General features: G+C 47.8%; 4 protein-coding genes across 7 annotated transcripts; 1 reads left to right on the forward strand and 3 right to left on the reverse strand.

Annotated features, from left to right (window-relative positions):
• Positions 1-27,854: 27,854 nt before the first annotated feature.
• Positions 27,855-38,285, reverse strand: B4GALT7 (beta-1,4-galactosyltransferase 7). The gene is made up of 6 exons (XM_046001011.1): positions 38,154-38,285; positions 34,461-34,823; positions 31,485-31,710; positions 30,311-30,394; positions 29,952-30,056; positions 27,855-29,549 (listed from the first exon to the last, which is right to left on the reverse strand). The coding sequence occupies exons 1-6, from the start codon at positions 38,201-38,203 to the stop codon at positions 29,394-29,396; spliced, it is 984 nt and encodes a 327-aa protein (XP_045856967.1). The 5' UTR covers positions 38,204-38,285; the 3' UTR covers positions 27,855-29,393.
• Positions 38,286-41,196: 2,911 nt separating this feature from the next.
• Positions 41,197-44,851, reverse strand: TMED9 (transmembrane p24 trafficking protein 9). Its single transcript, XM_046001038.1, has 5 exons — positions 44,632-44,851; positions 44,362-44,462; positions 43,479-43,604; positions 43,018-43,164; positions 41,197-42,069 (listed from the first exon to the last, which is right to left on the reverse strand). Exons 1-5 carry the CDS (start codon positions 44,813-44,815, stop codon positions 41,920-41,922), a joined length of 708 nt encoding a protein of 235 aa, XP_045856994.1. The 5' UTR covers positions 44,816-44,851; the 3' UTR covers positions 41,197-41,919.
• A 6,711-nt stretch (positions 44,852-51,562) lies between these two features.
• Positions 51,563-57,038, forward strand: LOC123939115 (transmembrane emp24 domain-containing protein 9-like). Of its 2 annotated transcripts, XM_046001030.1 has the most exons (6): positions 51,563-52,968; positions 53,344-53,444; positions 53,756-53,881; positions 54,453-54,599; positions 54,725-54,870; positions 56,940-57,038. In XM_046001030.1, the coding sequence occupies exons 1-6, from the start codon at positions 52,815-52,817 to the stop codon at positions 57,022-57,024; spliced, it is 759 nt and encodes a 252-aa protein (XP_045856986.1). In that variant the 5' UTR covers positions 51,563-52,814; the 3' UTR covers positions 57,025-57,038. The 2 variants fall into 2 exon arrangements, with proteins under 2 accessions (XP_045856986.1, XP_045856987.1); XM_046001031.1 differs by lacking the exon at positions 56,940-57,038 and having other exon boundaries at positions 51,568-52,968; positions 54,725-56,929.
• Positions 52,975-58,233, reverse strand: LOC123939116. 3 transcript variants are annotated; one of them, XM_046001033.1, is made up of 3 exons: positions 57,575-58,233; positions 57,356-57,456; positions 52,975-53,196 (listed from the first exon to the last, which is right to left on the reverse strand). In XM_046001033.1, exons 1-3 carry the CDS (start codon positions 58,038-58,040, stop codon positions 53,140-53,142), a joined length of 624 nt encoding a protein of 207 aa, XP_045856989.1. In that variant the 5' UTR covers positions 58,041-58,233; the 3' UTR covers positions 52,975-53,139. The 3 variants fall into 3 exon arrangements, with proteins under 3 accessions (XP_045856989.1, XP_045856990.1, XP_045856988.1); XM_046001034.1 differs by lacking the exon at positions 52,975-53,196 and adding an exon at positions 57,137-57,259; XM_046001032.1 differs by lacking the exon at positions 52,975-53,196 and having other exon boundaries at positions 57,239-57,456; positions 57,575-58,230.
• Between the last annotated feature and the right edge of the window lie 8,984 nt (positions 58,234-67,217).

Raw genomic sequence — 67,217 nt, forward strand, 5'->3', positions numbered from 1 at the left:
AATCCACATATGCCTGAGCCTATTTCTATGGTCTATGGACCCTTCTCTTGGTCTGTTAGCCACGTGCCAGTACCACAGTGCGGATATTGTCTCTCTGTCCAGGAGGGAAAGTCCTCCTACTTCATTGTTTTCTTGGAGTCCTGTATAGTCTTGACCTTCTGCATTTCCATGTAAACCTTAGGAGGAGCTTGATAATTTCCACACACAAAAAAAATCTGTATTTTTTTTTTCTGTTTTATTCTGTATTGAAATCTATAGGTCATTTTGGGGAGAAGTGCTAGGCTATTTTCTGTAATGCAACAATAGTAGTTTAGCCATTATTGAACTTGACAGAAATGGGATCGTAGAGTATGTAGTATTTGTGTCTGGCTTCTTTTGCTTAAATAATGTGTATTTTTAAAATGATGTTGTTGTTTTTAAAGTAATCTCTATATGCAACAAGGGGCTCAAGCTGACGACCCCCTAGATCAAGGGTTGAACAGTCCACCGACTTAAGCCAGCCAGGTGCCTCTAAATGTTTCTGAAATGCTTCCATGCTGTTGCATGTATAAGTAAGTACTTTTTATTGCTGAATAGTATTCCATGGTATGAATATCCCACAATTTGTCTATTTTCCCACTGGTGGACATTTGCTTTGTTTTCAGCTTGGGGCAATTATGAGTAAAGTTCTTATGAATATTCTTGAACTAGTATATTTTGGGGGCATGTTTTCATTTCTTCTGGGTAAATATGTAGGGGCGGCGTTACTGGGTTATCGGGTCAGTGTATGTTTAATTTCGTAAGAATATGCCAAATTCTTTTCCAAAGTGATTGTATCATTTTACACTCATCAGCAATGCATGAGAGTTCCAATCATGCCCCATCGCTGACAATTTTTGGTACAGTCTTTGTAATAAGAGCCATTTCTGTGAGTGTGAAGTGGTATTTCATTATAATTTTACAGATTTTTATTTATTTATTTGACAGACAGAGATCACAAGTAGGCAGAGAGGCAGGCAGAGAGAGAGGGGAGGCAAGCTCCTTGCTGAGCAAAGAGCCCGATGCGGGGCTCAATCCCAGGACCCTGAAACTGTGACCTGAGCCAAAGACAGAGGCTTAACCCACTGAGTCATCCAGGCACCCCTTCATTATAACTTTAATGTGCACTTTTCTGATGACCAATGATATTGAGTAAATTTTCAGTGCTTATTGCCCTATAGATCAAATTGGGAGAATTAACATCCTAATAATATATTAATCTCTAATCCATGAGCATGGTATATCTCTCCATTTACTTAGGTATTTAAATCCTCTGAGAATATGCTTTGTAGTTGCAAGTATGAAAAAGTCTTGCAAATATTTTGCAAATTCATTTTTAAGTATTTTATGTCTTTTAAGTATTTTAAGTACTTTTATGTTTTAAATATTTTATGTTTTTCATGCTATTATAAAATGTATTTCTAGCTTTGTTGGTGATATATGGAAATAATTAAATTTGAGAATTGGCCTTTCACCTGTGATTTGCTAAATTCATTTATTAATCCAAGTGGGTTTTATTTTTTCTTAGTATGTTTCTTAGGATTTTCTATGTATATAATCATGGCATTTGTGAATAAAGACCACTTTACTTCCTCTTGTCTTTCCCTTTTTTTTTTTTTAAAGTAAGCTCTACACGCTACGTGGTGCTTAAACTCAGGACCCTGAGATCAAGAGTGGTGTGTTCCATCGACTCAGCCAGCCAAGCGCCCCTACTTCCTTGTTTTTGATCTTCATGCTTTCTGTTTATTTTTCCTGACATACTGCTCTTGCTGGCATCTCCAGGGCACTACTGAATAGTAATGGTGAGAGGAGAGATCCTTACCTTCTTCCTCATTTTGGAGGAAAGTCATTCACTATTTCACCACTGATTATGATGTTAAGTTGAAATTTTTTGTAGATGACTTTTATCAGATGGAAGAAACTCCCTTCAACTCAATTCAGCAAAGTACTTTTTTTTTTTTAAAGATTTTATTTATTTATTTGACAGAGAGAGATCACAAGTAGGCAGAAAGGCAGGCAGAGAGAGAGAGAGGGAAGCAAGCTCCCTGCTGAGCAGAAAGCCCGACGTGGGACTCGATCCCAGGACCCTGAGATCATGACCTGAGCCGAAGGCAGCGGCTTAACCCACTGAGCCACCCAGGCGCCCCCAGCAAAGTACTTTTTTAAAAAATCATTAATGGGTTTTGAATTTTTTCAGAGGCTTTTTCAACATCTAATGAGCTAACCTTGTGCCTTTTCTCTTTTGTTCGGTTAATGTGGTTGTTGGTTGATATTTCTAATGTTAAAGCAACCTTGTATTTCCGGGATAGCCTGCCTTAGATATATATCATCCTTTTTGTATACCACTGGATTTGATTTGCTCGTATGTTGTTGGGAAATTTTGCATCTCTGTTCATGGGAACTTACTGGTCTGTAACACTGGTGTCCAATAGAACTTCCAGTGATGATGCAGTGTTCTGTATCTTGTGTGGTCCGATGTGGCAGCCAATAGGCACATGTGGCCACGGAGCCCTTGAAATGTGGCTACTGTGACTAAAGAACTGAATTTTCCATTTCACTTAATTATAGTTTCCATAGCCACATGTGGCCAGTGGCTGCTGTGTTGGACAGTACAAGCCTGTAATTTAGAAACTTGTAATCTTCTTGTCTTTTTAAATATTTGCACATTCTGTTATCTTATTTTGATTTTCCTATTCAAGGACCGTCCTTACATGCATCTTTCTGTCTATTCTCTATAGCTATAATTTTCTCTCTAGTCCTTTTAATACCCTTTTAAAAAAAAAAAAGATTTATTTATTTATTTGACAGAGAGAGAGATAGCAAGAGAGGAACACAAGCAGGGGGAGTGGGAGAGGGAGAAGCAGGCTTCCCACAGAGCAGGGAGCCCAATGCGGGGCTCCATCCCAGGACTCTGGGATCATGAACTGAGCTGAAGGCAGACGCCTAATGACTGAGCCACCCAAACGCCCCTTAATACCCTTTTTAAAAAAAGATTTTATTTATTTATATATTTGACACAGAGAGAGAGAGATCACAAGTAGGCAGAGAGGCAGGCAGAGAGAGAGAGAGGAGGAAGCAGGCTCCCCGCTGAGCAGAGCCCAATGTGGGGCTCGATCCCAGGACCCTGAGACCATGACCTGAGCCGAAGGTAGAGGCTTAACCCACTGAGCCACCCAGCTGCTTCAAAACTTTTTTTTTTTTTTGTTAAGGATTTTATTTTTAAGTAATCTTTACACCCAGTGTGGGGCTCAAACTCACAACCTCAAGATCAAGAGTTTCATGCTCTACCGACTGAGCCAGCCAGGTGCCCCTCTGTTAATACCGTTAGTTCAGCTTTATCCTGATTGCTTTCTCCATGTGTGTCTTCTGTTAGGGTATTTTAGGGTCATTATCTGCTTCTGAGTCTTTGAATTTCGGTATCATTGCAGTGATGAATTTATTTTATTTTTTTCCGCTTCTTTCCCGAGCTCTGACAGACTCTGTTTTGTCTCATCCTGTTTGCTCACAATTCCTGCCCCAACCTGCTGTTATTTCTTCCTTGTTCTTATGCTTCATAGAGGCTGTGCTTTATTTTTAATTTGAGAGTAAGATGTTTGACATAAAGTTTTATCTATTCTGTCAAACCTTGTGACAAACATATGCAACTAGCAAAAGAGACCCCCAAATTTGATGTATATGTGAACAACAGGGCAACAAGGAGAAATGAAAATTAACTGATGATAGTTAGAAACTTAAATCCTTAGCTTTCAAGAACAGATACAGCCATCAGACAGAAGAGCAACAAGGACGTAGAGGACTCAACACTATAAGCCAGCAGACCTTTAACAAACATCTCTAAAATAATATTCCAACCAACAATAGCAGGATACACATCCTTTTTTTTTTTTTTTTACTCTTTTTTAAAAAGATTTTATTTGTCAGTGAGAGAGAGAGAGAGAGCATAAGCAGGGGAAGTGGCAGGCAGAGCAGACAGAGGGAGAAGCAAGCTCCCTGCTGAGCTAGGAGCCCAATATGAGACTCGATCCCAGGACCCTGGGATCATGACCTCATTTGAAGGAAAACACCTACCGACTGAGCCACCCAGGTGTCCCCAGAATACACATTCTTTTCAAGCACACATAATACATCCCCCAGCAGAGATCATATGCTATGCCACAAGAAAAGCTTCAGTAAATTTCAAAGGATCGAAATCATACAAAGTCTGCCCTAGGCCCACAGTGGAAGTTAGATTTCAGTAATAGAAGAACATTAGGAGGGGCACCTGGGTGGCTCAGTGGGTTGAGCCTCTGCCTTCAGCTCGGGTCATGATCCCAGGTTCCTGGGATTGAGCCCCACATCAGGCTCTCTGCTCAGTGGGGAGCCTGCTTCCTCCTCTCTCTCTGCCTGCCTCTCTGCCTAGTTGTGATTTCTCTCTGTCAAATAAATAAAATATTAAAAAAAAGAAAAAAGAAGAAGAACATTAGGAAATTCACAAATACAGGGCAATTAATTATCACACTCCTAAACAGTTAATGGGTCAAAGAAGAAATCACAAAGGAAACTAGAAAACACTCTGAGATGAATAAAATAGAAAATATAACATATTGAAATGCATGGGATGCAGCTGAAACAGTGCTTGGAGGAAAATTTGTAGCTGTATGTTTTGTATTCTTTTGTGAGATGGGCAGTCAGGTAAGACCACAAGAGGAGACATAGGAGAGGCTCTGGAATAAACAGTGTTTTATAGTCATAGGCCCTGGAGACAGGAGGCAGGGCATGACGTGCAGGGCCACAGGGGAAGGAAACCACTGTGGTCGGGAGGCAGAAGACAGGAGTGAGGGGAAAGCATTAGGCTAGAGCATCTATTGGGATTTCCATAGGAAAGTCAAGGCATATATGCCACGACAAAGAGGAATATATCCCAGGAATGCAAGTTTGGCTTAATATCTGAAAATCAGTTAATGTACTACACCATATTTATAGAACGAAGGAAGAACCACATGATCGTCTTGATGGAGCAAAAATATTTGTCAAAACCCAACACCCTTTCATGATAAGACATTCAAAAAAATAGGTAGAGGATGAGACTTCCTCAGTCTGAGAAAGGATATCAGCAAGGAAGCCCCAGTTAACTTAATGGTGAAAGGCTAAAAGCTTTCCCTTAAAATCAGGAACAGTACAAAGGTGTCTGCTCTTGGCACTTCTGTTCAACATTGCACTGGACATTCGAGCATGGCAATAGGGCAAGGGGAAAAAAACCATCTGTATTAGATAGAAAAAGCAAATCCATCTCTATTTGTGGAAGACATGATCTTATATATTTAAAAATCCTATGAAATCCACTAGAATACCATTAAAACTAATAAACCTGTGCATCAAGATTAGAGGAGACAAGACCAAAATAGAAAAATCAGTTGTATTACTACACACTAGCAATGAACAGTCCAAAAATGAAATTAAGAAAACAATTCTGTTTACAATGGCACAAAAGTAATAATATCTTAGGAATAAACTTAACGAAAGAAATGTAAGACTTGGAATACTGAAAACTACAAAACATTATTGAAATAAAGAAGCTCTGAACAAATGGAAAGACCTTCTATGTTCATGGATCATTAAAATTCATTAAAATTGTTATGATGGCGATACTTCTCACGTTGACTTACAGACTCAATGCAGTCCCTGTCAAAAATCCCATGTAGCCTTCTTGCAGGAATTGACAAGCTGATCCTGGTGCTCGTTAGGAAATTCTAGGAACCCAGAATGGCCAAAACATCTTGCAAAAGAAGATGGGAGGACCCATACTTCCTGATTTCAAAAGTTAATACAAAAATGCAATTAGCAAGACAACCTGGGGGCACCTGGTTGGCTCAGTCAGTAGAGCATATGACTCTTAATCTCGGGGTTTTGAGTTTGAGCTCCATTTTGGGTGTAAGAGATTACTTTAAAAATTGTAAAAATCTAAGAAGAAAAAAAGGCAATGTGGGACTCATGTAAAGTTAGGCATCTATATCGATGAAATAAAGAGTCTACAGATTAACTCATACATGTGTAGTCAGTTGACTTTTGACAAGGTGCTACAACAGATGTGCTAAGGCTACGGAAGAGTTGTTCGGGCAAATGTGGAAAGAACAGTCTCTTCCGCAAATGGTGCTGGGACAGCTGGATATCCACTTGTAAAAGAATGAGGGTCGGACCCCAACCTCACTCCATACACACAAATCAAGAGCTAAAACTGTAAAAGACTTAGAAAAAAAACAAAAGGCAGCTTCTTGTCAGGCAAAGGTTTTTGTGACATGACACCAAAAGCACACAACAAAGTAAAAAAAAAATAGAGAAATTGGATTTCATTAATTTTGTGAAAATGACAACTTGGTGCATCAAAGGACAAGATCAAGAAAGCAAAAGAACAACAAAATACCAGCACTCTTAGAATCATCTTTTATACATGTGCATACATTTATGACGATGTGATTTGAAAAAAGTGAAAAGACCACCCACAGAAAATATTCATAAATCTTATATCTGGTAAGAGTCTAGTATACAACACAGATAAAGAACTTAGAACTCAACAGTAAAAAAGTAAAAAACCCAACTTATTTATCTTTTAAGTAGGCTCTCTGCCCAGCGTGGGGCTTGAACTCACCACCCCGAGATCGAGAGTTGTGTCCTCTACCAACTGAGCCAGTCAGATGCTATACCTAATTTAAATAGATAAGTATCCCAATTTAAAAGTGAACAAAAGATCTGAGTAGGTATTTCTCCAAGGAAGTTACGCATCCTGGCAATAAACTCATGAAAATATGTTCAGCATCATTAGTCATTAGGGAACGACAAATTAAAACCATGGTGAGATACCACTTTATACCTGTTAGGATGGCTATAATCAAAAAGGCAGATAAGATGCGAAGAAATTGGAGTCCGTGTGCACTGACAATAAAAATCTTCAATGGTGCAGCTGCCTTGGAAAACAGTTCGGCAGTTCCTCCAAAAGTGAAACACAGAGTTGCCATTTGGTCCAGCAGTCCCACTCCAAGAAAACCGAACACAGATGTCTCACACACATGTGCACACATGTTTCATGGCAGCACTATTTACAAGAGCTTTGTGAACTCCTGTGTCCATGAGTGGATGAATGGGTAAACCAAATGTGGTATGTCCATACAAGAGAATATTGTTCAGGCATAGAAAGGAAGGAAGTTTAAAAAAGAAAAAAAAGAAAGGAAGGAAGGAAGGAAGGAAGGAAGTACTGACAGGTTACAACATGGATGAACCTTTAAGACATTACACCAAATGGAAGATGCCAGTCACAGAAAAGACATGTATGATTCCATGTATATAAAATATTCAGAATAGATAAATCTAGAGGGACAGAAAATAGATTATCGGTTGCTGAGGACTGAGGAGGGCAGTGGTAGGAAAATGGGGGGAGTGATATCTAATAGATATGGAGTTTATTTGGGGGATCAGGAAGATGTCCTAAAATTGGATTTTGTAGTGGTTGCACAGTCCTGTAAAAATGTTGAAAATCACGGAATAGTATACCTTAGCTGGGTGAATTAAAGCTGTTAAACGTTTGCACAAATCGTCTAGAGATGTTAAAATGCAGGTGTGATTTCGGAAATCTGTGGCAAGGAGAGAGTTTTGAATAGCAAGGGGATTACACACAGTTCTTTCCTCCAGAAGCTTACATGCCTAGTAGGCATATGAGACATAAACACAATATGGTCAGTAGAAAAGGAGGTAAAAGAAGTTACCCTCCAAACTTGAGAAACGATCTCCAAGGTTAGACTGAATCTTATTTATTTATTTATTTGGCAGAGATCACAAGCAGGCAGAGAGGCAGGCAGAGAGAGAGGGAAGCAGGCTCCCCGCTGAGCAGAGAGCCTGATGGGGGGCTCGATCCCAGGACCCTGAGATCATGACCTGAGCCGAAGGCAGAGGCTTTAACCCCCTGAGCCACCCAGGCACCCCTAGAGACGGAATCTTAAAAGAACCAGTACACGAGGATGAAGATAGTTACTGAAGACATTTCGGGAGGCATCTGTCTGAGGAAATTTGCAGACATCCAACCAAACAAGCCAGGTATGTTCTTAGGACCTGTGTGTTTAACCAGTATTGAAATCCAGTCCATTCTACTGAGCCTTATCTAAAGAGAAGCGGTGTTTAAAGAACAAGGCTTATATCTGGGAAAAGCAGACCTTGAGGATCAGACCATCTTAGGGTCCCAGGCACGTCTGTCCCTGCAGTGAGATTTGAGAGGGAGAGAGAGCATGAGCTGGAGGGAGGGACAGAGGGAGAGCGCGAGAAGCAGACTCCCCTCAGAGCAGGAAACTGGATGCAGGGCTCTAGCCCAGGGCCCTGAGATCATGATCTGAGCCAAAGGCAGACACTTAACCAACCGAACCACTCAGGTGTCCCGCATCCCAACTTTAAATTATCCTAATTGTTCTATCTCCCTTAACTTTGTTTCTTAAGCAACTTCTTTCTTTCTTTTTATTTTTAAAGACAGATTTATTTATTTATTTATTTATTTATTTATTTATTTGATAGAGAGAGAGATCACAAGTAGGCAGAGAGACAGGCGGAGAGAGAGGGGGAAGCAGGCTCCCTGCTGAGCATAGAGCCCGATGCGGGGCTTGATCCCAGGACCCTGAGATCATGACCTGAGCCGAAGGCAGAGGCTTAACCTACTGAGCCACCCAGGTGCCCCTAAGCAACTTCTTTCATGGTAAAATACATGTAACATAAAATTTGCCATTTTACAATGTACAATTCAGTGGCATTGGTTACATGTGTAAGCATCATCACTGTCTGATTCCAGAACTTTCTCCTCACCCCACTAGAGCAGTAATTCTTCATGTCCTTCGGCCCCATGCCCCAGCCTCTGGTGACCTCGGATATACTGTCTCCATGAATTTGCGTCTTCTAGATATTTCATACAAGTGGAATCATACAACATGTGTCCTTTTATGCCTGGCTTCTTTTCACTTAGCGTAACATTTCTAAGGTACGTCTGTGTCATGTCGTAGCGCCAGTCAGAACGTCATTCCTTCTTAGGGCTGACCGATGTCCCAGTGCATGGAGAGGCTGCATTTTGTTTATCCACTCAGCTTTGATAGACACTGGGTTGTTTCCACCTTTCGGTTGTTATGAATAGCGCTGTTTACAACATTGACAAGCAAGCATCTGTTTGAATCGCTGTCTTTGATTTGGGGGGACATATATTTAGGCATGGAATTGCTGGATCATATGATAATTTTATGCTTACCCCCCCTTTTTTTGGCTTTTATTTAAATTCCAGTCAGTTGGGCACCTGGGTGGCTCAGTCAGTTGGGCATCTGCCTTTGGCTTCGTCACTCTCCCAGTGGGGAGCCTGCTTCTCCCTCTCCCTTTGCCTCTCCCCCTGCTTGTGCTTGCTCGCTCTCTCTCTCAAATAAATAAAATCCTTTTAAAAATATTTTATTTATTTATTTGACAGAGATTAGGCAGAGAGGCAGGCAGAGAGCGAGGAGGAAGCAGGCTCCCCGCTGAGCTGAGAACCTCATGTGGGGCTCGATCCCCAGACCCTGGGACATGACCGGAGCTGAAAGCAGAGGCTGTAACCTACTGAACCACCCAGGCGCCCCTCAAATAAATAAAATCTTTTTTAAAAACTCCAGTTAGTTAGCATATGGTATAATACTGGTTTCAGGTGTACATTTCAGTCATTCAACACTTACATAGAAAACAAATGTCCTCCTTAGTCCCCATCGCCTGCTTCCCCCATCCTCCCTACACCTCCCCTCTGCTGACCACTGGTGTGTTCTGTATAGTTAAGAGTCTGCTTCTTGGTTTGTCTCTCCCCCTCTCATTTTTTTCCCTTTGCTAGTTTTTTGTTGTTGTTGGTTGTTTGTTTCTTAAATTCCACATGTAAGTGAAATCACGTGGTATTTGTCTTCCTCCGACTGATTTTTTTTTTTTTTTTTTTGCTTAGCCTCCAGCTTCACCCATGTTGTTGCAAATGTCTGTGTTTAGCTTTTTGGGGAATCTTTTCCTTCCTCATTTGAAGTCCCTGGGAAAACTCTCTAATGCCCTTTTCCCTTAGGTTTGTATATAGAGCAAAGTTATGCTCAGTCCTTTTTTGTGGAACAGAATGTGAACTCTGGGTTTGTTGGCATGAAGAGTTAATAGACTTTTCTAATCCTCAAGACTCCGAGAGGTACTTTTACCTCTCATTTAGAAAGGCTCAGAGGCTGAATAATTTTGTTGGATAAAGATCTAAACCGCCGAATCTTAAAGGTCCACCCTCTTTACCAGAATGGTATTTAACCAAAAGGAGCCTGAGACCAAGAGAGGAATGGAATAGAATTAAAACGCAAGGTTCTAGGGGCACCTGGGTGGCTCAGTGGGTCACAGCCTCTGCCTTCAGTTCAGGTCGTGATCCCAGGGTCCTGGGATCGAGCCCCGCATCAGGCTCCCTGCTCAGCAGGGAGTCTGCTTCCTCCTCTCTCTCTCTCTGCCTACCTCTCTGCCTACTTGTGATCTCTGTCGGTCAAATAAATAAATAAAATCTTTAAAAACTATTTTAAAATGCAAGGTTCTAGAAAAACAGTCACCAGGGAGCTATTGGTTTGAGTGTGAGAAACTTTTTTAGCTTGCAGACTCTTGGCTGCATCATTTTTAAGACATCAATCATTAAGATATTTTTAAAGGCAAAAACATTGCAATTTGCCATCAGTGGGACTGTGCATAAATAGAGAGCAGATCCAAACCAGCTCGATTCTCTGTTCCTCTGTGTCCTGTTCCTGGGGAACAGAAATTGGAATTAACATAGGGATGCTACTCAGAACAAGTGTTCCTCCTGTTGCCTCCCAAAGAAACCTCCTCTGGCTTCTCCAGGGAGGTGGAGAGGAGCTGGCATTTTTAGGGGGTGTTCTTTGTAGCTTGCAGGAAAGGGGACTCGAGACGGATGATTCAGACACACCCGGGCAAGCTGTCTATAAGAGGCCCTGAGTGCCACACTTATCAACAAGTTGTGCCCACACCTTCCTTTCCCCCAATCTGGGCAGGAGCTGGGCTGAGAATTCCACCCCCGCCCATCCCTCTTCCCCAGCATTTGCTCCTGCCTCCCTCCGCACCCCCCACCATGATAGGAGTTTAACCGTGTGCTACAGATATTTTTTTAAATGATCCTGTCTCAAAGCTACTACTATCTGGCTTCAAATCCTGGTTTGAAGAGAAAATATGGCCAAAGATCCTTTCTCCCACCCTCACAGAAGCACCCCTCTCCCTATCATTCTCCCTTTCATCAACCCTGGCTTATCACAGCGGCTTCTCTGGCTCTTACCACTCCCTGAAATCCGAGTGTTCATGTTCTCTCTCTCCCCCTGGCAGGAATGCAAGCCCCTCAAGTAGAGACTTTCTGTCTGTCTTATTAATTGCTATCCCCAACATATTTTTAAAAAGATTTTGTTTATTTATTTGAGAGAGAGCAAAAGCGGGCAGGAGCAGGGGGAGAGGCAGAAGGAGAGGGAGAAGCAGGCTGCACACTGAGCAGGGAGCCCGATGCGGGACTCAATCCCAGGACCCTGGGACCATGACCTGAGCGGAAGGCAGCTGCTTAACCAAATGAGCCACCCAGGCGTCTCTATTATCTTATTTTTAAATTACCTTTTCTGCACTGAAACAGAAATTCTCTTCTGTTGTCCTGGAGTCTTCAGTAAGGTTTTATTTTCTATTATATCCTGTTCTTATCTACATTCGGGGGCATTAGAAGAGCGTCTCCTGCTCATTCTCAGGCCACATGGGATGGGTAGGCGGCGACAATGGCAAAGTGACCCCCAGAGAGTGAGTGTGCGGGGACTGGTGAGTTCCTGGGGTCTGGATTGTTGCGACTGGGGGGTTTAAAGAAAAGAATGATTCCTAAAGCCTGGAAAATGGAGGGATAGTTATGGATAGCGTAAGTTCAGTTGCATATAGTTACATAAAACACCTTGCACTTGAGGAACAACAAAGGCAAACAGACATCTGAATATATAGTCACAGCACCCTGCTGACTCAGTGGGTGGAGCGCGTCCCCCTTGATCTCAGGGTTGTGAGTTCAAGGCCCATGTTGGGTGTAGAGCTTATTTTTTTTTTAATTTTTAATTTAATTTTATTATTATTTTTTAAAGTGACAGTTTCTTATTCCCTAGAATTCTGTAGGTTGTCTGGGCTACTGCCCTCTCACCCAGCAGCAATCTAACTTGAGCTTTTCCAAGCCATTTCAAGACATCAAAAGTAGGAGCTTCCAGGATTCTTCCCCCTCACCCCATTTTTAAATTCAAATTCAACTGATTCACATATAATGTAGTACTGCTTTCAGAGATCAGTAATTCACCAGTCTTATATAACACCCACTGCTTCTTACAACGCGTACCCTCCCCAGTGCCCGACACCCAGCTACACCATCGCTCCACCCCCCTCCCCTCCAGCGTCCTGTTTGTGTCCCATGATTAAGAATCTCTTATGGTCTGTCTCCCTCTCTGGTTTCATCTTGTTTTATTTTCCCCTCCCTTCCCCTATGCTCTGTCTTGTTTCTTAGATTCCACATATCAGTGAGATCATAGGATAATTGTCTTTCTCTGACAGACTGACTTCAGTTAGTGTGATACCCTCCAGTTCCATCCACGCCGTTGCAAATGGCCAGATTTCATTTTTTGATGGCTGCATAGTATTCCAGCTTAATTTTTCTTTAGGGTGACCCCCTCAAAGAGAGGCTGGCTGTTGTCAAAGGTGGGAGGGAGGTCAGGGGGATCTTTGTGCAGGCCTGGCTGTCGATTTCCCCCATCCCAGGTCCCCCAGGCAGGACCCACCTTAGGCCCCCCACCCCACCCCTCCCACTCCCCCAACCCCCCGTCATGAGTTTTGCTACACCTTGAACCATTTTAGACACAACTTCCTGAGCTGGCTTTTTGTTTCAGACTCAGGATTCAGCCTGAGAAAGCCCTCTCCCCGTCTGCTCTTCATGAAGAAATTTCAAATAGCAACAAAGGGCAAGCCACCATCAGGGAGCAGGGCTTCCTTTTCTCGGGTCCTTGACTAGATCGGCTCCCCATTTATGTTCCCATACATCCCCCGCTTACCTGCAGTAGCCACGATCCCCTTGGCTAATGTGTGTGACGTCTGAGATCCTCATCAGGCAGCCCTCTCTGGGGGGGACAGGAGTAGGGGTGGGGGGTCAGCCGTGCTTGGCTCGACAGGTAATTATTGAAAAACTGGCCACTCCCTTCTGTTTTTACTCTCCCTGAGCAAAATGGAGAGCCCGGTGGTGCTGGCCTTGGAGAGGCGCTGGTTTCTGAACCTTCCTCGCTGTGACAGACCGAGCAGCTTAGAGTGATCCTGTGTGACCGGGATTGGTTCCTGAGCCACCGGTGCGGGCAGTCTGTTCTCCTGGGGGTGTTCAAAGCTGGAGGGCAAATCTTTACAGGACATCCAGGGTCCAGATGCTTAGAATAATTCTGCAGGTACATGAGTGACCCTTTTCTGGTAATAAAGAAAATAGGCGAGAGTCAGAAGCCAATGAAGATCTGAACCAGGGGAGGGGAGGACATAAGCAGGTCTGACACCTGCTGCCCCCCCACTTGGAGGTTCTGTAACGTGCCATCCTTTTTTTTTTTTTTTTAAGATTTCATTTTATTTATTTAAGAGAGATTACAGAGGGAGAGGGAGAAGCAGACTCGCCGCTGAGCAGTGAGCCTGGTGTGGGGCTTCTCCCTCTCCCTCTGTTCCTTCCCCTGCTTGTGTTCGATTTCTCTGTCAAATAAATAAGTCAAATCTTAATAAATAAATAAGTAAAACAAAAGAATTTTTTTTTAAATTGAAGATTTATCTTTTCATTTTAGAGAGAGAGAGAGCAGGGAAGGGGCAGAGGGAGACAGGAGCGAAAATCTCAAGCAGGCTCGGTGCTGAGCGTGCAGCCCGATGCAAGGCTCAGCCCCACAGCCCTGCGATTGCAACCTGAGCCAAAACCAAGGCTCAGACGCCCCCCAAAACAACAAGAAATTGTGGTTACTGGACGCCTGGGTGACTCAGTGGGTTAAAGCCTCTGCCTTCGGCTCAGGTCATGATCCCAGGGTCCTGGGATCAAGCCCCGCATCGGGCTCTCTGCTCAGCGGAGAGCCTGCTTCCTCCTCTCTCTCTCTGCCTGCCTCTCTGCCTACTTGTGATTTCTATCTGTCAAATAAATAAATAAAATCTTAAAAAAAAAAAAAGAAATTGTGGTTACATGTCAGAGGGAGACCATTTTCCTCTTGTATAGGCTGACATTCAAGTGCTCTCCACAGTTAAGCTGTGGGGGGCTGGTGTTGGGGCGGTGGGGGCTGTGTAGCAGCTCAGATTATAGGGCTTTTTTTTTTTTTAAGATTTTATTTATTTGACAGACAGAAATCACAAGTAGGCAGAGAGGCAGGCACAGAGAGAGAGAGGGAGGCAGGCTCCCCGCCGAGCAGAGAGCCCGATGCGGGGCTCGATCCCAGGACCCTGGGATCATGACCTGAGCCGAAGGCAGAGGCTTTAACCCACTGAGCCACCCAGGCGCCCCAGATTACAGGGCTTTGTAGGTAGACTTAACCAGTGAGCCTAGGACATTTTCTCCATTTGTTCCAGAAAAATAAACTCTCCCTGGAGTTTCTCTCTGTTAGGAACATGCTACATCCCATCAGGGGTCCTTTCTGGGAAGGCAGGAGTAGAAGTTGTGAAGAGAAATGCCAGAGGCATCTGATAAAGGCTTGGTATCCAAAATACAGAGAGAACTTATACAACCCAACACCCAAAAAACAAATAATCCAATTGAAAGATGGGCAGAAGACATGGACAGACATTTCTCTGAAGAAGACCTATAGATGACCAACAGACACATGAAAAGGTGCTCAACATCACTGATCATCAGGGAAATGCAAACCAAAACTGCATCAGATACTACCTCACACGTGTCAGGATGGCTAAAACCAACAACATAAGAAACAACAGGTGTTAAACAGGATGCAGAATAAAAGGAACCCTTATGCCCTGTTGGTGGGGATGCAGACTGCTGCAGCGACCATGGGAAACAGTATGGAGGCTCCTCCAGATGTTAAAAATAGAGCTACACTATGATCCAACAATCACACTACTGGGTGTTTACCCAAAGAATACAAGAACCCTCATCCAAAAGGGATACTTGCCCCTCCACATTTGTAGCAGCATTATTGACAATAGCCAAAATAGGGAAACAACCAAGTGTCCATTAATCAATGAATGGATAAACAAGATGTGGTCTCTGCATATAATGGAATATTAGTGGGTGATTTAAAAAAGGATGAAATGTTGCCACTTGCAACAACATGGATGAAGCTTGAGAGTGTAATGCTGAGTGAATAAATCAGTTGGAGCAAGACAAACGCCATTAGATTTCACTCATATGTAGAATTTAAGAAGCAAAACAGGAGCAACGGGAAAAAAGAGAGAGAGAGAGAGAGAAACAATCCAAGACACAGACTCTTTTTTTTTTTTTTTTAAAGATTTTATTTATTTATTTGATAGAGAGAAATCACAAGAGAGGCAGGCAGAGAGAGAGGAAGGGAAGCAGGCTCTCCGCTGAGCAGAGAGCCCGATGCGGGACTCGATCCCAGGACCCTGAGATCATGACCTGAGCCGAAGGCAGCGGCTTAACCCACTGAGCCACCCAGGCGCCCCCAAGACACAGACTCTTAACTACAGAGCACACTCTGGGGAGCTGGGTGGGGGGAAGGGGGAAATAGGTGGTGGGGATTAATAAGGACACTTGTGATGAGCACTGGGTAAGTAAAATAAAAACTTTAAAAAAGGGGCGCCTGGGTGGCTCAGTCCCCCCCAAAACAACAAGAAATTGTGGTTACTGGACGCCTGGGTGACTCAGTGGGTTAAAGCCTCTGCCTTCGGCTCAGGTCATGATCCCAGGGTCCTGGGATTGAGCCCCACATCGGGCTCTCTGCTCAGCAGGGAGCCTGCTTCCTCCTCTCTCTCTGCCTGCCTCTCTGCCTAGTTGTGATTTCTCTCTGTCAAATAAATAAAATATTAAAAATAAATAAATAAAAAAATAAAAACTTAAAAAAATACGTCATGGGCTCTGCTTCCTTCTTATTTGTTCTCTGATAATTCAGCATACCCTGATTCAAGTTTCATTCTTTCTGCTCTTAAACTCCAAATGAAAAAGAAAAGAAAAGGCTACAGGAAAGGACTTTTCCAACAGCGGTAGGAAAATTGACTTTTCAATGAAAAGTAACCAGAGTTGAAATTCAGGAATTTACTCTCTGTGTGGGTAACTTAAGCAAGTCACTTAACTATCGACTCCAGTTTTTCCAATAATGTCTAATTTATGAAGGAAGGAAATACAGATATAATAATGTCATTATTTTGGGGGGCTCCTGGGTGGCTCAGTCGGTTGGGCATCAGCCTTTGGCTCCGGTCATGATCCCAGGGTCCTGGGATCAAGCCCTGCATGAGGCTCCCTGCTCGGAGGGGAGTCTTGCTTCTCCCTCTGTCCCTCCCCCTCCCCCGGCCCTTCTCTCTCTCCCTCAAATAAATAAATAAAATCTTTTAAAAAATAATGTTATTATTTTCTTAAAGATGTATGTATGTATGTATTTAGAGAGAGACTGAGCAGGGGGAGGGGGAGAGGGAGAAGGAGAGAGAGAATCTCAAGCAGATAACAGGCTGAGCCTGGAGCCTGATGTGGGGCTCGATCCCCTGACCTTGAGATCATGACCTGAGCCAAAATCAAGAGTCAGATGCTTACCTGACTGCACCACCCAGGCGCTCCTGATGTCATAATTTAGTACTATCTAGTTTATGATGTTCTACGTACTAAACTAGACAGGGTGCATATAAGTAGTCTAATAGTGGTTAGTGCTAGTGTTTATTGAGCATTATCACATGTCAGGCATTGACATGGGTGCTTTATGCTATGTTCCTAATACTCAAAGCAAAGTTGCAAAGCAGGTATTGCATTTTTGAGATAAGGAAACTGCAGATGGAGATTAAGCAATCCACTCAAGAGCGGAAAGCCTGTAGCGTGTAGCATGTGTTGGGATCCACTACATTTCAGAAATGGCTCTTTCAGTGATACTCCTGCAGTTAATAGAGGACTTTTTGAGCAGGGTTCATCTGGTTTCACTGGATGCCTTAGATAAATCCTGATATGACAAGTGAGTCTGATAGTTTGTAAATATCTGAAACGGATGAAATTAATTTGGGTAAACAGTATATATATATATATATATATATATATGTCAAAAAAATGAAAACAGTACAGAATCACCCAGCAGTAGTGGAAAACACATTCTTCTCAAGTACATGTGGAAACTTCTCCAGTAGGAACCACATGCTAGGCCATAAAATAAGCCTCAGTAAATTTAAAAGGATCAAAATGGTGGAAAGCACATTCTCTGACCACAGTGGAAGGAAATTAGAAATTAATAACAGAAGGAAATTTGGAGATTTCACAAATATGTGGAAATTAAACAACATATGCCTAAATAACCAATTAGCCAGAGAAGAAATCACAAGAGAAATTGGAAAATACTTCGAGATGAATGAAAGAGAAAACATAACATGCCAGAATTTAGGGGTTGTACCTAATACAAAGTTCTGAGGGAAACCTATACCTGTAAACAACTATATATTTTTTAAAGATTTTATTTATTTATTTGACTGACAGAGATCACAAGTATGCCGAGAGGCAGGCAGGCAGAGAGAAGCAGCCTCCACGCCGAGCAGAGAGCCCAATGTAGGGCTCGATCCCAGGACCCTGAGATCATGACCTGAGCGGAAGGCAGAGGCTTAACCCACTGAGCCACCCAGGCACCCCCTGTGAACAACTATATTAATAAAGGAAAAGATTTCAATCAATCACCTAACATTATATATGAATACACTGGAAAAAGAGAGCAAACTGAACCCAAAGCAAGAAGAAGAAAGGAAATAAGATTAGAGTAAAAATTAATGATATAAATTATAGAATAAAAAAATAAAGAAAAATCAGTTGAGCCAAAACTTGATTCTTATTATCAAACCTTTACCTAAACTGACTAAGGGGAAGCGGTGGAGGGGGCATTGATGGAGAGATAGAGAGAAAGGAGAGAGAATTCAAATTACTAAAGTCAGAAATGAAAGAGGGGATATTACTACCAACCTTACAGAAAAAAAAAAAAGAAGTATAAGGGAATATTATGCACTGGATGCCAATAAATTAGATGAAAAGAACAAATTCCTAGGAAGGCACAGATGACCAAAACTGACTCAAGATGAAATAGAAAATTGGAACAGACCTACAACAAGGAAAAAGACTGAATTAATTATTAAAAAATTCAACACACACACACACACACACACACACACACACACACACAGCCCAAGCCCACGTGGCTTCACTAGAGAATTCTACAAAACATTTAAAGAAAAATGAATGCGTTTCCTCATGAACAAATGGAGTTTCTTCACAAACTCTTCCAAAAAATGGAAGAGGAAGGAACACTTTCTAACTCATTCTTTGAAGCCAGTACTCCCTGATACCAAAACCAAAGATAATAAAAGAAAACCACAGACCTCAATATCTCCCATGAAAGTATATACAGAAATTCTCAACATAATACTAGAAACTGAATCCAGTAATGTATAAAAAGGAGGGGAGCCTGGGTGGCTCAGTGGGTTAAGCATCTGCCTTCAGCTCAGGTCATGATCTTAGGGTCCTAGGATCGAGTCCCACATTGGACTCCCTGCTCAGCGGTGAGTCTGCTTCTTTCTCTGCCCCTGTTTGTGCTTTCTCTCTCTCTCTCTCCCTCAAATAAATAAATAAAATATTGGGAAAAAGTGTAGAACAGCATTATATACCATAACCAAGTGGGATACATCCCAAGAATAAAGGTTGGGGGCACTTGGGTCAGTCAGTCGTTAAGCATCTGCCTTTGGCTCAGGTCACAGTCCCAGAGTCCTGGGATCAAGCCCCATGTGGGGCTCCCTGTTCACTGGGAAGCCTGCTTCTCCCTCTCCTTCTCTCCCTGCTTGTGTTCCCTCTCACTGTATCTCTCTCTGTCAAATAAATAAATAAAATCTTAAAAAATCGTAAAAATAAATTAAAAAAGAATAAAGGTTGGCTTAACATCTGAAAATCAATTTATGTAATACACCATCTCAATAGAGGACAAAAACCACATGCAGAAAAAATTTTTGACAAAAATTCAACACTCCATCATAAACGCAGTGAAAAAAATAGATTTTTAGGGAACTTGCTCAACCTAATAAAGGATATCTATAGATAGAGAGGAGCAGGATGGTGGAGGAGAAGGAGACCTAAATATCATCAGGTCCCAGGAGTTCAGCTAGTTATCAAACCATTCTGAACATCTACAGACTCAACAGGAGATCGAAGGGAAGAAGAGCAGCAATTCTAGGAAGAGAAGAATGACCACTTTCTGGAAGGTAGGACGTGCGGAGAAGCGATTTCGAAGCACGCAGACTGCGTGGGGAGGGGCCGGCTCCCAGCAAGTGGAGGAGCAACGGAGCATAAAATCCAGACTTTTAGAAGTCAGCTTTGCAGAGGGACATCCTCCAGAGGCTAAGCGGGGATGGAGCCCTCACGGGGACAGTGTGGCTTCAGGACCTGCGGGGTCACAGAAAGGGGGTGTCTGAGTGTGGCAGAGTTCCCAGGTTCAGAGTGGGGAAGTTGTCAGCAAAGACAGAGCCATGGGGGAGGGGGAGGGGGCTCTCAGCTCGGGGTTACATTAAACCTCCGTGGCAGAGTCGGGCCACTGCTCTTCGAGCAGGGACCCTACAAGCAGCAGATCTGGGGAGCTCACCTTCCTCCTGGGAGGAGCTGCGGGAGCCTGTGGCATGAATCTGCTGGGCTTGGAGACTCCAGACAGGGCCATGCGCCGGAGACAGAAACGCTGGGTCACAGGCCGGGTGAGCTCAGAGCGAGGCCAGAGACCAAGGAGACGGGAGTGACTGAGTGCTTTTCTCCAAGGGCGCACTGAGAAGTGGGGCCCTCAGCTCTCGGCTCCACACGCTGGAGATTGGGAGGCTGCCATCTTCATTCCCGTCCTCCAGAACTCTACAGAAAGTGCTCAGGAAACAAAAGCTCCCCAGAGCAAACCTGAGCAGATTACATAGCCGGGCCCCTGGCAAGGGCAGCGCAATTCCGCCTCAGGCAAAGGCATTTGAGAATCGCAGCAACAGGCCCCTCCCCCAGAAGATCAATAAGAACATCCAGTCAATACCAAGTTCACCAATCAATGAGAACTGCAAAACTTCAGAGACACGGGAAAACAGCACATAGAATTCATGGCTTTTTTCACACGATTTTTTAGTCTTTCAAGTTAAGTTTTTTAAATTTTATTTTTTCTTACTCTTTTAAAAATTTTTTCCTCTTTCCTATTTTAACCTTTTTAAACTATTTTATCTTATCAATACCTTTTAAAAAATATATTTTTAGGGGGGCCTTGGTGACTCAGTCGGTAAGCGGCTGCCTTCAGCTCAGGTCATGATCCCAGGATCCTGGGATTGAGCACTGCATCTCAGTGGAGAGCCTGCTTCTCCCTCTGCCTCTGCCTGTTGCTCTGCCTACTTCTGCTCTCTATCTCTCTAATACATAAATAAATAAATAAATAAATAAATAAATAAATAAAATCTTAAAAAAAATCTTTTTAAATTTTTCATTGTTATAGTCATATTCTATCCCTTCATTGTATTTAACCTTATTTTTTGTATACATAAAGGTTTCTCTTTCTTTAAAATTTTAGGATACAGTTTCTTCTAACAGATCAAAATATACCCTAAATCCAGCGCATGGCTTTGTTCTACCCTCCAGCCTGATCACATTCTCTCTTCTTTTTTTTTTCTCTTTTTGAACTAACTTATCAAGTCCTTTTTTAGAATCTTTTAAAATTTTCATCTTTATAGTCATATTCCATCCTTTCATCATGTTTGCCCTTATTTTTGCATATATAGAAGTTTTCTTTCTTAAAAATGTTGGGAGTTAGTTTCTTCTAACAGGCCAAAATAACCCAAAATCAAGTGTGTGGCTCTGTTCTATTCTATCTCTCTCTCTCTCTCTCTCTCTATATATATATATATATATATAGAAAAACTATATATGTAGTTTTTCTATTCTGCCCCCTTTCTTCTCCCCCCGGTTTCATGTCTCTTCTGATTTGCTTAGTGTATGTTTTCTTGGGATTCTTGCTACCCTATTAATATTTTGATCTCTCATTCACCTATTCTTATCTGGATAAAATGGCAAGGCAGAAAAACTCACCACAAAAAAACCCCAAAACCAAAACCAAAAAACAAAAAACAAGAGGCAGTACCGATGGCTAGGGACCTAATCAATACAGACATTAATATTATGTCAGAGAGAATTCAGAATGATGATTGTCAAGCTGCTAGCTGGGCTTGAAAAAACCATGGAAGATACTAGAGAATCCCTTCCTGGAGAAATAAAAGCTGTTTCTGGAAAAATAAAAGAACTAAAATCTAACCAAGTTGAAATAAAAAAAGCTATTAATGAGGTACAATAAAAAAATGGAGGCTCTTACTGCTAGGACATGTGAGGCAAAAGAAAGAATTAGTGATATAGAAGACCAAGTGATGGAGAATAAAGAAGCTGAGAAAAAGAGAGACAAACAACTACTGGACCATGAGTGGAGAATTTGAGAGATAAGTGATACCATATGATGAAACAATATTAGAATAATTGGGATCCCAGAAGAAGAAGAAAGAGAGGGGCAGAAGGTATATTGGAGCAAATTATAGCAGAGAATTTCCTTAATTTGGCAAAGGGAACAAGCATCAAAATCCAGGAGGCACAGAAAACCCCCTTCAAAAACCAATAAAAATAAGTCCACATCCCATCATCTAATAGTGAAACCTACAACTCTCAGTGACAAGGACAAAATCCTGAAAGCAGCTCTGGACAAGAGGTCTGTAACATACAACAGTAGAAATACTAGATTGGAAGCAGAGCTATCCACAGAGACCTGGCAGGCCAGAAAGGACTGGCATGATATATTCAGAGCACTAACTAGAAAAAAATGCAGCCAAGAATACTATATCCAGCTAGGCTGTCCCTGAAAATAGAAGGAGAGATAAAAAGCTTCCAGGACTTGTGGTGCCAGGGTGGCTCAGTCATTAAGCATCTGCCTTCAGCTCAGGTCATGATCCCAGGGTCCTGGGATTGAGCCCCACATCAGGCTCCCTGCTCAGCAGGAAGCCTGCTTCTCCCTCTCCCTCTGCTGCTTCCCTGTTTGCGTTCCCTCTCTCGCTGTCTCTCTCTCTGTCAAATAAATAAAAATCTTAAAAAAAAAAACCAAAATCTTCCAGGACAAACGAAAACTAAAAGAATCTGCAAACACCAAACCGGCCCTATAGGAAATATTGAAAGGGGTCCTCTAAGCAAAGAGAGTGCTTAAACATAACAGACCAGAAAAGAACAGAGACAATATACCGTAACAATCACGTTACAAGCAATATAATGGCGCTAAATTCATATCTTTCAATAGTTACCCTAAATGTAAATGGGCTAAATTCCCCAGTCAAAAGACACAGAGTAACAGAGTGGATTAAAAAAACAAGACCCATCTATATGCTGTCTGCAAGAAACTCATTTTAGACCCAGATTTATCATTTTAGACCTCCAGATTTAAAGTGAGGGGGTGGAAAACAATTTACCATGCTAATGGACATAAAAAGAAAGCTGGGATGGCAATCCTTATATCAGATCAATTATATTTTAAGCCAAAGACTATAATAAGAGATGAGGAAGGACACTATATCCTACTTAAAGGGTCTGTCCAACACGAAGATCTAACAATTTTAAATATCTATGCCTGTAACATTGGAGCAGCCAATTATGTAAATCAATTAATAACAAAATCAAAGAAACACATCAAAAATAACACAATAATAATAGGGGACTTTAACACCTCCCTCACTGAAATGGACAGATCATCTAAGCAAAAGATCAACAAGGAAATAAAGGCTTTAAATGACACCCTGGACCAGATGGACCTCACAGATATATTTAGAACACTCCATCCCAAAACAACAGCATACACATTCTTTTGTAGTGTACATGGAACATTCTCCAGAATAGATCACATCCTGGGTCACAAATCGGGTCTTAACTGGTACCAGAAGATTGAGATCATTCCCTGCATATTTTCAGACCACAGTGCTCTGAAACTAGAACTCAACCACAAGAAGAAAGTAGGAAAGAACTCAAATACATTTCTATACACCAACAGCAACACAGAAGAAAGAGAAATTAAGGAGTCGACCCCATTTACAATTGCACCCAAAACTATAAGATACCTAGGAGTAAACCTAACCAAAGAGGCAAAGTATCTGTACTCAGAAAACTATAAAGTACTCATGAAAGAAATTGAGGAAGACACAAAGAAATGGAAAAACATTCCATGCTCATGGATTGGAAGAACAAATATCGTGAAAATGTCTATGCTACCTACAGCAATCTACACATTTAATGCAATCCTATCAAAATACCATCCTTGTTTTTCAAAGAAATGGAACAAATAATCCTAAAGCTTATATGGAACCAGAAAAGACCCCAAATAGCCAGAGGAATGTTGAAAAAGAAAACAAAGTTGGCAGCATCACAATTCCAGACTTCAAGCTCTATTACAAAGCTGTAATCATTAAGACAGTATGGTACTGGCACAAAAACAGACACATCAGTGGAACAGAATAGTGAGCCTAGAAATGGGCCCCCAACTCTGTGGTCAACTAATCTTTGACAAAACAGAAAAGAAAGTCCAATGGAAAAAAGTCTCTTCAACAAGTGGTGTTGGGAAAATCGGACAGCCACATGCAGAAGAATGAAACTGGACCATTTCCTTACACCAAACACAAAAAGAGACCCCAAATGGATGAAAGACCTCAATGTGAGACAGGAATCCATCACAATCCTTGAGGAGAACACAGGCAGCAACCTCTTCGACCTCAGCTGCAGCAATTTCTTCCTAGAAACATCGCCAAAGGCAAGGGAAACAAAGGCAAAAAGGAACTACTGGGACTCCATCAAGATCAAAAGCTTTGGGGCACCTGGGTGGCTCAGTGGTAAAGCCTCTGCCTTTGGCTGGGGTTGTGATCCCGGGGTCCTGGGATCGAACTCCGTGTCAGGCTCTCTGCTCAGTGCGGGGCTTGCTTCTGCCTCTCTCTCTGCTTGCCTCTCTGCCTACTTGTGATCTCTCTTTCTGTCAAATAAATAATAAATAAATAAATAAATCTTAAAAAAAAAGATCAAAAGCTTTTGCACGTCAAAGGAAACAGTCAACAAAACCAAAAGACAACCAAAAGAATGGGAGAAGATATTCACAAATGACATATCAGATAAAGGGCTAGTATCCAAAATCTATAAAGAACTTCTCAAACTCAACACCCAAAGAACAAAGAATCTAATCAAGAAATGGGCAGAAGACATGAACAGATATTTCTGCAAAGAAGACATCCAAATGGCCAACAGACTCATGAAAAAGTGCTCCACATCACTCAGCATCAGGGAAATGCAAATCAAAACCACAATGAGATACCACCTCACACCAGTCAGAATGGCTAAAATTAACAAGTCAGGAAACAACAGATGTTGGAGAGGATGCAGAGACAGGGGAACCCTCCTACACTGTTGGTGGGAACGCAAGCTGGTGCAGCCACTCTGGAAAACAGTATGAACATTCCTCAAAAAGTTGAAAATAAAGCTATCCTATGACCCAGCAATCTCACTACTGGGTATTTACCCTAAACATAGAAATGTAGTGATCTGAAAGGCCACATGCACCCGAATGTTTATAGCAGCAATGTCCACAATAGCCAAACTATGGAAAGAACCTAGATGTCCATCAACAGATGAATGGATAAAGAAGATATGGTATCTATATACAATGGAATACTATGCAGCCATCAAAAACCCCAAAGTCTTGCCATTTGCAATGATGTGGATAGAACTAGAGGGTATTATGCTAAGTGAATAAACTAATCAGAGAAAGACAATTATATGATCTTCCTGATATGAGGAATTTGAGAGGTATGGTGGGGGTCATGGGGGGAAGAGAGGAGAAAAAAATGAAACAAAGAGGGACCGGGTTGTGAGACAAACCATAACGGACTCTTAATCTCAGGAAATAAATTGAGCATTGCTGAGGGATGGGGAGGGAGGGATAGGGTGGCTGGATGATGGACACTGGGGAGGGTATGTGCTATGGATAGTACTGTGAATTGTGTAAGACTGATGATTTCCAGATCTGTACCCCTGGGGCAAATAATACATTGTATGTTAATTAAAAAAAAGAACAGCTACTAAAAACAACAAAGCTTTTCCCCTATGATCAAGAACAAAACAAGGATGTCTGCCTTTGTCACTTCTATTCAACATTGTAGTGGAGTTTCTAGCCATGACAATTAGGCAATAAAAAGAAATTAAAGGCATCCTTATTGGAAAGGAAGGAAAACTATTTCTATTTATATGTTACATAATTACATATATAAAAAATCGTAATGGATACACACACAAATTATTCAAGCTAAAAATGAAGGGTGCCTGGTGGCTCAGTCAGTTGAGCATCTAACTCTTGGTTTTGGCTCAGGTCATGATCTCAGGATCATGGGATCGAGCCCCGTGTCAGGCCCTGGGCTCAGCATGGAGTCTGCTTAAGATCGTCTCCCTCTCCATCTCTTTCTGCCCCTCCCCCTGCTTGTGCACTTCCTCTTAGATAAATACTTAAATCTTAAAATAAAAACCAAAAAAACTCATAAGCCCAGCTGTAATGAAAGGGGCCTTATAGGGAACAAGAGACCCATTTCACCTTTATGGCTCTGAAGTGGTTTTCAGGACTGAGGACCAGAGACCGAATGTTATAACCGAACATGCTCTCATTGCTCTTATTGCTGAGGAAATGCTATGAGCCGGGAGCCAAGAACCATGGATGAAGACCAAATATGGGAGAAGAAATTGCTTTTGGTCCTCTGACAGACGAAATGTATATTTCTGACAAATCATAATATCCCAAGCCCTTAACATACGAGTCATAGTTATTTTAAATTTCCTCTCTGTAATTCCAAGATCTGTGTCATAACTGAGTTTGGTTCTGATTCTTGTTCCTCTCTTCAGTCTGTTTTTTTCCTTGCCTTTTAACATGGCTTGTAAGTGCATGATTTATTGGGTCAAGGGACTGATAGAGACCTTTAATATGAAGTTTGATGCTAGTCTGGTTAGGAGTTGGACCAGTTTAGTGGTTACTGTAGCTTTAGGTGCTGGTGGCTTCAAGTTCTCCTAATGCCCTCGTTTGGCCTCAGTCTGGCTTCATTATTAGTCTTGTTCAGCCTAAGCTCTCCCTCCCCCAGACTCCATCTTCCATCCCCTTGGAACCAGCCCCCAAGGATCTTTCTAGAACACAGACTTAATCATGTCTCTGCTCAGAAACTCTTCCCTGCTCAAAACCTCTGTGCCCATGGAATGATGTAGATGTTGCTCAGTATGGCCTTCCCAGGTCCTCAGGAGTCATCTTAGTCTTCCCTCTGCTGCCCACCTGCCCCGACTCCTACACTGCATCAGGGTACCAGGGACACCTTGAACTGCTTCCAGGTCCTTCACCATCACGCTGTCCCCAGTGTCTCTGCCTTGCCCTTGCCGATCCCTCTGGAACCCTTCCCATCGTGACCGTAATGTGGCTCCACCAGCAAGACCCTGCCTTTGTGGGGGAGGCCTTTCCCAAGTCCCTGGTACATTCCTCAGGCACAGTGCTAAGCTGTGGAGCCTGCCGATGTCCCAGGAGACCTCTCCAGCAGGGAAAAATCCCCACCTTCCTCCAGGCGGAGGAGGCAAGGGGCAGACACTCTGGATCTCCCCCTGGCTCTGCTTTTGTCCCAGAAGTGGGGAGGGGGGAGGGACACCAGATGGCACTGACCAGCCCTCCCATCAGCCCCCTCCGGCTGGGGAGAGAGGGAAGGTCTGGAAGGGAAGGAACATCTGTCTCTTGGCACCTGCTGCACAGGCCAGGAATGAAGGAATCTAGCTCTCAATCAGAGTCTTGGGGTCCAAAACCTGAGCCCCACCATGTATTGCTCTCTGCTTACCTCTCTGTTTCATCCTCCTCCTCTATAGAACAGGTGACTAAATAGGACCTAGCTTAGGTAGAGAGAGGCTTCATGAAAGTGATGGCAAGAATTCTGTAGGTGGGTAATGCCCAATGAGGACTAGTTGCTATTCTAGCCACCCCATTAGTCAAACGCCGCACCAGTTGCTGCTGAGTCCTGGGTCCATTTCCTCCCTGCCCTAGCCTGCAAGACAAGGTCAGTTCCCTTCCGCAGAACAGGCAACCAAGGTGCTGAGGAAGTGGCAGAACTGTCTGCTTCCTCCCAGTGCCACCGCTCCACCCTCTCCTCCTCTGCTGGAGTGGCTGGGGAGGGAGGCAGGCTGCACATTCCGGCGGCATCAGGCCTGGCCTGGGGTGCCTATGGGCTCTTGGAAGGAGGTGGTGGCAGTGGGCATAGAGGGAAGGGGAGGGAGCCTCCTAGGGCCAAGGCAGCTGGTCCTGCTTCATTCTACTCCCTCCATGCAGCAAGGAGAGAGCTCCCTAACCTTGTAGGTCTTGCTACATGCTGGGTGAGGACGGAGGTCGGGGCTCTGATGCCATACCCCTTCTCACCAACTCCAAAGAGGCTGGTGTTCTGCCTCCATGTTCTGGAAGCCCAAGATGATGCAGCCAGGGTTGTACAGAGACTGACCCATGGAAAGCGCTTCACTCCCCTCTCCTGGGCCTCAAGTTTAGCAAGACCTGCCAACCCCCCCCCCCACCCTGCCCCTATGCTGTCATCGCCCTGTGCTTGCCCCTCACTATGCTGAGTGAAGCTGAATTGCTGGAAGAGGTCAATTTAGGATAACAGGGACCCTCTGTTAGACATCTAAATAGTTCCATTGTACTCAGTTACACCATGCTCAGGTGATGCAGTGCACAACTACAGCAACTGCATGGGGCCGCCCTGAGATCATCCTCAGTGCGGTAGTCTTTTTGGAGCACAGCTGTTGAATTCACCCTCTCGAACTCTGGGACTTCAGTCCCTTCTTCTAGCATTTCAGGTGTCTTGTTTGTTAAACAAACCAAGCATCACTGGTCCAAGAATCCTCTGACTGCTGGCCCAAATCTTTGGCAGTCAGATGCTTTGAAGAGGTGATCCATTGCAGAGCCCCTTACACCCCACTCTCATTGGCCCCAGGCTTCCATGCGGAGAATTCCTCCAAGGTCACTCCCCAATTCCATGGTCTCCCTTGGCCCCCCTACTTCGCCTCTCCTGAATGTCATGTGATTAGCGGTTATCTGCCTCATGCTGTGGGAATGCTCCAGGATTCTCCTGCTTTTTGTCTTCTTCCTCCCACCTCAGAAATGTGGTCTTCCCACCCCCAAGCTATATGACCAGGTCCTTGCCAGCACTTTCTGCCTACCCTGAGTCTGGGCCTGTGGATCTCTGTCTGTCCATCCCAGTGCAGTGGGATGAAGCCCTCTGACCCCCGAGTTGGAGGCCCTCAGAGCCTAAGGGGATCAGACTGCCCAGAAGGGCAGTGAAGCCTGGAGAGCTGTGGGAGGTGGCAGGAACCTTGCCCTTCTTTCAGCTTCTCTCCCACCTGAGCTTCCCCCAGACTTGGGGTCCCCAGCCCCGTTCCAAACCCTTGCCAGCTTGTCACTAAGAAAGGTGCCATCTTTTGCCCCATCCCCCTCCGCTCGGTCACAGGCGACAAACTGGTGCTCTATGACATGTTTTGTTTGGCCCAGCATCCTTTTCTGAAGTTTCAGTGAGTTGCTAGCGTTTAAAAAGTAACCGATTTCACTTAAGAATCCAGAACTCTAGTTTCTTTTGAAAAAATCAGAAGATCCAGCAATGCGGGGCCTGCGTTCCTGCACGGTGACAAGCAGCCAGAGCAGGCGTCCACAGTGTCCTTCCGTGGGACCTGCACAGCGGCGTCTGCAGTTCTAACTGCCTGGATGGGCCTGGCCACCCAAGTCCATGGCCTGGCTTCTGCACAAGGTGGTCCAGGGGGAAGGAACCAAAAGTCCTCATGGTCTGAGTGCCTGAGGGCAGGTGGAGCAGGGCAAGCAGGAAGGGGGTGGATGGTCCCAGGTGGGAGCTGCATCCAGCCTCTCTGTGTCACTGTTTATTGCTAGCAGCATCTTGGGCGCCCAAGGGTGTGTCCCGTCCTGGCTCCAGCCTGCCGGGGGAGCCAGGTGGCCTGCTATCCGCTGCTTCGGGACCCTCCACGTCCTACTGGAGTTGGGCCCCGGGCCTGAGGCTTTGTCCCGCGCCTGAGGAGTTGTGTGGCCTGCGGGTACAGGCTTCCTTATTGCCCCGCCAGCTCAGCCAAACGTGCACCAAGGGGTGGCAGTCTTGTCGCAGTCCAACAGGATGTTGAGGACCGTGCAGGGGGCCCCGCCCACTGACAGGGCAGTCCGGGAATCCACACGGTACTTCACGGTGCTCAGGCCGCCCTCGCGGTCCACCTTGAACTGCTCCTGGGAAGGGAAGGGGGAGCGGGCGTGTACTCAGGGCTTTGTGGTGGCCAGCGGTCCCCAGCAGCACCCCACTAGTAAGCAGCAGAGCCGACGGGCCCGTATGGGTGTGTGTGGGGCGGTGGCAGCAGTGTCACGGGTCTGCCTGGGATTCAGCACCTACAGTGAGTCCCTCGCTTGCTCCCTGCCTGCCCGGACCCTGAGGTCTGGGTCGGCCCACGGTGCCCAGGTGCCCATGGCAGCCACCAGGGCAGGGCAGACTGCCCGAGTGCTCAGGGGCTGCGCTGGGCCATGCAGCGGAGGACAGGGTCATTTGGGCCGGAGAGCGTGGCGGTAAGGCTTGGCCCCGTTGCCCACCCTCCACATCACCACCTGTGCGTCCCCAATCAGGGGACCAGTCAGCACCTGTTTTTGAGCAGCGATGCGCTTCTGGTCCCTCTTCCGCCAGGCTGGGTCATGCAGGTGGCGAAATGTCTTGTACCCAGTTGTGATTCCCGAGGGGCGGAAAAGCTAAGAAGGCCAAAGGAAGTTGGGTCAGGCCGCCTCTCAGAGCTCGGCCCTCACCACTACTCTCCCAGGGTCCCAGCGCCTGGGGCCACAGGCAGGGGCCTGCACTGCTGTTCAGCAGAAGGGGGGGTGCTCATCGGGGGCAGGGCAGGGGAGCCATCTCCAAGCCCCAGGAACCTCATCTGAGGGCAGAGAAGGGAACCAGGGCAGCCACAATGACTGAGGAGGCAGGAAGCCTTTGGGAGGGGGGGTGTTACCTGGAGCCCGGCCCCTTTGATGCGCCGGTAGAACTCGTCATCTTCACGGCCCCAGCCCCAGAAGCGGTTGGACATCCCGTTGCACTGACACAGAAACAGGCAACGTCACTTGCCCCATCCTCCCAGGGGCATTCCCCGGTCTCCTATCATGTGGGAGTCGGCCAAGGCCCCCTGCTCCTCCTCGTCCACTGGAGATTCAAACGGACACCCAGTTCCCGCAGCCGCTGAGGTATGGGGTGGCGGGCACCGCAGCCCAGTTCCTTTGCGTGTTCTAATGGGGCCTTGAACTTGTGTGAGATGCCTGGTTTCTCAGAAAGGTCTGACAGGGGGTAGGGCACCTCTCTGGGGAGCTGGTGATAGGCAGAAGCACCAGCTCCTGCTTGACTTCTGCCTGCCCCGTGCCCCCGTTTCTCCTAGGGAGGCTCTGCCCTGGTCTCTTCCCGGGCGAGAGGGACAGCTGGGCTCTGGCAGCACCTCAGCCGCCACCCGGCCTGGGGCTTCATCGACATAAAGCTGGCTTCAGCCACACCCTGAAGAGACAGGGGTCTGAGCCACTCAGTCCTTCCCATCCTACCCCTCACCACCCTTGCCCCCTGCCCACCTCCACCTCCAGCCACAGCCCCCGACTCGGGCTGGGCCCCTGACTTAAGTCAGGCCAATCAGGAGGCAGCACAGTGCAGTTCTGGAACTCCTGTCTGGGCTGCTGGGGAAGGCACTCGAGCTTCTGCTGACCCTGGGCCTAGGTGACCAGGGCAGGGGGCGCAGCTACGACAACTACCCTATACCTCCAGTGTCTGAAAATCAATCCACTCCTCGGACAAAGCCGAGCTGAGAGATGGCGGGGGAAATGGTGTCCTGGGAACCCTGTCTGAGAGGCCGGGCCAGCTGTCCTGGAAGCCAGACCTTCCCCAGGTCCCACCCAGCCGGGTCCAAGGAACCCCGAGTCTTCTGAAGCCAGCCGGTCCAGTGGTTCCTGCTGCCGTGGCCTCATCCTCCCTAACTGACCCACAGAGTTCCATTCCTGTCCCATGTCGCTGGTTGCTCCTACGCTCCTACGACGGGCCCGGGGCAGGACGCCCCCGTCTGCTGGGCCCCCAGAACTGCTGCACCCCCAGAAGACTCCCCCAGCCAGGCAGGCGCCCCCTGGCCCTGGGCCGCACAGGCCGGGCCTCACCAGCTGGTAGTGCTGCTTGGAGAGCAGCAGGATGCCGCCCACGTAGGTCTTGTAGTGGTAGAGCGGGTGGAGCTCCGGGGAGGCCACGTGGAAGGGCCCGGCTTCAGGGAAGCCATAGTCCAGCTCCTCGTTGAGGGGCAGCAGGTCCACGTCGTGCATGGCGATGTAGTCTGTGCTATTGCTGCTCTCCAGGAAGCCCACATTAATGAGAGCTGCGCGGTTGAACCTGCACGGGGGGCAGCAAGCTGGCTGAGCTGGGGGGTGGGCAGGTGGGCCCCCCTACTGTGAGTGGGAGCCTGTCCTCCACAGCACCCGGCCCAGGCCACCCTCCTGCCCGACGCTGTCTTCCCGGGGCCGGGGGGGGGTTGCCTGGCTGCACGCCTGCCCCCAGCTCAGCTCACACATGCCTAGCGAGCCCCCACCCTGCGCCAGAAACCAGCGGGATCCCCGCAGTACCCACATGGAGAAGTCAAAGCACTGCCATCAGGGAAAGGCCATGCTGATAAGAGAGAAAGGTAAGTAACTGTGTATCTAGCCAGACCCTGGCAGGCGCAGTGGAGGAAGGTAGAGCAGGGCGAGGAGGGGGGAGGCTGCTGGGGGCAAGTCAGTGTTCTTTCAGACGGGAGGGGGGCGGGGGGAGCCATGGTAATGGGGTGGCAGGTGAAGGGCTGAAGGGAGGAGCCAGGAGGGAGCAGAGAGGAAAGCCCCTGCCAAGGCCTGAGGCAGGAGCAGAGGCAGGCTGTGCTGTGACTTCGGGTATAACAGGACGGCTGTGGCTGGGGTGTGGGCAAGAGACGGGTCGGTCGGGGGGGAGCGGGAGTCGGGCTGGGAGGCTCCTACACTCATTCCAGCAGGACACAGCAGTGATTTAGCTCAGGGGGGAGGTGAGAAGTGGGCAGATTCTAGATGTATTCTGAGGGACAGAACGCACCCCGTGAGGGAAAGAGAGGAGCTAAGGACTCTGAGGCTTTCTGGCCGGAGCCACCGGAAGCGAGGAGCAGTTGGCTCCTGAGATGGGGAGGGGGGTGGGTGGGGAATCAGAAACGCGGTTTTGATCACACTAAGCTTGGGATGCCCGAGACCCCGAGAAGGAGGGTGATGCGAGTGGCTGCGTGTGCGGGTCTGGAGGTCAGGAGAGAACACGGACTCAGGGGGTCAGCAGGGTCTGGATGGGGTTTAACGCTGAGACGGGATGAAATCCCTAGGGAGTGGCTGTAGGCAGGAAAGAGGACACGGAGGCACTGAGCCCCAAGAGCGCCAAGGTCACGAGGTCAGGAAGGTGAGGCAGAGCCAGTGAAGGACAGGGCTGGGTGGGGGGGGGCAGTAAGGAAGGAGGAGAAGCAGAGAGCTGTCTCAAAAGCCAAACTGAGGTGTTTTAAGAAGGAAGTAGCAACCCAGTTGGCCGATGCGGGCTAAGAACAGGGCTTCGGGTCACCGCGGCGGGCTCACTGCTGGTATCAGTGAGAGCTGCCTCCCTGTCACAGATGTGGGGGTAAATGTTCGGAGCGGAGCAGGTTCCAAAGAGCGAGATGGGAGAGAGGGGAGTTCTGCTATACAGGGGAGCAGAGAAATGTGAGTGATGAGAGGTCACAGGGTCTTGTCTTCTTTTTTTAGATGGGAGCTATTTCAGTGTGTGTGCTGATGCAAATGCTCCCAGAGGGAGGAATTCGTGCAGGGGAGAGAGGAGCTGATGGCTAGAGCTACGTCCGTCCGGGGCCCAAGTGGCAGAGCTGGCCCTGGAGGGGCTGGGACGGGGCATCCCCAGCATGCCCGCACAGAAGCTGGTGGGCACTTGGGCACGCCCTCTTCCAGCGTCTTCTCAAACAGTTCTGTGATCTCAAACGGGAAGCCAAGTCACCAGCTGAGGTTGAGGAGCAGGGAGGCGCAGAGAAAGGGTGCAAAGCTGCGTCAGACAGCGACGCAGCAGCAGGCCAGAGGAGCACAAGGCTTCCAGGCAGGCCTTCCATTGCCAGGAAGATGAGCGGAGCGACCTCTCCAGCCACATCCAGCCGCCCAGGTGCGGGTGTGGCCTCGTCAGTGGTGGTGGGTCAGGGAGCCAAGAAGTAGGGACTGCTGCTAACGATGGACCCTGGATTCCAAGCTGGGGTTAGCAGGAGACAGTGAGGACAAAAGGGTGGGCTGTGAAAACTGGGGGGAACTGGGCCTAAAGGGCCTGGTGGGGCCCCTGAGCCTTTGGACCCGGCTCCCAGCGGATGGAAGCGCAGGGAGAGGACATAGAGGAGACGCGTGGACTGGCTCACGGAGGCCAGCAGTGCGTGGTAAAGGGCGAGGATCTCAGGGTAACACCTGACGGTGAGCAGCTTCGAAGCTGTGGTGTTGACCCTCCCTTCCCCGAATACCCACAGCCAGTTTACTAGAAAGCTCTGCGTGGGCTTCCTCCCCATCCCATCTCCTCATCTGCTCCCCCAGAGCCCAGACGCCCTCACCTCCCACCACCCAGCACCCTTCTCCTGTCCAGGTAAAAGCTATTCCTCATACAGCAGCCACGGCCATCTTTTCAAAATGGATATTGGGGCGCCTGGGCGGCTCAGGCAGCTAAGTGTCTGACTCTTGGTTTTGGCTCAGGGCATGATCTCAGAGTGGTGAGATCGAGCACCGCAACCAGCTCGGTGCCCAGCACGGAGTCTGCTTGAGATTCTTTCTCTCCCTCTGCCCCCCAACCTGCTTGTTCTTTCTCCCTCTCAAATAAATAAATCTTAAACAAACAAAAAACAGCTATCAGATCAGGACACTCTTTAACCCCGAATCTGCCTCTCAAATTCCCAGCACACCACCAAGAAGGGACCACTGCTCCCCCACTTCCTGCCACTGCCCCAGTGTTGGGGGAGGGGAGGGTGCTTTCACAGGCCAGAGGCCCCCCTGGCGTGGGACTCCCGTGGGGAAGGGAGGTGCCCGAGGGGCTGAGGCAGGGTGAGGGCCTGGAGAGGGGCCGCTGGTTCAGGAGGCCGTCCCTACCTGAAGTGGTCCACCTGGTTGAGCACGTAGATGTGGTGCTGGATCTTTTTCCGGCTCAGGAAGCGGTGCATGTGGGGCACAAAGACCAGGAGCTCCTCAAAGCGCTCGCGGAAGGGCACCAGCACGGCCAGGCGGTGGGGGCCCCAGGAGGCGTCTTCTTCCCAGTGCTCAGGTGGTGGCTCGGGGGGGCAGGAGCGGGGTGGGCCCGGGGTCTCCTGCCCTTGTCCCCTGGCTGCCCGGGCCACGTCCCCGGAGCAGCTGAGCTGCAGCCAGAGCAGGGAGAGGAAGCCCAGTAAGAGACAGGCAACGAAGAGGTGGAAGACGGAGCACTTCCGAGGGAGGCCACCGGGGAGCAACCTGGACCTGGGACAAGAGCAGAGACAAGGTCAGGAGTGCAGGTGGCGCCAGGGGTGGGAACCTGTGACAGGCCCCCCCTCTGGCTTCCCCACAAGTCGGGCACACAGGACCGGTCTGCCCCAAGCACCTGGGAATTAGTGCAGAAGCCCCCTGAAGGCTTTGGTTTGTGCTGCTACCTCGCATCAGAATCCTGCTCGCTGCTCTGAGCCCAGCCTCTGTCACCCTGCCTCCAGAAAGCCCTCCGACCCCGGGGCAGAGCTTCCCCAGCTCTCAAACCCCCTTCTCTCTGTGAGTGAATCCAGGTCAGATCAAGAGCTGCTGCTGGACGGGGATGAGACTCCTTGTCCCTTGTACCCTCCCCTCCCCAGGACACACAGCCCGAGGTCCAGGCAGGAGCACTGCCTTAGAGATCCCGCCCTTTGCCTTTCCAACCCCGCTCCCCTGTCGGTTCACCCCCAGCTGAAACCTTGACTTCATCCTGCTTCTCACACCAGAAAGGCCCCCAAGGCAGGGGCTGGTGCCAGCATCGGTCCCAGGGAAGAGCCCTAAGTTGATTCTGGGAAGACTGGATATGCCCCCAGAACAGTACAAGGGCCAAACAGACAATGGCAGTTCACTGAACAGGTCTGAAAGCTTCAGTCCAAGGGGCAGCCTATGTCACAAGAGATGAGAGATGGAAGAGGGAGAGGAAGATGTTGGCAGCGGAGGAAGATGGAACCCAAGCTGGGTTTAGAAGCTGCCAGCGCCACTGAGAAGTACTGGGATCCTTCTTGCTGAGCATGGGAAGGAGCTGGGCAATGTAAGAAAAGTAAAGTTTCCTCGATCTACTGCCCCTGCAACCACCTGCAAAACACCCAGTTTTATAGCCTTAAAGAGTCACCAGTTAGCTGGCAGGCAGCACAGACTGGACCTGAGTTGCTCCCTACCACTTCCGCAGGGCGCATGCGGCGTAACCCAGAGCTTTGCCACTCAGCACATTCCTTCCTGCTCCAGAGCTCACACAGCCTGCCATGCCCTTCCTTACTTTATCTGCCTGGGAGCCCCTGCTCATCCTCCAGGGCCAACCTCCACTGTCACAGCAGCACGGTCCCTCCCCTTCAACTCTAATGCCAGGGCCCACAGGGCCCACCCCTCAGTGTGCGCTCAAACTGATCTATGAGCTCCCTCCATGGCCTCTGGGCCTTCCCTTCTCGAAGCACTGAGAGGTCTGGAATCACTGGTGTCCCTGTTTGTTGTCTTCCCCGCAGGTCATCAGTTCCTGCCAGCGGCCCCAGTTTAGGCAGCAGAGGGCTTGCTAGGAGAGTCACAGGAAAGGTTCAAGCAGTCGCAGCATGCTTTAAGTCACACACCAGAGCCAAACTGTCCGTAAAGCACAACCGCCAACCTGGAAGCCAGCAGCCCTAGCCAGGCCCCACACATGGCAGAGAGGTGGTCAGGTAGGACACTCTGCCTGGGCTTCTGACTTACCCCCCATTGTCCTGTGGTAGGACTCTCCTCCACTGCGGAGCAGCGGAGCCCAATCCTGCCAGTGGCTTGGGAAGGCCGGAACCTCTACTGATTCTCTCTCGCCCTTGGGGCTCTTTTTGGGGGTGGGATGGAGACCTGGGATGCAGACATGAGGAAACATCCCACCTTTGGGAAAAGAAGCAGTGACCGTTATCCAGGGGTGTGGCATGGATTGGGCACTCTGTGCAATTTCACAGGCTGTTCCTTCAGTCCAGCTTCCCTTTCAGGACCACGTTCTCTTAGGCAAGCTTATCCTTTGGGCTCTAAGACCCCAAATCAACTGAATTCAGAGCCAAACCTCCAATCATCAGGAAAAGTGGACACTGAGGGCTCCTGGCGCCACCTGGTGGCGATCTCCAGGTCTGCAGGCCCAGCAGCTCCCTGCCCTAGGGCACCCTGCTCTGAGGGGCACACCCTCCTGTGTCTCTATCAGTCTGTGACCAAGGCTAGAAAAGGCAGATTCAAACCCAGGTAGGCTGGCTCCAGAGCCAGCACTCTCAACTGCTACACTAACCTGCATCTGTTGCATGGACCTTTGTACCCCTGGGTCCAAAGCAGGAATCCAAAGCAGGAATTGACATCGGTAACTTTTTCTGGGAACACAGGTATGTTCCAAAGGTTTTATGGAAAGGGATCAGGAAATGGAACTTCTCTTCCATTACCGTTCCTCTCTTTCCCTACACAAACCTTAGTGATACAGGTTTGAATATCAGCTGCGCTGGTTACAGGACCGCCCAACTACAAAGGGAACCGTTAGACACCTCCTCAGGGCCAGGTGCAGTGTCAAGAGCTTTACAGATGCGGTCTCAGACAGCCCTGCAGAATAGATATTATGATCCCTGCTGCGGAGATGGAAGAGTTGAGGTCGGAAACATGAAGGGATCTGTTTCGGGCCACATGGCTCAGGGCGAACTCCACTGTCCAGGCTTTCCTTCTCTATACCCCTGTCTTCCGACTTCAACACCACGTCAGAATACGCCCCGCGAAAAAGTTGTGACCACTGTATTCCAGAATCTTTTGGCACCTGACAAACTCAAGAGACACACAGGGAATGGGGTGTCATTCCCCGTTCTGGTTCTGGGTGGGAAGAATTTTGTGGGCACATCTTCAGAACGAAGTGTGGGTGTCCTCCCAAATCTAGACGGGTCTGGATGGCTCCTCTACCCCAATTTGGCTTTAGTGGGAAACATCACTAGCTAAGGTCTGGACCCCGTACAGCTGCGCCGGAAATGAAGCAGCATTACGTGTGCCCAGTGCCTAGTACGTGCCAGGCAGGGCCCTGCCAGGCACCGCACACAGAGCTTCTGTCCGGTCGGAACAGCTTCTGGGCGGCCGGCAAACGCTGGGGAAGCGTGAGGGAGGGTAGGGTCTGAGGCTACAGGGAAGCGGGAGACCAGAGAAGAGGGAGAAAGACCCTCAGGGGCCAGGGGCAGACAGAAAGACAGCGATCCGAGGGGAGAGGTCCGTGGAGTCAGAGCCCCGCACGCAGACAGACGCCAGTGGAGAAACAGACACAAAGAGACCCACACCGAGGGACAGAGACCAGCCAAGAGAGGGACAGAAACTCACAAGGGGAAGTCACGGGAGAAATACAGACCCGCGGGGGGACGGAGACCTGCGGGGCGACGGAGACTGCGAGACACAGAGCCCCACACGCAGAGAGGGCGACCCGTACGCAGAGAGAGACAGGGACCCACAAGGAGAACCACAGACCCTCAGGAAGCCCCGCAGACGGGGACGCGACGGCCTCGGGCTCCTAGATTCCGCGGGGCGGCCCGGAAAGGATCGGCACCCGGGAGGACGGGGCCCGGGCCGGCCGCCGCCGCTCACCTGCCGTCCTCCCAGGGCAGCTGCGCCGCTTTCCTCCGGGAGGGGAACATCGTGGGGGGAGGTGGCGGCGCATGGGACTCGAGTTCCCAGCCGGGCGGGCCCGGCCTCCCGGGCCTACGCGGCGCCTCCGCCTCCCGCCCCGCCCCGGCGCGTCCGCCCCGCCCCCCGGTCCGCCGGGTCCGCCGCTCCTGCCGCGCGGTCGGCTCCGCCGAGCCGCCGCGTGAAAGGTTCCGCGTGCGAGGAACGGTCGAGCGCTCCCGCCACCGGGCGGTTCAGCTGCCTTGTGGGGGAGCCGTTTGTTCTCCCGAGAAGCCGAGAGCCCGGAGGGGGCTCAGGTCACTGGGCCGGTGCTGGATTTAGTTAGCCTCCAGACCTCCAAGCCGGCGCTCTGGGATGATGAGCCGCACCGTCGTCCTCTTCCCGGTCCCAGGTGGTGGGTGCAGGGTTCCTCCGCCAACAAGCCAAGTTGGGGGGGGGGGGCGGGGGCAAGGTCAGGCTCGCGGCTCCGCCTCGGGCTCAGCAGAGACCCCAAGAGCTAGCGCGGAGCCAGGCACTAGGGGGCAGGGCACCATCTCTTTGCATCTGTTTCCTACTTGCGTGTATGAATAGCCCCTGATTGGCATGGCTGCTTGGGTTAAGAGAACGGGCAAACATACTTGGTAGGTGCTGGGCACATAGTCAACGAGATGTTAGTGACGGCCATTATGCAGGAGGGGCACTTAGGTGGAGTTGAGGTGAGCACTGAAGGGGGAGTGAGATGGAGTTCTTCTATCTGCCCTGGCACAGTTGGAACTTACCAGGCTGGGCCAGCCTTCCATCTGGGAAAAAACAGCAGAGTCCTGGGGCTTGATTTCCCCTGATCTCCACACAAATGTAAAGTTCCCTAATAAACAGCTAATATCTACTGAGTGCTTAGTAGGTGCCAGGCACGGTTCTAAGTTCTTTGCTCCTGTTCTCTCATTCAGTCCTTTCAAGAAGTATACATATGCCCATTTGAAAAACTGGTGCACAGAGAGTCAATTCAGGGTGTAAACCGAGGTACTTTGGTTGCACAGCTGTAGGTGAGGAATTTAATCACCACCACCACCACCTCCCCGTTTCTCCCTTAAACCCAGCATACACCCACCAGTGACCTTACTGCTAAACTCTGCCTTGCACTGCACTCTAGAACAGAACGTTGGCAAATGCAGCCTGGGTTTGCTGATGACACAGGCAAGGCTGATCCTCTGCAGAGACCAGTCCAGGTAAGGCCAGTGACGGAAACAGGGAGGTGGGACTGTGACCTCAAAGCACAAGCCCACCTCCAGGGGACAGCTGTGATTCAGTCCAGCTAATTGTCACACTGGAATGAAGCCCCACTAATGTCAGATCTGATTTGTCTCAAGAAACCGTTTTCACATAAAAATCCCAATTAACTAATTTCAAACAGTGACACCCACAGTCGTGTTGATAATCAGCACCATAGATAAGATGGATGAGAATGGCCTATTTTTTGGTCTTTCAAAATTCAGAACTCCAGTTTAATCATGATAAAACCAGCAGACAAATCCCAATTGAGGAAAATTCTATAAAAAAACTCTGAACTGTACTCCTAAAAACTGTCAAGGTAATAAAGAGCAAGGAAAGTCTGAGAAACGGTCACAGCCAAGAAGGGGCTAAATGTAATGTGGTGTCCTGGATGGGATCCTGGAACCCCAAAAAAGGGGGGGCATTAGGCAATGGCTAAGAAAATCTACATATGGTATAGACTTCAGTGAGAAATAATGTATTGATATTGTTTCATTAACAAATGTACCATACTGATGCATGACATTAATAATGGGGGAACTATTTTCACAATCTTTCTGTAATTCCAAAGCTGTTCTAAAAAAGGGTTTTGTTTTTAATGTGGAGGTGATAACCTGAGGTCAGATCACATCCTCCTGGCAGTTCAAGTAGTCTGCAAACTGGTCTCCCCACCCTGTCTTTTTCTCACATGCTTCTGGATTAACCTTCCTCAAATTTATCTCCATGAGGAACACCTTGGGTGGCTCTATCGGTTAAGTGTCTGCCTTTGGCTCAGGTCCTGTGTGATTGAGCCCGCATTTGGCTCCCTGCTCAGCATAGAGTCTACTTGTCCCTCTCCCTGCCACTTTCCCTGCTTGTGCTCTCTCTCAGAAGCTTTATTTATCTCCATGGGGTTCTAATTCTTTTTTTTTTTTTAAAGATTTTATTTTATTTTATTTGACACAGAGAGATCACAAGTAGGCAGAGAGGCAGGCAGGCAGAGGGGGGAAGCAGGCTCCCTGCCAAGCAGAGAGCCCGATGCGGGGCTCGATCCCAGGACCCTGAGATCATGACCTGAGCTGAACACAGAGGCTTAACCCACTGAGCCACCCAGGTGCCCCTCCACAGGGTTCTTCTACTCAAAACTGTGAACACTGGGTAACGTACAAATGTCTTCTAACTCTAACCAACCTTAAACAGCTTCTTCAAATTACCTCAACTCCAATGGGAACCATGCCCATTGACCTCCATTCGCCAGTTTGTCCAACACCCCCATCTTTGCCTTGTTCGTCAGTTTGTCCAATACCCCCATCTTTGCCTTGTATCAGAATCCTTCCTCTCCTTCAAGGTCCTTACTGAAATCTCAAGCTTTTGTTTAAAACCATCGACATCCTCATCCCCACCAGCTCAGGGATTTCTGTCCTTCCCAAACCTGCAGCACTTCTGTTCAATGTACATTCCCTTCCTGAATGAGGCCCTTCCTCGCAGCACCATGACAGTGACCTCCACCTGCTCTGGAAAAGCAGGGAGGGCCACTCTGTTACAAGGGAGGGGGCAGAGAGGAAAATAGTGTGAATCTGAGCACCAAGCCCCCAAGTCTCTTGTTTTATGGTCTTGGGCAAGCCCACTATCGCCTGCTGCAGGAAGCTGGAGAGAGGACAGGACTAAAGCTCCTGGGTGGATTTGCATCTTGGAACATGAAGTGCTTTGCGCAGTGGAACAAATGACATTCCCCAAGCACCTCCGTGTTATGGCCACTGCAGTGACTACACTGGACGAGAAGTCATTTTTTTTTTTTTTTATTGGGAAACCAATGTAACAAACCTAGACTTATTGAAAATGAAATCAGTAACTAAGACTCTGCAGGCCCCATCCCCAACCAGCACCAAGGCTTCTGCTTGGCCTGACCCCAGTTCCTCAAGCTCCCAAAAAGGACAACCAATTTGAGAAGATGAGGTCAAGCTCCAGGCTACTCTCCCCACACTGCAACTCCCTCCACCCCCACCCTCCATTGACACAAACATCCTGGACCAGCAGTCTGGGCCCAAGGAGGGTACAGTGAGGTTCCTGGGTGGCAGGGAATCACAGCCACACCCCCACCTGCTCAAAAATCTCACGTTAGCAAAGGAAGACAGAAAAAAGACTGGCTTGCCCACCCGCTCCCCTCCCCTCAGCCACCCCAGACAACAGCCTCACGTCCCTGATCAGTAACACTGTGATTCTGAGGTGCCAGTGGGGCTCCCAGTGGCTTCACCAGCCCCTGGGTGATTGCTGCAAAGGGCTCAGAGCCCAGGGGAGGGGGCAGGCACTGCCCTACCATCTGCTCAGTATCAGCCAGCCAAACCGCTGCCCTAAGCTTATGCTGGGGGGTGCCTGTAGCCCCTCTCCCCTCCAGAAAGCCACGGCTTGGAACCAGTCCTCCTGCCAGAGAAAAATCAGTTCCAGGAGGCCCTTTCTCCCCCAGCCTGGGAGGAAGGATGGTCTGTGAGGCCAGGGATGGCTACACCAGCTTCTTCGCTTCAAAGAAGCTTTTGAGGTGCCGCATCTGCCAGACACCGATGGCTACGAGGATGAGGGTCTGCAGAATGGACCACCACAGCACCCGCTGGTTGGTGCTCTCGCTGGTCTGCCGGAAGCGCTCCTCTCGCCACTGTGGGAGGAGAGAAGGGAAGAGGGGCTTAAGGTTGCTGGGCCCCAGCTGACACCATTGTAACTGGTGGGTTCCCCTCCCAGAGGGGGACCCAGGGCCAGGCAGCTCCACTCAGCTTCCCGTCAAGTACCTGCAAAGACCTGAAAAGACCCCCCCCACACACACACACCTGGGGACTGCGTTCCTCCTCCCTTGCCAGAGGACCTCAGGGAACCCACTCATTTAAGCCTTTCTGCCCCTCTGTCAGGAACAGCCCTCCCTTGGTCCCCTCGTGGAGCCTCGGGCAGAAGTATAGTAGCTGCAGTATCACCCCATCAGAGAGAGCCGTCCTCTAGCACTCAGAAGTGGACATGCTCTCACCTCTCTGCCCAGGTCTCCCCAGCTGCTCCTTGAGGACTGTGGGCACAAGCTGCAAACTGGTGGCCCAGTGAGGACATGTGGCACCACGTGTGTTTTGCAAATATTTAAAACCCAGGAAAAATCCACATAGCTTCTCTTGAAACCCAGGTCTAGAATATCTGAAAGGCTTCCCTCAGCTGACAATTAACTGAGGTCCCCGAGGCTTAAACACGTAACAGTCCTTATGGTCGCAGAGCCGCTCATGGTCCCATCCTGGCTCCCTGACACAACGGAGTTTGAAATAGCTGCTCCTTGGAAGCACCTGGAGCCATGGAATTAACACCCAAGGTATTAGCATCAATCCCTCCTTTTATCACTGTGCGTGTGTCATTGTGATTTAGAGCAGTGACAGCCTCTTAAGAACCTGTTTCCTTGGTTACAAACAGGAGTTAGTGGTACCCACCCTGCCTTTTAGACTTGGCAGAGCAGCACAGACATGTGAATCTAGGTTTCATAATGAAACCCAAGTTTGACCCGCATTCAACTTCTGGACGAGCCAGGGGAAGGCACCTGGGACGAAGCCCACCCAGAAGGTCCTGCCCGACATACCCGTTGGTAGTTCTGCTCTTTCTGGATCTGCTCTACCTGCTCCACCAGCTGTCTCACTCGGAGCTGCAACTCACTCAGCTTGTCTTTGGCCGCAATTTCTGCATAGTCGTTGGCGTGTTCCCCTACCTGGATGTCCAGGTGAACTCTCTGGGGACAAACAAGGAAAAGAATAAATGAGGCAACCCTGCTCCATTGTCCTGCCAGGGATGAGCAGCTGGTCCTCCACAGTGTCTGGCCCTATGCAGCTCTGAGAAAACAGGCAAGAATCAGCTTGGCTGAGCCTTGGACCAAGGCACACACAAGGAGTTCAGCAACTGTGCCTGGGATGTTCCCTGGAAACCCAGACTTTTTAGGAAGCACAAGTCTGACATACTCATCTCACACCCAAAGCACCTCCAAGTCTCCAGACCTGAGCAGGGTCTAGAACTTGAAAGCTACAAATCCCACGTGGTTCCACTCACCAACATGCCTCCAGCAAAAAGAGAGAACTTGGTGGAATTGGAGTGAAGACAGATCTGGTGTTCGCCAGGGGTATGGGAGGTGAAAGTGAACCTGCCTTCAGAGCCATACTGTCTGGCCAGGATAACCTGGAGAGAAAAGCCTTCAGTGAGTGTTACAGGCAGGATAGGACTGGAGGGAAACAGCTTCACGCTCTCAATGCCTGAAAGTTGGCAAACAGAGTCCTATGCACTTCACAGCACAACAAGATCCAGAGAGCTGCTCTGCAGCAGTTGCCAAAAGCCTTTCTGGGGCAGGTGTGAAGGGTCTGAGATGGAGCTGACACGTGACTGCTCTTGGGAAGGGCTCTTTATTCCGAGCTCCTGCTATTTCCGCTCTTTGGGTCTGGTTCTTCTTTGAAACAAAAGGTGACAACTAAGGATTTTTGTTTTTCTTTTGCTTTAATATTCTTACTTGTCGAAATTAAAAGCTGCTCACTCGTTTGGGGAAGCACCCCGTTCTGGGAAATCCTCAAGTCTAGATGCCACAGCATCAGAGTGACCGGAATTCTCTGACAGCCAACACCACAATTCATCCACCAACCACGCCTACCAGACAGGTGAGTTTCCATCTCACAGGCCAGGAAAACGGCGGCGGCTCGGGGCGGGGAAGGGGCTCGGCCGAGTCAGGCAGCAGTCGGGAAGAAGCTGAGAGGAGCCGCTAGCCAGCCCCGCAGCAGCCCAACTGTGGCCTCGAGCGCAAATCCGGGATTTTCTCCCCAGCACCCGGCTATGCTCGGCAGTGGAGCGGCTGCGGCGAGCAGGAGGGGAAGAACCAGCACCTGCCCGGTCTGGCGGGGAAGGGCAGAGCGGAGGAGGGCTCGGCGGGGCTCAGGGGCCGGCTCACCTTGTCCTCTGGGTCCTTCACCTCCACGAACATGCCAAGACCGGGGGTGGCCGGCTGGTACTCCTCCCGCTGCTTGTCATACAGCTGCGTCCGGTAGTTTCCTGGAGGAAGTGGGGCGAAGCCAGGTCAGAGGAGCGCGAGGTGGTGTGGAGTCGGGCCCCGCCAGGACGCGGTGAGACCCGTTGCTCCCCGCTCTGACAGAGCGGACTCTCCCGGGCCCCCCGCCCCAAGACCAAGGTCTTGTTCCAAACTCTCCCGTTCCACCCGCACCTATAACCATGGTCTCGTCCGGAATCTCCTCAATAAAGCACTTCTTTTCGGTCTCCCCGATGTGGAAGTAAAGTGCGCCTCCGCGGGCCGCAAAACACAGCAGCAACACGAAGGCCCGAATCACTGTGCCCAGTCCCGCTCCCGTCCGGGGCCCGACGACCCTCACGCCCTGCTCCGCAGCCATCTTGCCCCACCTGCTGGCGCAAGCGCAGCAGGCGGCGCCACGTAGCCCAGCCGCCGCCGCCCCGGGGCCTGCCGGGACAGCGAGTTAGACGGGTTGGACTACAATTCCCGAGATGCTCCGCGGTCACGGCGAGGCAGTATCTGATTGGAGAGTCGCTTCTGCCTGCAACCTAATTGCGCCCTCAGAGTTGAAACCTTCTTTGCATTAATCGCGGTGGCTCCGGCGGCTACTGGTGTTTATCAACGGTTTACAGATGCTGCCAGTCACGCAGTTTGTGGTCGCAGAATGAATTATGGCCAGATACAGGATTGAAACTGAGGATCCCTGACTTGATATTTCTGCGTGCGACACTCTGGGCTTCTATTTAAAAAAACTGAACTTGGAAAAAATGACACCAGAAGTGCACCAACTTACCTTTGGGGGAAAAAATAAAAGAAGCCTGGAGACCTCCTTTACCACTTCTTTGCCACCTCCAAATTCATCCACTCCTAGATCTGGTCTGATCTGGTCTGTATGGTCCCAGGCATCCCTCCCCCCATCCCCCGCCCCGCCTCCTTCCCACATCGGCCCCAGACATCATCCACCCGGGCCTTTCTGCAGAGCTCGCCCGAGGTGGCTCCTCTCTGGAACGTGGTTCGGTGCCTCAGTGGTCCGCAGGTGAAGAAGTATCAGTGGGGGTCTTGAGGGCAGAGCCGCCGCGTTTTGGAGGGCTCTGCGCTCAGTGTGAGATCAGCAGAGGTCTGAGTGTGACCTTCGTGTCCTTCGTGTATTTTATCCATATCCCGGTGTATTTTGGAAGCTCTTCGGACTTGGCAGTTTCTGATTGTGCTACTTCAGGGTTTCATCGAAGTTGGAGGTTTTCTCTCTAATTTGGGTTCTCTTTGTTGTTTCGTTTGGTCTTGGGGAGGGAAATTTAATGAGGATGTGTTGACATTTCCCCCTCATTGGACGTCTTTACCTTATTCTTAAAAGCAACAATATAACACCATCTTGTTTTTTTTAACCATTCCTGTGATGAAAGTGGTTAAGATTTCTTTCCCCTAATTATTTGCTCTCATATATATTGCTGCAATAAAAATTTGTGTTCATTTGTGTTTTTTTAAAAGCATTACTGTAGGACATAGTTTTTTTGTGTGGTTTTTTTTTCTTATAAATTGCCCTTTCAAGCTTCATACCAATTTACATTCTCACAGGCAGTGTTTTGGGGCTTACTTCCCCACACCCTGGACAAAGGTTCTCAACCTTTTTAATCTTGCATAATAGTTGAATGAGAAGTTGTATTTCACTATTCTCTTAATTTTTATTTCCTTGGATATGGAGCATTTTTTTTTTGTTGGTCATTTGTTTTCTTGTTTTTCTTAGTGCTATTTTAAAAAATCTCTCTCTTTTAAAAAATATTTTATTTATTTGACAGAGAGAGGGAATACAAGCAGGGGGAGTGAGAGAGGGAGAAACAGACTTCCCGCAGAGCAGGGAGCCTGATGTGGGCCTCGATGCCAGGACCCTGAAATCATGACCTGAGCAGAAGGCAGAGGCTTAACCCACTGAGCCACCCAGGCACCCCTTAATATTTTTTAAAATTAAACTTTTTACACTGAGATAATTATAGATTCACATGCAATTACAAAAACAATGCAGAGTGATTTAGTGTACCCTTTACCCAGTTTCTTCCATGGTAACATTTTGCTCAAGTATAATGCAATGTTACAACCAGAATATTGACATTGATACAGTCAAGACACAGAATATTTCCTTCACCGCATGGATCCCTCATATTGTGTATTCAAGCCATACCCACTTCCCTATTCCTTCACCGTCTCCTTAACCTCAGAAGTAATCTATTTCTCCATTTCTATAATTTTGTCATTTCAAGAATGTTATATGAATGAAACCATACTGTATGTAATCTTTTGAGAATGGCTTTTTTCACTCGGTTAATTATCTGGAGATTTAATCAGCTTATTGCTTACATCAATAATTGTAGCAAAAAAGTAGCCATAGCATACAATGTGTACAGCCATGATTTGTTTGATATCAACCACAAAAAAAGGGGTGAGAATAAAGCTATTAAAGGAGCAGAGATGTTTTTTCTGTTATTGAAGGTAAAGTGGTATAAATTCAAATTAGAATGTTTAACTTTAGAATATTAAATGTCATTCACATGGTAACCACAAAGAAAATAGCTGTAAAATATACAGAAAAGGAAATGGGAAAGGAATTAAAATGTTTCACAACTAAAAAATTAACTAAATGCAAAAGAAGATAGTAAAAGTAAATAGTAGAAGATAAGTAAAAAATTAACTAAATGCAAAAGAAGGTAGCAGGAGTAGAGGGACCAAAATAAAACCTTTAAGAAAATAGAAAAGAAATAGCAAAATGACAGAAGTTAAGTCCCTCCTTATTGGTAATTACTTAATTAATATATTTTTAAAAGATTTTATTTATTTCACAAGTAGGCAGAGAGGCAGGCGGGGGCGGGGGGGAAGCAGGCTCCCCGCTGAGCAGAGAGCCCGTTGTGGGGTCTCAATCCCAGGACCCTGTGATCATGACCTGAGCTGAAGGCAGAGGCTTAACCCTCTGAGCCAACCAGGCGCCCCCTTAATTAATATTTTTTAGAGGGAACACACACAAAAGTTGGAGGGGGTAGCTCAGCTCTGAGCCTCCATCCCTACCTTCTTCTCCACTTGCCTAATTCCTTTTTATCCTATTAAGACAAGTTCAACAGCATTGTCTTATTTGTTTCCTTTTGGGTGCTTTGACAAGGCCTCTATTGCAGTGTTAACCACATTGAATTACAATAGTCCATTCACAAGAAAGGTGCTTCCGGCCTGATAGCCTGAAGAGATAAAGATATGGCCTTCGGCTTCAGATTTATCTCTGGTGCTCCCCACAGCCTAGCAAAGAACTAGCAACAGCCTCAGTATGCAGTTGATGTTTGCTTGGAGAAAGGGAAGAGAGAGAAAAGAGAAAGGAAAGAGTATGGAGGGAAAAGGAGGGTGAGGCGTGAAAATGAAAGACAAGACGGAAGAAGAAAGAAACAGTGAAGGACAGAGAGAAGAGGGAAGGAGGAAGGCAGAGGGAAGCAAGGAAGAAGGAGGGGGGCAGGGAAAGAGGGAAGAAGGGTAATGATGACACGTGATTACAGGAAAAGTCAAAATCTCCATACTCTATGTCTGGTTTTCTTGTGATGTCTCCTCCCGATTATTTCCATAGGCATCCTGACCTGGGCATAGTAAGGGTGGAATGTTCTGTACATAAAATCAGAGCTGCCCTGTGCAAGTCTTCTGCTCTGGTGTTGGATGGATTCTTTTGGTTTGGTGCTGATTTTCACACCATCCCCAGAATACCACCAAGCCACCCCCTTCCTCTGAACCACTGCCTTCTACACGCATCTTCCCCCCTGGACTGTGGAAAAACAACTTCCATTCCTTGTGACCATCTCTACAAAGAAAATTCCCAAGGAAGTTCTTTTCCTTTTGCTTTCTACCCTAGAACACCTAGACATGAGGGTGCTGGTGCTGAATTCCGGGATATCACAAACAATGTTCTTCTGAACGAACTTCGCCACCCTCCTTTGGCTTCCAGTGGTCCCTCTAACATGATCCTTCCACTCTGGTGAGTTTTCTCAGGAGTCTCATTGGGTGTCCCATCCATTGTTCCTGAGGTTTTGGGCAGTCTGTCCTACAGGTCTGTGCCTGACTGAACCCTAACTGAGGGCTTGTGTCCTCCTGCTCCCCAGTACTTTGGGGGTACCCATAGATAGGACAAAGCAGGAGAGTAGCCAGGCTGTGCCTCAGTCCCTGAGAGTCAGGAAATCATTGACCCCAAGACTCAGAGGACTTCTAGGGGAAATGTGGCCAAATGCTACCCATCTGCCCACCTAAGTCTCAGCTCTACTATGGCCAAAATACCATGACATTTTCCCATAGTAAAATGTTTGCAGTCCCCTTAAAGTTATCTGTCTTCTAAACATCTCTTCTGGACAGTTAAAGAAATGCACAGACTTGACTGAGGCACCAGGACACTTCTTTGGGTTCAGCTCCCCCCAAGGGCAGATCCTTTTTCCTTATGTCTGAGCTTGCACAGATGAACCTGATTTCTCAGAACATCTTCTATTGCCATGCTTTGTCAAGTTCCCTAACTAGTAACTGCTCCTGCCCTGGAAGGAAGCCTTTTCATCGTTCCTGCATGGGGGAGGCCTCATTCTTCAGGTTCGAAGTTCAAAGATCATTCACTGTCTCTGATGAAAAAAAAAAACAACAGAAAAGGGAGGGAAGGGACGAAATGGGGAGACCAACGTGGAGTGAAGAGGGGCAGGACGGCAAAAGCAGAGAGTGACACAGATGCACCCTAATTACTTCCCCTTCCCTCCCTCTGCCCCATCATCCCATAACCCCTCCCATGTCTCTGATTTCCCTCTATTCAAATGTAGTATGGTGAGGCCAGCAGATTAGGAGATGGTTGCCATTGATTGTTTCTTACCCATAGTTCCCAAGACAAGTGACTCTACCACACCACTTAAGGGCTACAGGGGACAGAGCCAGGGTCTGTCAGGGGATAGAGATAGTGACAGGAAAGCATGGATAGAAGCCTTTAATGTATCTTTATGGGAAGGAATGGGAGGTGCGGGGAGCAAGTGAGCAGGTTTAGGATTGACTAGGTTTAGGAGTAATTTCAACAGGCTCCACTTTTCTTTTTTTAAGATTTTTGTGTATTTTTTTTAATTTTTAAAAAGATTTTATTAATTTTTTTATTTATTTTACACACAGAGAGAGATCACAAGTAGGCAGAGAGACAGACAGAGAGAGAGGGGGAAAGCAGGCTCCCTGCTGAGCAGAGAGCCCGATTCAGGGTTTAATCCCAGGACCCTGAGACCATGACCTGAGCCGAAAGCAGAGGCTTAACCCACTGAGCCACCCAGGTGCCCTGAGCTTTGTGTATTTCACAGAGAGAGAGAGAGAGAGAGAGAAAGAGAGAGAGAGACCAGCAGGAAGAGCTGCAGAGGGTGAGGGAGAAGGAGAGGAAGAAGCAAGCTCCTGGCTCCGCAAGGAACCTGATTCGGTGCTCAATTCCAGGACCCTGAGATCATGACCTGCACCAAAGGCAGACGCTTAACCGACTGAACCACCCAGGTGTCCCTGATTCTGGATTTCTTTAAAAAGTTTTAAAATTATCAATTATATCAAATCTACCACTGTATGAGTAGAAATTAAGTCTTTACGCAATTTTATATGCTGTAATAGTTCTTCAAATAAATCTCTCTTTAAAAAAAAAAACCTAAGTCTGAGGTCTTGGGTGAACCACAGATGAGGCACATAGATGTACCACCCAGTGTCTTCTTTGAATGTCACAAATGGCACCCAGGTTCAGTGATCTTGGCAGTCATTGTGGAATGAGATTTTTGCCAAGTGGGAGGATCCCAGAAGGGTGGGTTCACTGCTCTTATGTTCCTAGCCTTGTTATTGGTCAGAAACAGGTTGTTCTTTCTTCCTGCCTTCCTTCCTTCCTCCTTCCTTCCTTTCAGGGGGACAGAGAGAGTGTGTGCATGCCTGAGAACATGAGGGTGGGGGAGGGGCAGAGGGCGTGGGAAAAGCAGACTCCCCACTGAGTGCAGAGCCCCCCTCCCCACCCACCTCCATGAGGCCCTATACCAGGACTCTGAGACCAGGACTCCAGCCAAAGTCAGATGCTTAACTGACTGAACCACCCAGCCCCACCCCCACCCCGATTGTTCAATTTTAACAAAACACTTGTGCTACTTGGACAGTCATGCCCAACTCCTTCCCAATGTCTGGGTTCTGCACCTTGAAATCTCACTGGTGCACTATATCCTTACATACATGTAGCTGCAAGCATTTTCCACTTTTGACCCCCAGTGGCCCAGGGTAGTCTGGCCAATGGACCACTGCCATGCAAGAGTGGTATTCACAGTGTGGTGTGGGTGCTGGTACTGGTTCATGTTAGTTACAGGTCTGCAACGAGGTAAGTGCAAATATTGAGTAAGTGTTTAGGAATTTTTACGGAAATTTAATATTGATGTGATATCCAAACACATGATTAATTTCATTTTTTATTGTATTTTATAGGAGTATTGGCTTGTGAGGGATTGCAAATTTTACTAAAAACAAAACAGAGGGGTGCCTGGGTGGCTCAGTGGGTTAAAGCCTCTGCCTTCGGCTCAGGTCATGATCCCAGGGTCCTGGAATCGAGCCCCGCATCGGGCTCTCTGCTCAGCGGGGAGCCTGCTTTCTCCTCTCTGCCTGCCTCTCTGCCTACTTGTGATCTCTGTCTGTCAAATAAATAGATAAAATCTTTAAAACAAAACAAAACAAAACAAAACAGAGCCTATGCTTTACTACAAGCGGTGGTACTGGTCTGGAGAGGAATGATGGTTCAGGACCATGGACAGCACCTCTGCCTCCCAAGCCTGATTTCTACCTCTGCCCCCAGCTCTGGGTAACTCTCCTGGTGAACAACTAGCTCTCAGATCCAACAGATGCTTTTCAGCTCTTGCCTTATTTGACCTTTCTAAAGTATGACTTTTGTTAACATCCGAATCTGTCGTTTTTGTGTAATGATCATTCTCAGTGAAGAAATAAAAAACGCTCCTCTAGGATTGCCAATGAACTACACCACTAAAATGAGGGCACCATTCCTGGTAACTAAAAAAACACATTGTCAATTTTTTTTTTAAAGATTTTATTTATTTATTTGACAGAGAGAGAGTGAGAGTGAGCACAAGCAGGGGGAGTGGAAGGCAGAGGGAGAGGGAGAAGCAGGTTCCCCAGTGAGCATGTGGCCTCAATCTGAGGACCCTGGGATCATGACCCGAGCTGAAGGCAGACACTTAACTGACTGAGACACCCAGTACCCCCATATTGTCAATCTTAACACCCTGTATTGATTACACACACACACACACACACACACACACACACACACATATCATCATCATCATCATAACGTATTTGCTGAATAAACTGACCAGGCACTAGGTGGTGGAAGACTTCATCCCATTACTTGGGTTGGGCTATAGCTTTCTGTTGAAATGTTTGGGCCCACACTGTTCTACCCAGGGCACTGTGAACTTTTGATTTCTCGAGATTTGCTTTTTCTGGGTCCCCATTTTGTCATGTTGGCTTCATCCTCCCACCCCTTTCAGTTGTGTACCCCTACCCTTTTCCAGTGGCTTGCTTGCCACCTTCTCTTCCCTCCAGGCTCACCAGTGCAGAGAAAAGTACGCTGGATGAAGGGCTCTGCTGTTCAAGCAGGCTTGGCACCTCCTGCGCCCGCAGATTCAGCCCAATTGCCTCCTCTCTCCACGTTCCTATAACTTTTCTTCCCCCAGTCCCTTAACTAGTATGGCTGCTAGGCAATCCTACGTCCCCCTGCCTAAATTGCTCTCGTTCCCCGCTGCTCAGGGAGATTTTAACCATCCTTCAAGGCTTGAGTCAAATCTAATCCCTTCCATGAAAACCGCGACATCTCCTCCTCCCCTTCTTGAATTACTGCTTCAGACTCTAAACCCCATGGGGCTTCTCATTTCGTCTCACCATGTCACCTCCTTTCCCCAATCAATCCTAAGCTCTTCGAGGTTCAAGTCCAAGTAATAAACTTCCCATTATCCCCATTCTTTCCGCACACATCTGGGTGGCTGCCCTGTAAGTTGCAGAGGGCAAGCCCCCTCCCCTCTCTGAGGCTGTTACCTCAAACAAGAAGAAGGGCTAACAACACCGATGCCTCCCCGAGTTTCTGCGCGGAGCAAGTGAAGCCGGGCCTGGGTTGGGGGGGGACTCTCGGGGGGGCCCCTTCGCTGCGTGGGTCGGCGGGAACGCGCCGGGGGCGGGGCCGCGCGGCGGCTCCCGGGAGTTGTAGTCCGCGAGCGCGTTCGCAGTCCCCGCAGACTCCGCGCGGAGACCCGTGGACTCGCCTGCGAAGGTGGCAGGGGCCTGCGGGGCTCGGCTCGAGGAGCTGGGCCCGGGGCTGGCCCTGGGCAGGGATGGAGCAGGGCGCAAGCAACCGGTATGGCCTGCCGCTGCTGCTAGGGCAGCTGCTGGCGCTTATGGGCCACGGGGGCGCCTTCTACCTCGAGGTCCGCGAGCTGGAAGAGAAGTGCTTCATCCAGGAGATCCCCGATGGTACCGTGGTCATAGGTGCGCGCGCCGGCCTTTCCGGCCTTGCCCTCCCTGCACCCAGAGTCCTGAGAGCGGAGGGGAATAGGGCTCCGTGGCACCAGCTCAGACCCCACCTCCCCTCCCCTGCCGGGGGCGGGGGCGGGCTCGGGGGTAATGGGTGGACAGCAGTCTGGCCAAGGCATCCTCTCTCTAGCCTGTGCGGGGGCCGAGTCTGATGCAGACTCTAACGAGGGCAGAGAAGTGATGCTGGAGAAGGGAGGAGAGGCAGAGGGCCGTGGTCAGGCTCCTCAGACTCGAGATCTTCCTGTCCGCACCCCCCCCCCCCCGACCCCGGACCACCACGTCTGAGTCAGGGGGATGGATGGAAATGCACTTCTGTTGCCTCTCCATTAGGTAACTACAAGACGGAGCTATACGACCCTGCTATGGAAAAGTACCAGCCCTCCCCACAGTGGATCAATTTGTTCGTGTTCGTGAAGGACCCCGAGAACAAGGTGAGGCAGGCCTTTACTCCTTGCAGCACCCCCCAAGGTCCCAGCATCAATGTGTGGCCTTCTCTGGTCCCTCATTTCTCATGGAAGGATGTTTCCTGACAGGCAGGTTAGTTCAAGGAGGGCCATGGTCTTTGCAATCTAGTATTCCGTATTAACGACATTGGCATATGGGAATTTCCAGCCAAACCGATCCCATTTCCCTTATATCCACCCCTCTGGCCTGCGGGGTCTGCGCCTGGGATTCTCCTGAAATCTCCTGGAAGCAGGTACACGGCTAGCTTGTTGTGCTCACTGAAGGCTGCTTCCTCTAGAACCTCCTGGCCCGGCAGTACGGTCCTCAGGGAAGCTTCACCTTCACCTCCCAGTCTCCAGGAGAGCACCAGATCTGCCTCCACCTCGAGTCCATCCGGTTCGCCCTCTTCTATGATGGCAAGCTGGTGAGTGTGGCAGGCGGGAGGGCCACCGTCCCCAGGCGTTCCCTTTCTCAGCCTCTGTAGAGTGAGAAGGGTGTGGTGGGTGGTGCCTATTGAGTAGGGCTGGGACTTTACCTCAAGGACGCATCCCAAGAACCGGTCCTGAGGATGAAAGGGGACCTGAGGAGGGAGTCACTCAGACTCAAAGTGCTCCCTTGGCTCCAGGCCATCCCTAGGATAAAGACCAGGCTTCATAACAGGAGGTTTAGATGCAGAGCTATTCTGCATCTGAGCGCTTCTGGACTCTCCAATGTCACCTCCCAATTCAGAACTTCTAGTAAACTGCCTGGCTCAGAGTCACAGCTCTATTTCTCTGCACATGTTGTCCCATCGTTTGTGTTCTGAATATAGAACTCCACACAAGCCAGGTCCTGATCTGGTGTCTGGACCCCCAGAGCAGGGCCAGTCACCGAGTCAGTGTGTACGGAATGGAACTCCCAGTGTCAGGCCCAGCCGCGGGATGTAGAAGCTAGATTTCCAGCAGGTTCATGGAGCTGAGCTCCCTGACTCCCCCCTCCCGGCTTCCCCATTCCAGGCTATTCACTTGGACATGCAGTTGGGCGAACACACCAATGATTACGCAGAATTTGCGGCCAAGGACAAGCTGACCCAGCTGCATCTGCGCCTACAGCAGCTTGTGGAGCAGGTGGAGTTGATCCAGAAGGAGCAGGAGTACCAGAGGGTGAGGGGCTGGGTTGACCCAGCTGGGATGAGGGAGGATGTGTGACCTCCTGGGAAGTGGCTCTTCCAGCTCTGCCCCCAGAGGGCGCTCTAGACAGGCATCTTTTCCCTTCTCTCCTCCCACAGTGGCGAGAGGAGCGCTTCCGGCAGACCAGCGAGAGCACCAACCAGCAGGTGCTGTGGTGGTCCATTCTGCAGACCCTCATCCTGGTTGCCACCGGTGTCTGGCAGATGCGGCACCTCAAGAGTTTCTTTAAAGCCAAGAAGCTGGTGTAGGTGGGCCCCAGAAACCTAGCCCCAACTCATTCCCTTTCTCTTAACTGATGGCAAGTGGCCTGGCCTGCTGTACTTCCTGGCTTCTGATTCCCCCAACACCACAGGGGTTGGGTGGGGGTGGGGGAGACGGAGGACCTCTTTGAACTGGTTTCTCAGCCGGCACTTGGGAGAGGATGGGTGTCCCGCCAGACGCTTGGCTGGGGAGCTCCAGGATTCTCTGCGGCTCTGGGCTGCTGAGGAGGAAGGGGAGGATGCCCCCACCCCCCATGGCTAACCCGGATGAACTGTCCCAAGATGGAGAGAATTAAGAGTGTCTATAAACTGCCAACTTTCTGACCTGAACATTTATTGCCTCCCACTCTGCAATTCATTCTGGTGTTTTGTTTCTAACCAGATATTAACATTAAGGCTCCGCATGCATTTGGTGGGGATTGATCCCAAAATGGATGGGGTGAAGAAAGCTTGTTCTCCAAAAGCCTTAGCAACCTGTGGAGCCCTTTCGATGAAAGTCCAGTTTGGGCCTATCTTATGGGTAACCTGAGTGCTTGTGCTGATCCTGTGCCTCTTTGTGGGGCTCTGGTCCCCACATGTGCTCTTCTGCTGGTTTTTTTTCCAGGCAGTCGGATGGGCACCTCTGTTTTCATACTACTCTTCAACCAACCTGTGTCTCTCTTTATGATGTCCCAGGTTGACTTTTTCTTTAGGAGATGCTTTCTTTTCTTTCTTTTTTTTTAAAATAGGATTTCAAGTAACTGTTTCCATTAGAGTCAGCATCTCGCTAACTCAACCGTCACAGGTGCACACAGGTGTAGATAACCAGGCATCTAGGTACCCTGTGCTTCTGCCTCATCTGAATTCTGCTGGTTGCCCCGTTGGGAGAGTCATCTCACATGTGAATCTGACATTTTCTGTGATAAGGAAATTCACTGGCTGGCACCCTCAACAAAATGAAGTCCAACTCCTCAAGGCTAAGGCCGTCAATAAAGGGAGACTCCCCATGAGGAGGGGGATATGGCGACAGCCCAAGCACTTGGCCCCTGAGACAGACACATCCTCTCCTAGGATACGCTTGAGGGACACTGCAAGCCTCAGGTGTTTGCTCATTTGTGGCTGTGGTCCTGACTGGCTTCTGGAAAGTATGAGTGGACTAAACTGAAGGCTGGGGGTGGGGGGAACCACTGGAGAGTAACCTCAGACCAAAGTATGTGATCTTAGGGCCCATTACCCTTATCGGAAGGGGTGTGTGTGTGTGTGTGTGTGTGTGTGTGTCGGGGAGGGGGGTGCTCTGCTCTCTTTCATAGAAGAAGCAAAATGATCTGAAAAGGCACATTCTCTCGCACAAGTCTAATACCAAATGAGGCAGGGCTCTAACAACAGGTGAAGGTGGTGTGTGCTTCTGAGAAGGATATGCGCCAAACATGACATGATATAGCGCTGGCCTAGTCTAGGTGGTCAGAGAAGGGTGCTTTTAAGAATTGCATTTGTGATGAGGAGTCAGCTGGGGGAAGTGTGTTCTGGCCAGAAGGAATAGCACATACGGAAGTCCTAAAGCAAAAAAAAAAAAAAAAAAAAAAGACAATTTGAGAAACCAAAAGAAAGTTACTCTATCATAATCCGGACTCTAAGAGAGACCACAGGACTGATCTGGTATTTGCCGGGGGTATGGGAGGTGCAAATGAACTTGCCTTCAGAGCCATACAGTCCACCCAGCATGACCTAGGGAGAAGGGGCTTCAGCAAGTGTTACGGGGGGATGAGGCTGGAAGGAAACAGGGCTTCATGCTCTCAGTGCCTAAAAGTTGGTAAACAGAGTCCTAAGCACCTCACAACACGACAAGGTCCAGAGAGCTGCTCTGCAGCAGTTGCCAAAAGCCGGAGAACTTTCTGAGGCAGGGGCGAAGGGTCTGAGACGAAGCTGACACGTGACTGCTCTTGGGAAGGGCTCTTTATTCCGAGCTCCTGCCATTTTCGCTCTTTGGGTCTGGTTCTTCTTCGAAACGAAAGGTGACAACTAAGGATTTTTGTTTTTCTTTTGCTTTAATATTCTTACTTGTCGAAATTAAAAGCTGCTCACTCGTTTGGGGAAGCACCCTGTTCTGGGAAATCCTCAAGTCTAGATGCCACAGCATCAGAGTGACCGGAATTCTCTGACGGCCAACACCACAATTCATCCACCAACCACGCCTACCAGACAGGTGAGTTTCCATCTCACAGGCCAGGAAAACGGCGGCGGCTCGGGGCGGGGAAGGGGCTCGGCCGAGTCAGGCAGCAGTCGGGAAGAAGCTGAGAGGAGCCGCTAGCCAGCCCCGCAGCAGCCCAACTGTGGCCTCGAGCGCAAATCCGGGATTTTCTCCCCAGCACCCGGCTATGCTCGGCAGTGGAGCGGCTGCGGCGAGCAGGAGGGGAAGAACCAGCACCTGCCCGGTCTGGCGGGGAAGGGCAGAGCGGAGGAGGGCTCGGCGGGGCTCAGGGGCCGGCTCACCTTGTCCTCTGGGTCCTTCACCTCCACGAACATGCCAAGACCGGGGGTGGCCGGCTGGTACTCCTCCCGCTGCTTGTCATACAGCTGCGTCCGGTAGTTTCCTGGAGGAAGTAGGGCGAAGCCAGGTCAGAGGAGCGCGAGGTGGTGTGGAGTCGGGCCCCGCGCTCCCCCCGCCCCAAGACCAAGGTCTTGTTCCAAACTCTCCCGTTCCACCCGCACCTATAACCATGGTCTCGTCCGGAATCTCCTCAATAAAGCATTTCTTTTCGGTCTCCCCGATGTGGAAGTAAAGCACGCCTCCGCGGGCGGCAAAACACCCCTCCCAGACCAGCTCTGCAGCCGCCTTGCATTTGTCCCCACAGCCGAAGGCGGCGGCAGCACGTGACCTGGACGCAGCCACAGGGCCTGCCGGGATGACGAGTTCCACTGGCTGGACTACAAGTCCCGAGATGCCCTCGGCTCCAGCAAACCAGGACCTGATAAGCGGGGGGGCTTCCGCTCGCAGTAGAGTTGGGGCCCCAGAATTGAAAGCTTTCCGTTGATTGTCGTGGTGGCCGGCGCTTTTTACGGATGCTGGAAGTGTGTTTGTGGTGGCAGAGTGAATTATGGGCAGATACAGGCTTAAAACCGAGGATCCCAGACTTTCCTCCACGTGTCTGTATTTACACTTTGGGCTTGCTTCCATTTTAAAACACAGAACTTTGAGGGGTCTCTATGGCTCAGTGGGTTAAGTGTCAGGCTCTTGATTTCAGCTCAGGTTTTGATCTCCCAGGTCCTGAGTTTGAAAAAGCAAAATGCGGGGGTGCCTAGATGGCTTCCTCAATTAAGCATCCCCCTCCCGATTTCTGCAGAGGTCATGATCTAAGGGTCATAGGATTGAGCACCCGTCCCACAGGGGTTCCACACGGAGTCTGCTTGAGATTCCCTTTCTATCTCATTCTGCCCCCCCCCCCCCCCCCCCCGCCAAGTTCTTGCAAGCTTTCTCTCTCTAGGATAAACAAATCAACCTTAAAAAAAAAAAAAAAAAAGCAAAAACCAAACCAAAACAAAAACCCTCTGAACTTTGAAAAAGTGACACAAATGGTGCAGGAGCTTACTTTGGCGGGAGGAAAAAAAAAAAAAAAGCCAAGGAGATTCCCTTTACTTTTTTTGCTCTCCAAAACCCATCCACTCCTAGATCTGGTCTTATCGGGTCTGTATCTACCCAGGCATCCCCGCACAGCATCAGCACCAGACATCATCCCTGTGGGCTTTGCTACAGGAGCTGGGCGGTGGTGGCTCCTCTCAGGCCAGGTTTGGTGCCCTAGTGGCCCGCAGGTAAAGGAGTATTGGTGGGGGTCTTGGGGACAGTCGCCTGTTTTGGAGGGCTCTGTGCTCAGTGTGAGATCAACAGAGGGTCGGCGTCGGCCCTTCCAGGATTTTATCCAGATTCCAGTGTATTTGGCTGCTCTTGGAACTTAGTAGTTTCTGACTGTGCCACCTAAAGGCTTCATAAAAATTGGAGGTTTTCTCTGTAATTTGGGTTCTCTTTGTTATTTCGTTTGGTCTTGGGGAGGGAAGTTTAATGAGAATGTGTTGACATCTCCCCCTCATTGGAAGCCTTTACCTCATTTTTCCGAACAGTAACAATAAAACATCATCTTGCTTCATACAGCACCTTATTTTTAACCATTCCTGTGATGAAAATGGTTAATGTTTCTGTAAGGGCCTGCTTAGCCAGAGGGAGTCATTTTGTGTTTATGCAGTGAACTTAGATGGACCCTGCCCCTCCCAAAGGAACTTACTTGCAAAGCCTAGATGCAAGGGTGGGTCAGGCCAGGTGAAGACATCCAATCAGTGGGGCACGCATATATCTACCATGGTAAATTGAAATTCAATTGGACACCCGTGTGTAACCTAGCATGACTGTGCAGTTTTCTCTGCGTGTTGCTGACCTAGCATGACTGTGCAGTTTTCTCTGTGTATTGCAATCTCATTGGCCACCTGTGTATAGCCCGGCTCAGCTACCTCTATAAAAGTTAGTCTGTGAGGCTGGAAGGGGTCGCTTCTTTGCAAGAGACGGCCCTGACTGGTCAGTTGGATTCTCGATGCTTGGCGTGAAATAAAGCTTTGCTTGACCTTTGCTTTATATCAGTCTCGTTTCTTTGATTACGGACCCAACAGTTTCTTTCCCCCAATTATTTTTTTCAGTGATCCATCTGTTTATTTTGGAGAGAGAAAGAGCAAATGTGTGCGTGGGTGCACACGGGCAGGTGAGGGGCTGAGGGAGAAGAGAAGGTTAAGCAGACCCCCTGCTGAGCACAGAGCCCAATGTGGGGCTCCATGTCACAACCTGACCTGAAACCAAGAGTCAGTGGCTTAACTGTGCCAACCAGGCACCTCACACCCCATTATTTGCTCTTCGTATATTACTGCAATAACAATTCTTGTTCATTTTCTAAAAAAGCATTACTGTAGGACATGTAGGACTCTTTGATAAGAGAACACAAAGTTCCCCTTTCATACTTTGTACCAATTATAGTTTCACCAGCAGTGTACTATAGTGCTTAATTTTCACACTCCAGTCAAATGTTTTCCACCTTTTTAATCTTTGCAAAAGTTTAAGTCTTTTGCAAATCATTAAAAGATTTAACCTTTTAAAAGAATCTTTAAAAGATTTAATCTTTGGCAAAGATTAAAAAGTGGATGAAAATTTGTATTTCCTTTTATTTTCCATTTATTTCCTTTCCTTCCTATCCTTTTCATTTTTATTTCTTCTTGGTCATTTGATTTCTTCTGTGAATTGCTGGTTGTGTGTGGTTTTTTTTTAAGATTTTTATTTATTTATTTGAGAGAGTGAGAGGGAGAAGCAGACTCTCTGCTATGTAGAGAACCTGCCTCCATTTCAGGACCCTGAGATCATGACCTGAGCTGAAGGCAGACACTTAACTGACTGAGCCACTCAGGCACCCCTGGTTGTGTTTTTCTTTTCTTTTCTTTCTTTCTTTCTTTTTAAGATTTTACTTATTTGAGGGGCCCCTGGGTGGGTCAGTCAGTTAAGCGGCTCCCTTCAGCTCAGGTCATGGTCGCCGGGTCCTGGGATCAAGCCCCGCGTCGGGCTGCCTGCTCAGCGGGGGAGCCTGCTTCTCCTTCTCCCTCTGCTTGCTGCTCTGCCTACTTGTGTTCTCTCTCCATCTCTCTAATAGATAAATAAAATCTTAAAAAAATTAAAAAAAAAGATTTTACTTATTTGACAGAAAGAGCCAGTGAGAGAGGGAATACAAGCAGAGGGAGTGGGAGAGGGAGACGCAGGCTTCCTGCCGAGCAGGGAGCCCAGTGTGAGCTCCATCCCAGGACCCTGGGATCATGACCTGAGCTGAAGGCAGACGCTTAACCAATTGAGCCACCCAGGAGACCCTGGTTGTGTTTTTCTTAGTGCTATTATAACTACATGCTGATGTCACCACTATTCAGAATTAACAAATGGTTCCAGAATTAATAAATGATAACATTTTATAATAAAAGTTTCTAGTATTTTTAAAATTAAACTTTTTACATTGAGATAATTATAGATTCACATGCAGTTGTAAGAAACAATGCAGAGAGACCCAGTGGAGCCATTATCTAGTTTCACCTATGGTAACATCTTACCCACATATAAAACAATATCACAACCAGACTATTGTCATTGATACAGTCAAGACACGGAACATTTCCATCACCACAGGGACCCCTCATGTTGACTTATTATACCCACACTTTACCTCCCCGTTCCTTCACTCCATCTTTCACCCTAGACAGAAAGTAATCTGTGCTCTCCGTTTCTATAACTTTGTCATTTCAAGAATGTTATGTAAGTGTAATCATTCAGTATGTAACCTTTGAGATTCACTTTTTCCATTCAGTATAATTCTCTGGATATTTATGCAATTTATTGAGTGTTTCCACAGCTTTTTTTTTTTTTAAAGATTTATTTATTTGACAGATAGAGATCACAAGTAGGCAGAGAGGCAGGCAGAGAGAGAGAGAGGAGGAAGCGGCTCCCAGCCAAGCAGAGAGCCTGATACGGGGCTCGATCCCAGGACCCTGGGATCATGACCTGAGCTGAAGGCAGAGGCTTTAACCCACTGAGCCACCCAGGCGCCCCTCCACAGCTTTTTTTATAGTAAGGAGTAACATTACACACAATGTATAAAGATATAATTCTGTGATATCCACAACTGAAAGGGTAACAACTGAGCTGTTAAAGGAGCAGAGATTTTGGGTTTTACTGAAGGGAAACTGGGATAAATTCAGATTAGAGTGATATAACTGTAAAATGGTAAATATCATTCTTATAGTAACTGCATAGAAAATAGCTATAGAATATACACTAAAGGGAATGAGAAAGGAATTTAAATGTTTTGCTACTAAAAAATTAACTAAACGCAAGAAGACAGTAAATGCAAGACATGAAGGACAAAAAAAGCTATAAAGCAAACAGAAAACTAGTAGCAAAATGACAGAAGTAAGTCCCTCCTTAACAGTAATTAATTTAAATGTAAATGGATTAAACTCTCCAGTGGAAAGGTAAAGACTGGCAAAATGGATAAAAGCCATGACCCAAGTATGTGTTGTCTACCTACGGGAGACTTGCTTTAGATCCAGACATACAAGTGAAGAATGGAAACGTCTATTGCACAGTAACCAGAAGAGAGCAGGGAGACTATACTAGTATCAGACAAAATAGACTTTAAATCAGAAAAGGTTACAAGATATGGTAATGGCACAAAGAGAGACACATAAATCTATGGAACAGGACAGAGAGCGCAAAAATAAACCCACACTTATATGGTCACTTAATTTACAACAAAGGAGGCAAGAATATATAATGGGGAAAGGACAGTGTTTTCAATAAATGGTGTTGGGATGACTGGCAGCTATAGGCAAAAAAAGAACCTAGATCATTTTCTTACACCATACACAAAATAAACTCGAATTGGATTAAAGACCTAAATATAAGACCTAAAATCATAAAATTTCTAGAGGATAATATAGGCAGTAATCTCTTGGGCATTGGCCTTGGAAACATATTTATGGAAGGGAATGGAAAGTAAAGGAAACAAAAGCAATAATGAACTGCTGGGACCATTTCAAACTAAAAAGTTTTTTGCACATTAGAGGAAACCATCAACAAAATGCACAGGCAACCTACTGAATGGGAGGAAACATTTACAAATGATGTATCTCATAAGTGGTTAATTTCCAAAATGCATGAAGAACTCATACAACTCAACAGCACCCCCCCAAAAAAAACCATCTCCCCCAAACAATCTGATTAAAAAATAGAGAACCTGAATAGACATTTTTCCAAAGAAGACATACAGATGGGCAACAGACTCATGAAAGATGTTCAACATTACTCAAGATCTAGGAAATGCAAAACAAAATCACAATGACATATCACCTCATAGCAGTCAGAATGGTTAGAGTCAAAAAGACAAGAAAAAACAAATGTTGGTGAGGATGCGGAGAAAAAGGAGCTCTTGCGCACTGTTGGAGGGAGTGTAAATTGATGCACCATTGTGGAAAACAGCATGGAGTTTCCTAAAAAAATTAAAAATAGGACTTCCATACAGTCCAGGGGTACCTGGGTGGCTCAGTTGGTTAAACATCTGAATTTGGCTCAGGTCATGGTTCCAGGGTCCTGGGATTGAGCCCACACTGGGTTTCCTGCTCAGCCAGGAATCTCCTTGTCCCTCTTCCTTTCCCTCTGCCCTTCTCCTTGTTTGTACACACATATTCTCTCTTTCTCTCTCTCAAATAAATAAATAAAATCTCAAAAAGAAAAAGAAAGGAAAGAACTTACTGTACAGTCCAGTAAATCCATTGCTCGGTGCCCAAAGAAAATGAAAACACTTTTTTGAAATGATATATGTACCTCTGTATTCATCGAACTGTTAGGAACAATGCTAAGACATGGAAGCAACCTGTGTCCATCAATAGACAATGGATAAAGAAGAATAGGTATCTATCTATCTATCTATCTATCTTCATATATATTCATATATATGTGAATATCACTCAGACTTAAAAAAAGAATGCAATCTGTGATAACATAGATGGACCTAGAGGATATTATGCTAAGTGAGGTAAATCAGACAGAGAAAGATACCATATGATTTCACTTATATGTGGAATCTTTTGTTAAAAAAAAGATTTTATTTATGTATTTATTTGAGAGAGAGATAGAGAGAGAAAAAGAGAGAGCATGAGTTGGGGGAAGGGCAGAGGGAGAGGGAAAAGCAGACTCCTTGCTGAGCAGGGAGCCCGATGTTGGTCTCGATCCCAGGACCCTGTGATCGTGACCTGAGCCAAAGGCAGATGATCCACCAACTGAGCCATTCAGGCGACCCTTAAAGATTATTTATCAGAGAGCGAGGGAGAGAGAGAGAGCTTGTGCATGAGTGGGGGGAGGGGTAGAGGGAGAGGGAGTGAGAATCCCAAGCAGGCTCTATGCCCAACATGGAGTCTGAATCAGGGCCTGATCTCGCAATGCTGAGATCATGACCTGAGCTGAAATCAAGACTTAGAGATGCTTGATTGATTGAGTCTCCCAGGTGCCCCTGTAATAAGTCTGTAAATCAGGTAGTGTTGATCCTCAAACTTTTTTTCCTGTTTCCATGTTCTTTTGGCCATTCCCGTGCATTTCAGTATGAAGCATCAACTTGTTAATTAAAAAACAAAAAAACCTGCTGAGGGATGCCTGGGGCATTAAGTGTCTGACTCTTGATTTCGGTTCAGGTCATGATCTCAGAGGTCTGAGACTGAGTCTTCTTTATCCATTGTCTATCGATGGACACAGGTTGCTTCCATGTCTTAGCATTGTACATAACGGTTTGATGAATACAGAGGTACATGTCAGGCTCTGTGCTCAGTGGGGAGTCGGTTCGAGGATTCTCTCTCTCTCTCTCTCCCCCTGCCCCTGCTCTCTCTTTCTCTGAAATAAATAAATCTTTAAAAAAAAAAAGGAGAGAGAAAAAAATATGCTGGGATTCTGATAGGGATTGTGTTGAATTTGTAGACCAAGGTGAGGAAAACTGATATCTTTTTTTTTTAATTTTTAGAAGATTTTATTTATTTGAGAGAGAGAGAGAGAGTGAGAGCGAGCGAGCATGAGTGGGGTGGGGGAGGGGTAGAGGGAGAGGGAGAAGTAGGCTCCCCGATGAGCAGGGAGCCTGATGAAGGACTTGGTCCCTGGGCCCTGGAATCATGACCTGAGCTGAAGGCAGACGTTTAGCCAACTGTGCCACCCAGGCTCCAAGAACTGATATCTTAACGATATTGAGTTCTCTGGTTTCTGAATACTGTATACTTTTTTGTTTATGTAGATCTTTAATTTTTCTGAGCATGTCTCATGTAGTTTTGGGGTATTTAAATAAATCAATTAACATCAGATAATTCAGTTTCTTTATTGTACATGTTTTGCTATTTATTTGCGGTTAATTACAGTGAAAAGTGGAGACAATAGGAAAGTGACACATACTATTTCAACTCACTATGCATTTGCCAGAGCTAATGGTATGTTCCCACCCAGCTGTAAGGGGGCCAGGAAATACAATTCTGTTACCCATCCGGAAAGGAAGAAAACCAGAAATATTGGGTGACCATCACTGAAGACTATCATAATACCCTTGGTGACCTACCCAACAGCCATTCCCTATCCCTTATTACTTGCTAAAAGAACCCCAGTCCTGTCTACTCTCTTCTGGGTGACATCTGCTTTAGGAAAGACAGGACCTTTCATGGCAATCCCATTCCTTCCTTTTTGGGACTAGAGCATTAACTATGTTCTGGGTAAGAGATGTAGGGATGTCTATTTCTGGAACTTCTGGGAAGGTTTTTTTCTTAAGAGAGGACATCAGACAATGGGCACTTATCTATCATGCCTTGGTGGCGAGTTATGAAGTGATTACTTTAGAGCTGCAACCAAGAGGGGGAGTGGCAGACAGTAAAGATGACAGAATGGTAAACTGGACAGATGCTGGATGATTGAAGGCATTGGTGTGCCACGTTGAAATGATTGGTCCTGGAACCACCCTACCCGTAGACTTCTTTTTTTTTTTTTAAATTTTATTTATTTGACAGACAGAAATCACAAGTAGGCAGAGAGGCAGGCACAGAGAGAGGGGGAGGTAGGCTCCCTGCCAAGCAGAGAGCCCGATGTGGGGCTCAATCCCAGGACCCTGGGATCATGACCTGAGCCGAAGGCAGAGGCTTTAACCTACTGAGCCACCCAGGCGCCCCTACCCGTAGACTTCTTGTTAGAAGGCAAGAAATGTCCTTCCTTTGGGCCTTTTTTGGGGCTTGGGTTTTCTGTCAGGTGAAGTGAGAAGCATCTAAATATACCAGACAGCTGAGTCATGAGTTGGGAATTGTGGTAAGGACTTCATCTGCGTCAAGGTAATGTAATCTCATTTCATCCCCATAAGAACACTGTGTCCAGGTGTTATCATATCCTTTTGTGGGTAGAGAGATTAAATCATTGCATGAGGTCATACAACTCCAAGTGTTAAAAAGAAGGTTGAAAGCTTTTGGTCTAGTCCATGCAAAGGATAACTTGACATCATTTGGTGAATATTCTATACCTTCCCTTTTTTCATTTTTCTCTGAAGCATATGTAAAAAGTAGAATTGCAGTGTTTCACCCTAAGAACTCAGAAATTTCTGGGGGTATGGGAAAATACCAGAGAATGTAGAGCGGATTAAACTTATGATTTATTGTTATCTAACTTTAGGCAAGTATTCTTTTTTTTAAAAAAGATTTTATTCATTTATTTGAGAGAGATAGCGAAAGGGAGAGCATGAGTTGAGGGGGGAGGTGCGGGGAGAGGGAGAAGCAGGCTCCCCGCTGAGCAGGGAGCCTAATGTGTGGCTAAATCTCTGGATCCTGAGATCACCTCCCAAGCTGGGGCAGACGTCCCATGGACTGAGCCACCCAGTTGCCCCAAGTATTCTTTTTTTTTTTTTAATTTGGATGAATGTGTTCTATATTCTTTTTTTTTTAATTTTTTTTTGTTTGACAGAGATCACAAGTAGGCAGAGAGGCAGGCAGAGAGAGGGGGAAGCAGGCTCCTTGCTGAGAAGAGAGCCCGATGCGGGGCTCGATCCCAGGACCCCGAGATCATGACCTGAGCTGAAGGCAGAGGCTTTAACCCACTGAGCCACCCAGGCGCCCCTGTGTTCTATATTCTTACCAGGCATCAGCAATACAAGCATTTAGTTATTCATTCAAAAGGAGAGAAAATGAATGACAGGATGCCTGGTGGCTCAGTCAGTAGCTGCAATTCTTGATCTTGGGGTTGGGAGTTCAAGCCCCATGTTGGGTGTAGAGATTACTGAGAAAAATAAATAGAACTAAAAAAAAAAAAACCAAAACAAAAAGAAAGGAAAAAGTGAAAAAAGGAACACAGCATGAAGTCAATGCTTGATACTTATGTATTATGTCATAGTCACAACCATCCCGTGAGTATTTTTTTTTTAAAGATTTATTTATTAGGGAGACAGAGTGAGAGAGAGAAAGCACAAGCAGGGTGAGAAGCAGAGAGAGAGAGAGGGAGAAGCAGACTGCCTGCTGAGCAGGGAGCCTGATGTGAGACTCCAACCTAGGACCCTGGGATCATGACCTGAGCCGAAGGCAGATGCTTAACCATTTGAGTAACCCAGGCATCCCCATCCTAAGAGTATTAAATATACCTATTTACAGAGGGGAAATCTGAAAGTTAGAGTAAGTGTTGAAGCCAATAATTGGTGGAACTCTGATGTTATGGTATAAGATTGAAAACAGTTATGTGCCCGACCCCTTATAAAATGTTTTCTCACTACATACTTGGTACGCTCAGATA

The sequence above is a fragment of the Meles meles genome, chromosome 3 (genome assembly GCF_922984935.1).
Source record: "Meles meles chromosome 3, mMelMel3.1 paternal haplotype, whole genome shotgun sequence".
Lineage (NCBI taxonomy): Eukaryota > Metazoa > Chordata > Mammalia > Carnivora > Mustelidae > Meles > Meles meles.

What these genes read in the sequence shown, in the direction of transcription:
- B4GALT7 (XM_046001011.1), bottom strand. Translation starts at nt 38,203, where the DNA reads ATGTTCCCCTCCCGGAGGAAAGCGGCGCAGCTGCCCTGGGAGGACGGC. An exon ending in CCAAGCAGCACTACCAGCTG is followed by an intron (nt 30,395 to 31,484) that starts GTGAGGCCCGGC and finishes TTTCTGTGTCAG; the next exon opens with TGCAACGGGATGTCCAACCG. An exon ending in TCAAAGGGGCCGGGCTCCAG is followed by an intron (nt 30,057 to 30,310) that starts GTAACACCCCCC and finishes TGGCCTTCTTAG; the next exon opens with CTTTTCCGCCCCTCGGGAAT.
- TMED9 (XM_046001038.1), bottom strand. Translation starts at nt 44,815, where the DNA reads ATGGCTGCGGAGCAGGGCGTGAGGGTCGTCGGGCCCCGGACGGGAGCG. An exon ending in TGAAGGACCCAGAGGACAAG is followed by an intron (nt 43,605 to 44,361) that starts GTGAGCCGGCCC and finishes TTTTCTCTCCAG; the next exon opens with GTTATCCTGGCCAGACAGTA. An exon ending in TTTTTGCTGGAGGCATGTTG is followed by an intron (nt 43,165 to 43,478) that starts GTGAGTGGAACC and finishes GTTTGTCCCCAG; the next exon opens with AGAGTTCACCTGGACATCCA.
- LOC123939115 (XM_046001030.1), top strand. Translation starts at nt 52,815, where the DNA reads ATGGAGCAGGGCGCAAGCAACCGGTATGGCCTGCCGCTGCTGCTAGGG. An exon ending in AGGAGCAGGAGTACCAGAGG is followed by an intron (nt 54,600 to 54,724) that starts GTGAGGGGCTGG and finishes CTCCTCCCACAG; the next exon opens with TGGCGAGAGGAGCGCTTCCG. An exon ending in TTTAAAGCCAAGAAGCTGGT is followed by an intron (nt 54,871 to 56,939) that starts GTAGGTGGGCCC and finishes CGAAATTAAAAG; the next exon opens with CTGCTCACTCGTTTGGGGAA.
- LOC123939116 (XM_046001032.1), bottom strand. Translation starts at nt 58,040, where the DNA reads ATGGAAGCAAGCCCAAAGTGTAAATACAGACACGTGGAGGAAAGTCTG. An exon ending in GGACGAGACCATGGTTATAG is followed by an intron (nt 57,457 to 57,574) that starts GTGCGGGTGGAA and finishes TACTTCCTCCAG; the next exon opens with GAAACTACCGGACGCAGCTG.